This window comes from Populus nigra, chromosome 3, assembly GCF_951802175.1.
Source record: "Populus nigra chromosome 3, ddPopNigr1.1, whole genome shotgun sequence".
Classification (NCBI taxonomy): Eukaryota; Viridiplantae; Streptophyta; class Magnoliopsida; order Malpighiales; family Salicaceae; genus Populus; species Populus nigra.
This window is the reverse complement of record NC_084854.1, coordinates 15,555,339-15,627,427: the sequence shown is the minus strand read 5'-3', so window position 1 is coordinate 15,627,427 and position 72,089 is coordinate 15,555,339. Positions and strand designations below refer to the sequence as shown.

Below are 72,089 nucleotides of genomic sequence, written 5' to 3'. Positions count from 1 at the left end.
TTTTTAATTTGACATTCTTCTTAAATGTTATTATAAATTTTTATTTGATTTTTAATATTTTTTTCAATTATTGTGTATATAATATGAAAATAATTATATTAATAATAAATTATTCATAAAAATTTGATACAAATTGTTTTTTTATTCCTAAAGTTTGAAAATAGATTTTGAAAATAATCTTATTATATTTATGATGTTTTTTAGCTTTAAATCACACAATATAATATTTTGATGTTTTTTTGTTAATTTTTTGTAACAATCATATTTTTTTTAATATATAAAGTAATTCAAGTTAAAAATTAAGATAAATAAGTGATATATTAATAAAAAAAACATTGTTTTAATGTTTTAAAACCACTCTATTTTCAAGTTTAATAATAATATCAAAAAGATTTCTCATACTTGAATTTTTTTATTTATATTTTAAAAAAATTCATCCCTCACATCAACAAACTAGTTAACTCTAATAATCATCCTAGTAATAAACTCAACGACGTAAATCTATTGACATGGATTTAATTATTGATATGCTCCATTAAAAGCAACAAATAAGTAGATTAGAAAGGATAAAAGAAAAGAGAACTTCTCATTCATTTTCTTTCTAAGAACTATGGGATATTTTCTACAAAAATGCTTTATTTATTGAAAAATCATTTTAACTTTTTACAAACATATGTGGCAAGTAACGTATCTTATATAGAACTAGATCAAAACCTATAAAGTCCCAGCATCTTGACAAATTAATGGATTGATAGGCTGGTATGTATGTATGTATGTATGTATGTATGTATGTATGTATGTATGTATGTATGTATGTATGTATGTATTTGAACTTAAAATAAAAAATATCTCTAATATCATATCAATCTATTTTAAGATCTCTTAAATCATTTAAAAATTTGATCTAATATAGAGGTTGAATTATGTTCCAATTGCACTCTTATTATTTTGACAACAAATTTTGAACATTAAGAACATGTGTAGAGTAACTAATACATGAAAGCATTGAAAATCAATAGACTGATTTGCAAAAATTTTCCATATAGCCATAGAATTGGAGCTTTCCTCACATTGTACTCATTATTAATTCTCATACTTATCCATATAAAGTCATGATCTAATGGAAGACCCGATTGATACGATGATTGAGGAGTAGATATTTGGGCCTTTGGGCTTGGAGAAACAATATTTGAGCCTTTGGGCTTACATAATCCATTAATTCTCCATCTCTTTCTTTTATCATATCTGCATTCATATCCAAAACTAAAGTCAATTTTTATATTAAATATTTATAAAATAAAAAATTTAAATATCTATATCCGATTCATTAAATTCTATATATATATATATATATATATATATATATATATAAACTCATTTATTTGGATGAGATCTCATGAATACCTCTCCACAAAATTACCATCCCTAATGCCTTATTTGTTTCCAGAAATTTATTTTTTAAAAAATTATTTTCCTCACTTTTTATATTTGGTAAACATAAAGAAAGTTACTCAAGAAAAATGAATTCCGATCAAAAGAAAAATTAATTCTTTATGGTAGAAAAGTGTTTTCCTTTTCTTATTCTAAGGAAAACACTTTCCTTTGTTTACAAAAAAACATAACATCGTGTGTTCAGAAAACAAATCTCTAACTCTCTCTCTCTCTCTCTCTCTCAAATCTCTTTGTATAACAATTGAAGCATCTCTATCAATTCTTCTTTCAGGTGACTTTTTTTCCTCAAATGTCTATTTATTATTCGTCTTATGTTTTTATCTTTTTGTTTAATCTGTAATTATAATATGGCATAAATCTTGTGATATAATTTGCTGTGTTATTTTCACGGTTTATCTTGTTTAATTTGCTGTAACCTATGCTCTGTATTTTTTCCAGAAACCAAACAAAACATCAAAACCATCCAAACACAGTAAAATCATGCTCTGTTTCTCATTCCAGTTGATCTCCCTACTTGTTTTTTTATAATTTTTTTCAAACCATTTTCAATTTCACAGTTGATCTCCCCATTACCCTTACATGTTGTTCCGATAAACTTCCTCTCTAGCATGTCCCCAATTGCCTTACCCAAAAACAGAGCACTGCCTAAAGAAATCCCCTTCATTGAGGAGTGAACGTGTGACAACAGGAGAGGGATAATTTGTTTAATCGGAAAGATTTGCTTTCAATTCCGGTTCATCTCTTCATCTTCCTCTCATTTTCTTCAATTGATTCTCTTCCAATATAACCCGACCCACCTGATGGAAAAGCACCCTTATTTCTAGAAGATAATCCTAAATCTATCCCCTTCCCAAATCTGCTACATTTGGCTCTCATTCTTCATCTCTTATGCTTTCCTGTAAATTTTAAGATTATATGTAGTGTTGGCAAGAAAATTTGTTGATGAAAAAAGTTTGGGTCTATGTTGATGAGTTGATGATATGCATGATGTGTGTTTTCTGTGCGTTTTCCATTATCAGCAACTGCAATGGTGATGATATGCGTGATGTGCGTTGATGATATGAGTTGATGATACATTGATGTTATGTAATGAAAAACTGAAATGGTTAGGTAGAAAAATCTTAAGACCGTGAAACATGAGTTATATACAAAATTCATTAAATTATATACTTTAAGGCATTGTCTGTTTAGGGAATCAGATATTATTGCTATAACTATTATACATTATCAGCTTCTTTGAACATAATTTATTGTATTGATTATGTAAGTATTTTATATGTTTTTAATGTTTATTTCCCCAATGCTTAGGTTTTGTTATCATAAAACTTCACTTTTTTGTTATGGATAGTAAGATTATTCACGCAGCATGTATGAGAGTAGCTGTAACTGTGATAGCTACAGGGGTAGCTATTATTAAATAAGAAAGAAATAGAAATTATATACCAAGAGAACCACGTATAGAAGCAATTGCTCAATGAAAATTCTATATAGATAGCATTTTGAATCAAGGTGATAGACATTGCGTTGAACAAATTCATATAAAACCAGTTGTCTTATATAATTTATGTGATGTTCTCACAAGTCATGACCTATTACGATCAACTCAAAATGTGTCTATTAGGTAGCAAGTAATTGTGTTCTTACAAATTGTAAGCCAAAACCAAAGATTTCATTTTATTAGTAGTATATATTATAGATTTGTTGAAACTATCCATCGTTACTTTAGAATTGTTTTAAAAACAGTTCTTAAATTATACAAACACCTTATTAAAGACCCAGGGGATACAGTTCCCGCAGAGATAATGGATAATCGAAGATTCTATCCTTATTTTAAGGTATGAGAACAATACCAATATTTTTATAAATTAATTAATTACATTTAGAAGAAAAGGTTATAAATTATTTTTCATGTTTATATAGGGTTGCGTGGGAGCAATTGATGGTACCCATGTTCCTGCAAATGTTCCTGTTGAAATTCAAGGAAAGTTTCGAGGTCGAAAAGAAGGAACAACACAAAATGTTTTAGCAGCTATAACTTTTGATTTGAAGTTTATATATGTTTTAGCTGGCTGGGAAGAAAATGCACATGATTCACGAGTTTTAGGTGATGCATTATCAAGACCTAGTGGTCTAAAAATTCCAGAAGGTATATAGTAAAGTAATTATTATATGCAATAAACATATAAAATGTTTAATTAGATAAAGATAGTAATAGGTTTTTTTTTCTAATTTGTAGGGAAATATTATCTTGGTGATGCTGGTTACGGTATTCGAAAAGGAATAATATTTCTTTTTCGTGGAGTTCGATATCACTTGAATGAGTTTACAGAACATTCACCAGAAAATAAAAAAGGAGCTATTTAATCTTCGACACTCTTCATTGAGAACCGCTATTGAGCAAAGGTTTGGTATTTTGAAGAGTCGTTTTAGATCAATTGATGAAAAATCTTTTTGGTCTTATGAAACACAAGTATATGTTGTGCTTGCATGTTGTATTATTCATAATCACATAATAGGAGTTGATCCTTATGACTTTCTTATAGAAGAACTATGTTCGGAAAGTGAACCAATTAGACGAACAATCAATTTAAGTCAACGAGAGGAGAGAGAAGAGAATAGGGAGTGGATAACAAAAAGAGAAATGATTGTATCAACTATGTGGAATGATTATAACACTCAAAGAAACTAGTAATTGAGTGCTAATTATATGTGTTTGTTTTTATTATGTCTTGTTTGAGTTTGTATTATCTTTGTTATGTATTTGGTTTGTTTGTTGACTTTATTATAATTTCTTATGTATTTTATGTATTCTCTTTTAAATATTAATTGTAGTTTTTATATTAAATTTATTAAATCTAAATATTGTATGATTATATTTTGTGTAAATTTGTAATTTTTTTTGTACAAATGAGTACCACACATAATGAAAAATGCAAAGGCAAGCACTTCATATGGTCTAAGCATATATCTCACATGCTACTTGAGATATTAGCTGAGGAGGCACTTAAAGGAAACAAACTTTCTTCCACCTTTAAAGTAGAATCTTTTGTTAAAGTGGGTACATAAATTAGTGAAAAGTTCAACGTGCAATGCAAGCCTAAGCATGTGGACAATCATCTCAAAACTATGGAAAAAAAAGGGGAATAATAACCAAACTTAAAAATAAAAGAGGCTTTGGTTGGGATGATTGTTTGAAGATGATTACAGTTTTGAAAGATGTATATGATGAAGAAGTGAAGGTATGATAAATATTATACTCTTTGTAATTTTTATATTTACTTTTGTTTCCAAAATGTTATACAAGGAACTAAAAAAAATGCATATTCTAAACTTTATGAATAGACACATCCCAATCATGATAAGTATGTCAACAAAAAACTTGATATGTACGAGGCAATGATAATTGTTGTTGGAAAAGACATGACAACCAGAAATTATGCCAAATCATATGCTGATGTCAACTTGGAAGAGAACATTGAAGAGCAATCAATTTCAATTGAAAATGAAGGGGAATATGAAGAAACTTTAAAAGGAAAAGAGACATCTGCTTCTAGTGCACAAAAGAGGTAACATAAAAAGAGAAATCGCATGTATGAAGATGATGGTATTGAAAAGTTGTCTAAAAAGATTGGAGATGTAGCATTTGCAATTCAAAGCCTAAGCAAAAATCAACTTGATGTTAATGAGCTATATACAGAAGTGATGATAATTGAAGGCTTTGATGAGATCATTCTTAGGGATACATTTTATCACTTGGTCAACATAAAATGTTGGCAAAAATATTTATGGCAAAAAATGCTAATTTGAGAAAAATTTGGGTTTAGAATTTTATGAACCAACATTGCTACAAGCCTGATTGCTAAGATGATTTTACTATGATAAGAAAGTTTATGTTTGTTATTTGACAAGTATGTTTACTTGTTTAATTCGGTCTAGCATGTTTATGTTTGTTAATTTGAACTAATTTGTATGTGTATTACATCAGAACTTAATATTTATGCATGACTATGTTTGATGTAAGATATTTATATTTATTTCTTAATGCTTATTTGATATATATTAAAGGGATATTAAAAGGATAATTGCCCATACCCGTAAAAAAAAACAATCTTTATCCAAAAAACCCATTAAAATATTTTTGTATTTATTTATCTTTTAAAAAAATCTTCATACAACAAAAAAAACCCAAATATCTAACTCTTACTTAATACCATAAACTAATTTGACTTTCTTCATATGAAAAAAACATATTTTAAGCTTTTAAAATTGAAAAAAAAAATAATAAGTTTTATTTATGAAAAATTTCACAAGGTTATATCTCTATAATATTATATAACATATATAGTTATATTTTATAAAATAAGCTATATATGAATATATGATATAATAAAAAAATTCATCATTACACTTTTTAGATTTTATTCTTTTATTGTAAGTGATTAAATATTTATATTAAAAATTGTTCATATATTAGATAAATTTGAAAAAAAAATTAATTCATTAATAAATTATTTTCCATAACATAACTAAACACTGAAAAGTATTTTACAGTTTATTTTTCATAATATTACCAAACATCAAAAAATAATTTATTTTTCAAATAAAACACTTTACAAAATAAATACTTTACGATAAACAAAAGAGTCTAAGTAGCATTCAGCTTGGCACATCGTCTTCATCATTCTTTACAAAAGAAAAGTTCAATGTTCTCATTGGGTGTTTGTAGCCACTTGTTTATGTAACTGCATAATCTTCGCCTGATTCTGTTAATTAATTACTGTGCAAACTCCTGAGGATTCTTAGAGGGTAAAACATCGTGGCATCTCAAGAACATCGAGCGCATAGAACTTGGTGGTGACAAGGGGGGGCAGTTCTTCTCAAGCAGAGATCCTCGTCAACTAAAAGGAGATGATTTCTGGGCATGTGGTGGCCTGCTTGGGTTCTAGTTCTGGGTTGGTAGATCACAGAAACGAATGATTGCTGGGATTCTTGACTTATATTTTGATCACCCATGTCTACGTTTCAGTGAAATAGGCTAGCTGAACAACTGGGCTCATCCTGTGGACTTTAAGCACCAGTGTTGTCCTTGTCACTTAATAGTACAAGTTAAAGGAACACGCATCACCATCCATCAGAGCAGACGTTTGCTCTTTCTTTCTGTGGTTGTGCTGTAGGTTCCACCTAAATGGCCAGATTGCAACTCAAGAAACCATGGCTTTTTACTCTGTACAATTGCCGTGCAAATAGGCAGTACAATCTTAACTAGTCAAGCCTTGTGGCTAAAACCATGTACTGGGCATTCTCTTTCAGTACTTTCCATTGAATTGGAAGGACAGGTTTTTGATTCAGATTTACCTTAATTTGATTATCCACTGTCATTGAAGGATCTATGACTTGTCACTATAAATAACAGTGCCATGCAGCTTGGAGGAGAAGTATTCGGATTAGATAGCGAATTTTCCTTTAAGTTAATCATGTCGTAAAGAAATTGAATCGAGAAGAAAACTCCATGCTTTCTTTATGCAAAAAGTCAAATTGAGTTGGTCGGGTTGCCTCTCAATCAAAATCAAACGACAAGTGTTTGTTATCAGTGGCTTTGATGATGGACACTGAATGTCATGGGGCAGAAGTTGGTGGGTTCAATTACGAATATTTGTGTGAAAAAAATACAATCTCAACTCAATTTCCTGGCTGCTTTCTAACTTCGACCAAGGCATCGAACCATAAAGAGAAAAAAAACAAAAAAAAAAACATTTATGTACGTACCTATGCAAACAATAAATATAATAAATATACGAAAATGGCAGCAACTTGTACTAATTTAAAATCCTGATAACAACGTTGTGCTATAATATACACAATTTTACCATCGGCACTTGTAATAACAAATGGGAATTTTCCAACCTTTATGCATCTCGTTTTAAAACTATTCTAGGCTGCTGATATACAACGTTACCAACCTATCTAATGAAATCCATTCCTATACATGTTCGTTAATTGTAAGATGACCGGTGAAGATTTATATAATTATTAATTTTAGAATTTATAAAATTAGTCGAGATATATATAAACAAGCTCGAATATTTATGTTAATAAAAAAAATCATTTCTATATATTTAGAAGTGTGATGGCAATTATTTTCAAAATGATTTTAGCTAAAAAATACATTAAAATAATATTTTATTTATTTATTTTTTAAAAAATTATTTTTAACATTAAAGTATCAAAATGATTTAATAATATAAAATAATTAATTTTAAACAAAAATAAATAAAGCTTACCTAATCGATCACAGTCCCAAACTCGCAAACAGCTTAGCAGCCATAAGCTTTGACAAAATCAGAAACGGCGGCGTGCAAAGCTGCTGGGAGCCAAAATTGATAAGTTAAAAAAATGAATTATAAAGCATGCCTTTTGTACGTAGTGTATGAACAGATAAAAATAGTATTATCACAAATATATAAAAAATCATGATGAGGGACATTAGACTGGATTCAATGAGCGGTAGATGACCGTGACATATACATCTTAATTGACGCAAATATATAAAACCATTACGAGCACAAAAAAATATTGTTATACATATATACCATGTATATCAAGTTTTAGTTATTTATTTTTGTGTATAAGTTTTCCTGACATGTGCGTTCAAATTCATGTTTAGTAATGTGTAAATATTTTATAAGAATGTGTTTATACTAAAAACAAATATATTAATTTAAAATTTATATGCCTATGGTGGTTAATAATATGGGTTTACAAAAATATCACGGACTAATTTGTATAATAAAGAGAAAAGTTTGAGTTTCTTTTTTATCATTAAACCTTTTTTTTTTAATTGGACTCATTCATATTAACTTTATTCGTTATTTAACTTCATAGCTTGTCTTTTCTTGACTAGATATTGGGTTATAGCAAAGTCTCATGAAAATTTCTATATTTAGTTGTTGTTTGATTTGCCAAAATAAAATAAAATTTCATTAATGAAAAAATAAGTTTTAGGGGATAAAAAATGAAACTTCAAAAAATCTATAGTAGACTAGAGTGGAAATGCAAGTAAAATATGTAGCCACATGGACCACACTCACCAGCATGTGGAGGAGGCCTGTTGCATTCAAGCGGTGCATACGACCTCCTTCCATGTCATCCACACAAAAAATTAACTCGATCCACAGCTTAGCACATGCCACCATTCTAATATATACTACATGTGAGATGTGTCTTCCACAAGTTATACACGAGATGCATGCCTTGTGTATTGCAAACATCATGTTCATTATTTAACCGCCAAGACAACCTATTTCGTGCCTGGATTTACATTGTAAAATATCTCTCTTTTACAATATTATATAAATAAATTCATTTTAAGTATTTAGATATTTTCAGGAGTATTTATTTTGCACTTTAATCATTGAAATTTCTTATTCGATACAAGAGTGCATCTTCTGTTAATTTATATATTGGCTAGCTTATTGAACTTTTAGGTTTATAGGGAAGAAAAAGTATATTTTAGGGTTAAAATTGATTATTGACAAGACTTTTATCTTTATGATTTATTGAGAATGAAAAATGACATATCTTGGAATTTGATTAATTTTGAGAGAATTTTCTATCTTATTTCTAATCATAAATGCCAATAAAAATGCTAAAAATTATTTTCATAAAAAAATATATTGATTTCAAACCAATAATGAGACAAGTAAACAAAGACATATAATCCCAAAATACATGAAAACTAAATCCAAGAAAAGCAAGGTTTCAATGACCTTAGCCACAATGTTCAAAACAAAAAATAAGGTGACAAAATAACATTCATTCTATTTTCACTTCAACTTCCCGTAACAAACATGAGTGGCTTAATAACACCTATCAAGTGCCTCTTTCACCATCTTTGTTGATCATTTGCTATGTTGATGATGGACTGGTGATGATATGATATGTGTCATTATTCTTTGTAAATTCAACATGACCCATCCTTCCTAACTTTTGAACTTGATTTTTGAAATTCTTACAGTTTTTAATTGAATTGTCCAAAAACTTGTTATGATATTTATATTTAGAACTTGGATCATACCATCTTAGAAACGGTGGTTATATAGGGTTCATCAATACTACAACTCATCAAGACTAGGGTAATGTATCATGTGCTCAAAAGATGTTGGTAAATAATGTTGAGTGAAAATTGATAATGATCTTTAAAATGTTAGCAATACTATGAAACTTGATAATATCTAAGATGACAAGACAAGATGTTGAAGGGATAAATCAAAGTGTTTATGGTCAAGATTCCTAATTTAAGAGCCATTTTTAATATGTCATTTGGCATGGTACTCATCTTTACCAATGAACTTTTGATCCTTTCTAATTTTAAGTTTCGCTCAATCATTTCTGCTACAGTCACTACATCTATAAAATATACTGAGAAATTACAAATCAGTTATTGAAAATATGGAGATTTGAAGGTTTTAATGAAAATATAGATAAGGTCCTTCTTTAATAGGAAAGGGTTAATTCATATTGTCATTCCATGCCATGTTAGAACGTGTTCTTTGATTGACTCATTGTTTATTTTCTCTATACTTTAAAGGTCAAATCTAGCTGGAGTCATTTTCATATTAAACTTATATTGTTGTATTAATGCTTCAAACAGATCTCTCCACTTCTTGATTTTTTTTTCCATTAAGGCTTATATATCAGGCCAAGACAACATCACTCAAGCTTTTATGGAAAAAATGAATGAGAAAATTGTCATGCTTGATCACTTTCACCATTTTACTATAGTAAATTCTCAAATAGAACTTAGAGCATTCAACTCATGTAAACTTAACGAACTCAAGCATCTTGAATTTTCATGGTATGACTACTTTTAGTACTAGGTATATTTTAGAAACTTTCATAGAATCATACAAATCCATGCCCTCAATTGCCTTTAAATCATACTATTGGCTCTTTTTTCAATAATTTTTCTATAGTAGCCTCAAGGGTAGGGGTGAGCCTCGTTTGTTGATTAAACAATAATACTAAAAACGGAAAGGGAACTTTTGAGAACTGAATATTAGGTTGAACCCTTAGGAATCTATGTTTAAGTTGTCTAGTATGAACTGCGTCTTCTTATTAAATAAACCTCTATCAAATATGGATAAAAATCAGGTTGTGCATCTAGGGTTCTGAAAATTATAAGGAAATGTTGTGGGGAGCATACTTTTAAATTACTCTCTCTATTATTAAGCCCTTCACTAGATAACCTATTTGATAAGCTTATTTAAGAAAACTAGTAAGTCTAGGTATATCATTTCTCATCAATTCCATCTTCTTCTAGCAATTTTGATTAAAAGGCCTTTTCTTCATCTTTCAAGACTTTAAAAAAATTGAGCTTTCAAAATGTTATTTATGTTTATTCTCCTTTGTTGTCCCTATAAAAACTCAAAAAATAATTTCATAAACATGAATATTCATGGAAATAATATAAAAATGACCAATTAAACATGGAGTGTCCATTTGTGATAATACATGGAAATGCTTAAATGAAGGTTTTAGTCATTACATGTGGGTAGGTTGGCTAACTTATTAGTCTCCAATGATCTTTTATCGCTCGAGTGAACTAACATTAAAAGGTTAACCCAAATCCTGCAAGGCACAAAGAGTATAGACTTGAAAAGTCTCATTGACTACTAATCATGACTTTGTAGACTTTCATCAAGAGTTTAAGGTTTCATGAGCGCTACTCAAGCACGAAGCCTCTTAGGGCACCACTAATTCCTAATGATAAACTAAAAAAAATGCATGTAAAATAAGGTGTTGTGTAATGGGTGCATAGGTATAATCATATCAAATCCCAATACATAAAATATAAAAAGTAATAAAAGAAAAGACGATGCATAAAATACAAGCATACTAAAATAATTGTAAAAATAATGTAAAAACATAGCACATATTGATCAATTTAGGCATTCAAGTAGGATAAGACATTTGAAGCATGCATCCACACATAAAAATACATATTATCATAAAAATCAAGCAAACAAAGCTTAGCCCTAAAAGGGTCATAGTGAAGTCACCATTCTATCGTAGGGGACATCACAATAAGCTGGTTAAAATTGATAGGGGTAAAGTAGGTATAAGGAGTTGCCACCTAGTTTTGTGTTAAATAGAAAATCTAATTGATCTTTAGATATTCTAGGTAAAGAGCTGATTATGTTAAAAGAAATACTAAAATCATCCTAAAACATTTTATCTAGGGCAAGCTGTTTTGCATTTGTTTTCATAATAAAATAAACTATTGTATTTTCATGTTAAAAAATTTTCTAAACTGTTATAAGTGTGTTTGTTATTGAAGATAACAATCTATTAAGACTTAAAACAATGATTCGAGATCTAGACCTTACAATAAAGTCTAATCCTCACTTTTAAAATATAGGTTTTTTAGGGCCATATTGACCCAGCTCAAATCCTCTCACAGTGATAGGAAGAAATATATCACAAGATACAAATATTCATATAATAAGAAAAAAATAATCAAGTGATATTTACAAATAGATTTTAGAAAGAAAATATTTTTTTAATAAAAATTAACAAAGTCTCAAGTAGTAGAGGACAATACATTTTTAAGGATCTTGTCGCTCACTTGTTGGTTCTATGATAAAAAAAAAGTGGGGAAAAACTTTTATACTTTTTTAAAAAATAAAAATCTTAATATTTAGATGACATAATACTTTTAAGGATCTTTTTGCTCATAAGTTGATTCTTAGACAAGAATGAAAAAATAAAAATAATTTTTTATTATTATGAAACAACAAAATCTCAACATTTATATGACAATACCGTTTCAATGATTTTATTATACACATATTGATTGTTTGGTATAGCTAATAATCAATATACAAAAACACAAGGAACATCGAGAACACATACCATGATATAATTTTAATAAAAGGTAAAAATCATATAATTATATAAAGAATAATGAAAAATAAAAAAACACTTCAGATTAAAAAATCACTCAAATAAATATTTAAATACAAAATGGAAGAAGAAATAACATTGTTACCCTTAAAGGAACTAAAAAATATTCAGAAATAGTGGTGTGTGTGGCGTGCACACAGTTGGAGTAAGATAGACACAAGTAATGACAGTGCATGCACTAGTAGGCGAAACAACCTGTGACCGATGCGCTAAATGCTTTGACAACTAGAAGAACACGTGGCATGTTGGATCAGTTGTGTGCCCTTGCTCTGGGTGGCTAGAATAGAGGTGTTAATTAGTGGTTGTGGTTGCTATCTCAGCTACTTTCATCAAATTTCAACAATGAAAATAAGGGTTTGGTTATGCTAATGCTTTCAATAGAATTCTTTTTTTTTCTTTTTTCTCTATGGATTTCCTCTTAGAATTGGGAGGGTTTTTTTATCTTTTCTTTTCTTACAAATGGTTTTCTTGGTCTTTTTTTATATGGGATATATCTATGAGTAGGGTTTTGTTTTTTCAAGCTTTAATTTATAGTGTTAGAGTTCCCTTTAGAATAAGAAAAACCAAAACTATAAAATAATATTGGAAGATTCTTACATTATTTTTTAAAATTTTGGTTGAATCTCTATTTTTTTTTTCATTTGCATGATCTTCCGTTATATTATTTGATCATATATTATCCTAGTATCATTTTTCTTCCTTGCCTATTGTTTCACTCCTAAGTCTTTTTATTTATTTATAAAACTAATTACACAATAATTAAATTGTTGAAAATCATGAAATTACTATAAATTAATTGAATTGCATTAAAAGACATTTTTTATAATTTTTATACATTTGAAAATACATTGAAAAATTAGGTAAAAAATAAGTTATGACACTATGGTTTCTATTTTCGTCATTCACAGTACAAATTCCTCTCTTACACTAGATGGATAAACTATTAATTATAGTTATTTATGTAGTTATTGGCTAGTAGATTAGAGTGTGTGTGTGTGTGGGGTTGGCCAACCGGCTGCTTCAGTTATAATACAAATTAGTTTTGTTTTATGTGGCTGCTAAAACATTAATTTGTTTTTATACATTATTTTAGATAGTATCAATGATTGTTAATGTTCCAATATTTAATATCAACTCGATGGCCTCCAGGCAAACATTTTTTTAAAAATCATATTTTTCAAAAGAAAAAATAAATTTGATTGCCCTAGCGATCTCTACACAGAGCATTTCTGTTTTCATATATTGTGTTTTTGTTTTTATTTTTCATTAATTTTATTTTATGTTTGTGTGATGCTTTTATGATACTAGGATGGTAGGAATAGCATAGAAAAACTTGATATATTTACACAAAACTATATTTTATGCTCATCACTCTAGGACACAAAACTAACACAAAACTAAAAAGACATATAAATAATTCATCATTTTTAAAATACATATTAAATAACCACTTTAAAAATATAAAATTAAGAGATATTAGTTTCACCAATCACAATAAAAAATAAAAAACTGAAAAAAAGTTAAAAACTCAAAGTGTGTGTGTGTGTGTATCATATATGGCTAAATGTTTAATATATACTTGAAATAATCAAAATAATATCATATGTGCCAAAATAAATGACTTTAACTAAAATAAACTCATTAATTATAAACTAAAAGAGGAGGGAGTTTTATTGTAATTCTTCTCACAAAGCGCTATTCATTGGAATATTGCTTTGTTTTTTTTAATTAATATATTTTTTTTAATTTCATTCTTTAATATTAGATTTTTTTTTATTTAGTTATTACCCTCTCATGACATGGATCCAGGTTTGACTCAAATTTTTTTCTTTTTCTTAATTCATTTTTTTTTCAATTTCAACCTTTAATATTGATTTGATTGAGAATTAAATTTCATGATTTATTTTATTTACTTTTAATTAGGTTATCATGATCTCATTACTCGAGAATAGTGCTTAACGAGGTAACCTGAGTTGACTCGGGTTATTTTTTGTATCTTTTATTTAATTGTTTTTTTAAAATTTTATTATTCAACATTGAGAATTGAGTTTCATAATTTGTTTTGATTTGTTTTTATGAGAATATCTTGGTCTCGCAATCAAGGTCACAAGTTTTGGCATTTTAACCATGGTTAAATTATGTCATTTTTTTAGTTTTATTTTTAAGAGGTTATATTGGTTTCATTGCCCGGGTCACAGGTCCTTCAACATTGGACTTACTTTTTATTAGGTTATTCTTATCTCATGATCTGGATCACGAGTTTGATGAATTAACCCAATTAACTCATTCTCTCTCTCTCTCTCTCTCTTTTAATTGACTTGTTTTTTCCAATTTCATCTATTAATATTGTGTTTGATTAAGAATTAGGTTTTGTGATTTGTTTCGGTTTGTTTTCCATTAGATTTTTTTTCTTATTTTATTTTTTTCAATCAATGTTTTTTTTGTTTAATTTTATCTTTTAAAATTAGATTTTTTTATTTAGTTATCACACTCTCATGACACGAATTCCCAGGTTTGGCGGGTTAACCTAGTTGACTTAGATTTTTTTTCTTTTTCTTAATTATTTTTTTCCAACTTCATCCTTTAATATTTATTTGATTGAGAATTAAATTTCATAATTTATTTTATTTACTTTTCATTAGATTATCTTGGTCTAATGACCTGAGAAAAGTGCTTAACGGGTTAATCGTAGTTGACTTGGGTTGTTTTTTGTGTCTTTTATTTAATTGATTTTTTTAATTTTATCATTCAACGTTGTGTTGGTTGAAAATTGAGTTTCATAATCTATTTTGATTTGCTTTTATAAGAATATCTTGGTCTTACGATCAAAGTCATGGGTTTTGACATTTTAACCCTTGTTAAATCAAATTATTTTTTTTGCAAAAGCATTTCTTTCTTGGTTTCTTTCATGGTTTTGGCCTGACTTTGACCACTATTTTCTCTCTCTAACACCAGCAAAAAATACCAAACAACACACCATTATCCTCCCTTGTATCTGTACTTTATATTTAACCAAAAAAATATGTGTCTTAACCCTCTAAAACAACTGTAAAACTGGTGCAAAGAGGACAACTTGTGCATGCTTTGCCAAAGCATACAACCATGGTGGATGGTTGAGATTGACCCAAGGGAATCAATGACCATTATTATTACACCAAGAAAGTTTCCAAAAGCTTCATCTTTGCCTGTAAATAGAGGGGCAAAGCAAGAAACAAGGGGGACCGAGTTAGAGAGAGAAAATAAAAAGGAGGAGAGAGAGAGAGAAGAAATAATAAAGTTTTAGGCTAAAATGGAGAGTATTTTTTTAATTAGAAAGTAGTAGAAAGAAAAAACAAAGGAGAGGAAAGAAAAAAAAAAAAAGAAGGAAAAGACATCCATCGCTAGCTCCACTATCATCTTTAACACCAGTAGCAACCATAACAACTTTTTTTTTTGCCTATAACCAATTGAGGTAAAAAGAAAAGGGTTAAATAGCATATAGAAAAGAAGAAGAAAAAGAAGAAGAAGGAAAGAAAAAAAAAAGAAAAAAGAAATAGAAAAGCAGGAAAACTTGAAGAGAAAAAATGGTAGAAAGGGAGAAAAAACATTTATTACCAGCACCACCATTATCTCTACCATCAATAGAAACAACAACATTCCTCTTCTCGCCTTGAACAACATAAAGTAAGCCTTTTATCCCTTCTTTTTGCATGCAAGTTTACTATTCATGTTAAAAAATAATGAACATGATATTATTCATCCATGAATACTACTTATTCATGTATTTTTATTTTATTTTATTTTATTTTTATTATATAGCCAGTAAAAAATAGTGAACATGATAGTATTCAAGCATGGATAAATAAATTATGTTGTCACCATTTTATGTATGCATATGTGTGAAAAACAATATTTTTTAAAATTAACAACTTTTTACCCATGCATTTTATTATTTTATTTTTAATGTCTTCTCAATAGCTTTATATTCATTTTGTAAAATTATTCTATCACATTTTTATGTATGCAGGTGTGTGAAAAAATTCATTTTTGAAAAGAAAAAAACTTTTCACCCCATACTTATTTTATTTTATTATTGGCTTCATAATAACATCATTATCATTTAGAAAAATTGATGTCATCTTTTTACATATCTATATGTGTGTAAATATTTATTTTCCAAACAAAAATAAAAATTACGTCGATAAGTTTTCATCAACTTTGCATTATGTTTTGATCAAAACTTGATTTTTAAATTGTTAGACCAACATGTATCCTTATTTTTAGGGACCAATACAGGTCTAGCATGATGTTTTAAACTTTGAAATGTGTTCGAAAATATATTGACGAGTTTTCATCAAGTTAACGACCTGCTTTGTTTAAATCTGAATTTTAACAATTAGGTCAACAAGTTTCTTTTTTTTTTTTGGGATGGATGAAGGTCTAGAAATATGTTTTTAATAAAAAATTAAAAAAATAATAATAATAAGTAAGCAAAAAATTCATCGAGTTGCAAGTTCTTGATTGAGGGTCCGAAATTAACTCCAACAAACATCGATCAATAATAAGTAATTTGTGAACAAGCTCAAAAAAATATTTAGACAATTAGTGGTTTGCATGAAAAAAATTTAGTATAAAGCATGTAGATAAGATAACCTTTTTTCGAAAAAAATACGGTAAGGATGATATCTATTTTTCCTTAAGTATAAACAATTCGTTACTCGAATATTTGAAACCAATGTATATTTTAGTATTCTTAATTTACTTAAAAACTACGTGGCAACTCTATTTTTTAAATTTTACCTTTTAGTTATGGAGTTCCTACATTCCATGTCGGCTAGCGAGAAAGTTAATGAAATTTAAATTTTTTACTGCTTGGTCAAAGAGATTCACGTACATATAATATCAAAAAATCATCTCAATATAAAAATTTAAAATATTAAATAAAACTTCAAAATTAGTTTTATATTAATCTGACAAATAATATAAAAATAGGTACACCCTTGAGTTTACTACAAAAGTAGATGGTCAAAAGTATATAATGTCCAAAGTTGGCCGACTAATCAGCAAAGTGATTGTCTTGTTGAAAAATATTTAAGACTTAAACCTTTCATTCCCCAGATATAATCTTCAAATTGTCTGGAAAATTGGATCAATAAAATATTTAAGACTTAAAGTCTTTCATTCCCTAGATATATATATAATCTTTCAAATTGTCTGGAAAGTTGGATCAATAAAAGAGACCTCGATCTTTAATACTATCTTGATAGTTTGTGATTTTAATTTGGAGTATTTTATATATTTATCTTTTAAGTATTCTCTCATATAAATTTTCACTCTCACATGTTTTTATATAATTAGTTTTCTTATTTATGCTATTTTGCTACTCTTTGGATTAAAAAAAAAAGTCCCTTGGACCATCAAGAAATTTAATTTTCAAACACAAGAAGTGATAAATTATTTAGAAAAAACATAATAAAACATGAAAAATATATAGATAATGAAAAAATGAAAAAACAAATAGGTAAAAAATTTGAAATGGGGCCAAGAACTTACATGACCTAATGTTGCTATGGTTTCTGTTATAAAATTACTAATAGTTATGGTCCCGATGGAACCTCAAATTAATAACCCATTGCTTGTTCAAATATTTTTAATATATAGTTTGGAAGGAACGGAGTGGAGGACATGTACACATTTTTTTAATACCAACTAAAATTAATATTAATACTATTTAATGGTTTTATGTTATAATAACAGCTGTGTCGTTTTGACCCGCGAAGCCAAAACCAGGCAGCCACAAAATTTCTGAGGCCTAAACACAGTCGCGTTAGCCTACCAGTTGACCAAAAGCAATAGGCGTATGGTCAGGAGATTTAGCTAGAAGATATTGTCAGGCTGTCTAGAAGCGCTTATAATAAGAAATTATTGAAACGGAAATACAAACAAATTATATTATTAAAATAAACTAATTAATGTGCGAGCTTGCTTGCTAATAATGTCTATGTATCCCAGTTAAGGCAAACCCCGCGGGATATATAATTAGCATGATTTGTTTTATTTTATTTATTAGTATATTTTTTATTGGTTTTTCCGCCCATGCAAGGCTGTGTTTATTTTTCAATCCAACAATATTTTTAAAAATTTTAATTTTTTTATATTGATTTTTTAACAGCACCTAATTTTATTTTTTTAATGGATAACAACTCTTTAAGCACACCAATAACCCATATTAAGGGGAGAAAGGAGATTTGCAGATACGAAAATCAAACATGATCTGATGACTTATCATTGCATTCTAGTTAAATAACGAGAAAAAATCAGGTGAATTCCACACATTAGTTAATTTAATCCTTAAAATGACTTTAACAATAATCATTTAATAAAAATATTAAATTAATTCGGCCTAATTCACTAACTAATTAGAGAGATTCATGTAATTTATCCTTTGAAATGAATTGCACAATAACGAATTAAGTACAATATTAATTAAACTAATTCACTAACCGATTAGATGCCTCCACCCTAGCTAATATAAAATCTTATTTCCTGCATGAACAATCATTAGGGCAACATGCCAACAAAGTGAAACTTTTTTTTCTTTTCTTATCCAGTAAATTTTACATAGCTTGCGTTTAGACCCCCGTCAGCTAGACAAGGTGCGTGTATATAACATTAAAAAAATATTTGTTTTTCTATTTTAAAAGTGATTTTAAGTTTTTTTTTAATTTTTAATTAATTTTTTTAACCTTTACGTAAAGATCATGATATAAGTATTCTCTCATTTTAATTTGTAACGTATAAATTACATAATTTTCGATACAAGACAAAAAAAAAATCAAAACATATGCGAAAAAAAGAAAACTTCTAGACTAGAATGACATGACAATATTTTGAAAGGATTTTAGATTTCACTATACATCTTAGAGGTTGTATGAGCGAAATACATTCAGAGCATGACATCCATGCGTTTCACTCAATGGTCACTTTCCGATACAAATAACTGGGATCGGCATGTTCATGATTTCGTTACCACGTACACTAACGGCTCCGTTCTGTCTGTTTCACATCCGAAGCGGATAATAGAGTTTTTTATTACATCCATTTTTTATTATTAGTTGTTTTTTTATAAATATATTTAACTGACAATTTTTTTTTTACAAGCTACGGTTCTTGAACGCAAGTCAAGCTCATTGAAGCTTTTTGTTGAAACGCATGTGTGGAATGATGACCGTAAAAAAAGGATGCAACAATTCATTGATAGCTGAGTTCAACACTTTGTGATAAGTTGGTTTTCAATCATTTTTTCTTCTTAAGCTATTATTTCTTTGAATTTGATGAATCTATTTTTTCTTTCCAGGATATATATAATAGCTGGTTGAAGGAGAGATACAAAGATGATCTTAAAAAAAAAAAATGACTCAATATTGATTATAAAGAACTTCATCGACTAGTAATAAAGATAAGATCATATATGAGTGGTTCAAGTGCACCCCCTAATTGGCCCTACGGTTCCAGCAACAGCTAACTTCCTCTTCCTCCTCTAACGTCATCTTTGTGTTTAGATTTATTGTAGATGTATAGATGTTTAAATTTGTAATAAATATTTTATTTTTATACTAATTTATTTTAATTATTTTTCTACTTTTGTTCAATATATTTTTTTAAAATATTATCAATGAAACTAGACCATTAGTATATTTCATAGAGTTAGAAAAGAATTATTGAAAATACCACTATTACTAATGGGGTTACCGACGAAACTATTCTGTAGGTATATTCTAAAAAAGTTGAAAAACAATTACTGCAAATGTCACTGCTACTGTTAACATACCAATGGAATTACAAATTATATTATATCAGTGATATATTATATTTACCGATGGAATAAAGCGGATATATTTTTTTTTTGACATACTTTGTCTGTCTGTAAATCCATCTTACAAGAGTTTTTTTTTAATGACTATTTTTGTCCATGATTTTATTGGTAACATACATTCCAACATACTGCTAGTGTAAAAATTGATGTTAATAAAACTGTTAAATTTGATAATGAATTAAATCAAAACTAAGAATTATAAAGAGTTTTTAATTTGTAAATCTAGTATTATAAATTAGATGGTACTTTGGATATTTTCAGTTAGATAAGAGTTATACTTATAACAAGATTTAGATTAAACAATCTTTCATCAACTCAAACAAGGATAGAATCTTATAAAAGGAAATAAGATTGGAATAGAAAAATTAAATTAAATAATAAGGGTGAACAGTATAAAATGAAGCCATGAAAAAATAATTTATATAGCTGATATGGAAAAAAAATAAAAATCGGTACACTGTAGTATTGAAAACACAGTGAATTGTAAGGGTGGGATACAAATTAATTAATGGGAGGTGTCCGAATAGGCTTGTAGACAAGCGTTGAAATCGTGTGTAGAGATCGGTTGAGAAGTGTTTGTCTTGCATGTTTGAGGACGGCCTCGCTACTTGTAAACCATTTATTTATCTTCTCTAGAATTCCAAGCCAAGCGTGTCAATCGAAACTCATCTCCTTCTTCTTCTTCTTCTCTCTCTCTCTCTCTCTCTCTCTCTCTCTCTCTCTCTCTCTCTCTCTGTGCATCCCATTTCTATGCATAACCATCAAGAAAACGAAACAAAAAATATAATAATACAAGTAAAACTAGTCTGACCTAAAAACATAATCATGAAATCAACTTCGTCGTTTGGGAGGACGAGCTCCAGGCTATCCAATTACAGCCGCACGTTTGACTTACCAGACGATGATCTCGACGGTTCAGAAACCGCCAGCGACTGCGAGATTGGCGGTGCAATGTTGCCGATTTTCTTGAACGACCTGAGAAGAAATAACCAAGATGAGTTAGTTGAGGTCACGCTCGAGCTCGAGAAAGACTCCATTGTTGTTTGCAGTGTTAATCCGAACGGTAGAGTTATGTCAACTCCGAGTACGCCTGGCGGTGGTGCTGCGGCGGGGATTTTAGAGAGGAGTTTGTCGGCAACGTCGAAGATTAGGCGGAAGTTCGGGTGGTTAAGATCAAGATCTTCGAGAACGACATGGTCGGAGAATGAAGAGAGAGCAATCTCGGCGAGAGATGCACGGAAATTGAAAGCCAAGCTTGACAGGTCAAAACTGAGCGCTCAAAGAGGACTGAAAGGGTTGAGGTTTATAAATAAGACAACCGGTACGACGTCTGAGTCGAATGAGCTGTGGAAACGAGTCGAGTCCAGGTTCAAGTTGCTTGCTAAAGACGGTTTGCTTGCTAGAGAAGATTTTGGTGAATGTATAGGTAAATAGTTACTAAATAATAATCACTGGTTAAAAATAAATAATTTTATGTTTGTTGTTGGGTTTCTAACATAGTGTGTGAGCGATTGTGTTAGGGATGGTGAATTCGAAGGAGTTTGCGGTGTGTATATTTGATGCACTAGCGAGGAGGAAGAGGCAGAGAATAACGAAAATAAGCAAAGAAGAGCTTCATGATTTCTGGTTACAGATTTCTGACCAGAGTTTTGACGCGCGCCTTCAAATTTTCTTTGACATGTGCGTCTCTCTCTCTCTCTCTCTCATTTTTTTCACCCCCGAATGTTTTGAAAATCATAGTAGCAATTGGGATTTGACGATCTTTAAGTTCTACGTACAAACTCAACGGTGGTGTTTCAGACTGTAGCATAAATCTCAGGTGGTAAGCATGCATGACCACCGTCGTCTCGATCTGCCTATATTTTTCAGGCGTTTGATCAGTGCTTCTCAGACAAGTTCTAGGGCTCTTTAATTAATCTGCTGATAGTCTGGTTATAATTCCAATCGGAAAACGAGAAACATGAAACTTCTGGTGCATTGCAGGGCAGATAGCAATGAAGACGGAAGGATCATAAGAGAAGAAGTGCAGGAGGTAATAATATTTTCAGTAGTATAATATTATTCTCCCAAAAGATTCCTAAATAATATTACACTACTGACTGAGATGCACAATACCAACTATGATAGAGTTGCTATTCGAAGAAATAATTCAATTAGATTTATTATTTTCGGGTGAAAAACATTAATAATTGTTTATTCCTGATGGTGTTGTTTCGCATGCACTCACCGGTTTTAGAAAGTGGTATTATTTCTTAATTCTTTTAGCATTAAAATTTAAAATACATAGGTTTCTCACAAATTAAGCAAATTAATCGGAGACATGTTTTACAACTGTGTTAACTACCACCAATCAAATCAAAGTATTTGTCAAGAAGCATATTTACATGACAACACCCTACATTTGTTTTATTTCTTTTTCTTTTTTAATTTATTATTATAAAGTAGTTAGTTATATGCACATCATGAGCAACCGATGCCAAATAATATTTTAACTCTGACATTATTACTTTCTTTTAATCCCAGCTTATAATGCTCAGTGCTTCTGCAAATAAACTGTCAAAGTTGAAAGAACAAGCAGAAGAATATGCTTCGTTGATAATGGAAGAACTTGATCCTGAAAACCTCGGATACATTGAGGTAAATCACAAATTCAACCTTCAAATGATGAACAAGCTGCTTGTTTAGCTCAGTTCCAGCTTTTTGAATAGGCTAATAGTCGGTTTATTTTTGTGTTTTTGATATTTTCTTTTAAAATTAATTTTTTAATATTTTTGTATTGTTTTGGCGTGTCAATAATAATAATAATTTTTAAAAAATATTATTTTAATATATTTTTAAATAAAAAATAATTTAAAAAATAACTATTAATATAATATCAAATAAAATAAATAAACTATTTTTAATTTAACCCACCTTACATTCAGCCCGAGGACTCCTCGGGCCTCGTCATGAAAACCACAAATCATGTAGTGGATGCCACAAATCACTCAATTTACTATATTTCTTTCTTTTATTGGTTTCATGATTTATTATAAATTTATGATTCATGTACTTGTATTTAATATTCAGTAATAAAGTCACCGGAAGATTCATGACTAAAAAAGTAAGGGGAAGTTTTCTTGACTTTTTCAGTCCTACAACTTACAATTGGGCTTAGTCTTTTCATTTTATTTTTTTTAAAAAAAAGATTTAAGAGAAAAAAGAGTTATTTCCCATTTTCAGTTATGGCAGTTAGAGACACTTCTTCTACAAAGGGACACATACATGAACTACAGCAGACCATTGAGTACAGCAAGTGTAAGCTGGAGTCAGAACATAAGTTCAATCAAACCCCAGAACGTGATGCATAGGCTAAGCTTTAAATTGAGGAATTTAATTCTAGAGAAATGGCAAAGGGCTTGGATTTTATCGCTGTGGGTGATGATAATGGTTGGCCTCTTCGTCTGGAAATTCCTTCAATACAAGAACAAGGCTGCATTTCACGTCATGGGCTATTGCTTGGCGAGTGCCAAAGGTGCTGCAGAGACTCTCAAATTCAACATGGCTCTAATTCTATTACCTGTTTGTCGAAACACACTGACTTGGCTTCGGTCCACTCGAGCAAGGTCATTTGTTCCTTTTGATGAAAATATTAATTTCCACAAGGTAAGAAGGCTTGCTATGCTAATTATATATAATTGACAAAGGATTTGGACAGCTTAGTTAATAGATAAAAAAGAAATCAAATTCATATACGATTTGCCTTTGCTTAAGGTTCTGTTCATAATTAATGATGGAGCAACAATCCGAGATTCTACAAGCCAGCCAAATGAAAGAAGTGAATTTTTAATAGAAACATGCTAAAAACATCGTCAGTCCCTGACCCCCTCTTTTACCTTATTTTCCCAGATGGTTGCAGGCGCTATAGTAATTGGAGTCATCTTGCATGCAGGAAACCATCTATTATGTGACTTTCCCCGTCTGATAAACTCGTCTCCTGAAAATTTTGCCTTGATTGCGTCTGATTTCAATAATAAAAAGCCTACATATAAAGAACTTGTGACTGGTATTGAAGGCGTGACTGGGATTTCTATGGTGGTGTTATTGACCATTGCATTCACTCTGGCAACAGGCCGTTTCCGGAGAAATGGGGTGAGACTACCTGCACCCTTCAACAAATTGACAGGTTTCAATGCGTTCTGGTACTCTCATCATCTTACTGGTGTGGTCTATATTCTGCTGCTCGTTCATGGAACCTTCTTGTTCTTAGCCCACAAGTGGTATCAGAAAACAGTAAGAACTTTCGAAGCTTTTGTGACAAGATAATCAATAATTAGCAAGTAACATCTGTTATTTTTCTGATTTTCCAGACGTGGATGTATATCTCTGCTCCCTTGCTGCTCTACATGGTTGAACGAAATGTTAGAACACGTAGATCAGAACATTATTCTGTAAAATTATTGAAGGTAATTAGTCAAGTTCTTGGAGGCTTTATCGCTGCTTTCTAGATGATCTCTTGTTTTTCTTGGCAAGAAGAGTCTAACATGACCTGATTCGGATAGGTGTCAGTGCTACCGGGAAATGTCCTCAGCTTAATCTTGTCCAAGCCACAGGGATTTAAGTACAAAAGTGGGCAGTACATTTTTCTACAATGCCCAGCAATTTCCTCCTTTGAATGGTAGTGTTTCTGAAAATAACAACTCCTGTTAATTACAACAATTATTATTATTATGAAATATGATCATGTTTCAAAGAAATGAACCAAGTCCCTTTCAGGCACCCATTCTCTATAACCTCAGCACCAGGGGATGACTATCTCAGTGTTCACATCCGGATAGTCGGAGACTGGACGGAGGAATTGAAGCGAGTTTTCACCGAGGAAAATGATTCACCATCTGTTATTGGTCGTGCCAAATTTGGTCAACTTGGGCACATGGATCAAACAAGGTTATTTAAACACTGAGCAACTCCTCTGTATTAGACTTGCATTCAAACAATTTGTGAAATATTGAGGCAAAATGCCTGCATATTGCTGCAGACAACCAAAGCTGTATGTTGATGGTCCATATGGGGCTCCAGCACAAGACTACAGAAATTACGATGTCTTGCTTCTCGTGGGGCTTGGCATAGGAGCTACCCCTTTCATAAGCATCCTTAGAGATCTTTTGAATAATACACGAACAGCAGATAATCAAATGGTAAATGTCATTCCCTGAGATTTCATCTGTGCATATTATACTATTATAAAGTGAAGATTTACATCCAGCAATTGATTTTCTATGTTTTACTAGGATTCAAACACTGAAAACAGTCGGTCAGATGACAGTTCAAATAGTTATGCATCTTCAAGTATGACACCAGTTAGCAAGAAGAGAACACAGAGGACTACCAATGCTCATTTCTACTGGGTTACTAGAGAGCCTGGATCTTTTGAATGGTTTAAAGGAGTCATGGATGAAGTTGCAGAGATGGATCACAAAGTAAGACAAAAACTTCCAACCCATGTTTCATTATCCATGTCTCAAATAAATTGCCACGGCTATCATTACAAAGTGATAGGTATTAACCTTCCCTCTTCTTATAAAACAACAAAATAGGGTCAAATCGAACTGCACAACTACCTTACAAGCGTTTACGAAGAAGGTGATGCAAGGTCAACTTTGATCACCATGGTCCAAGCTCTCAATCATGCGAAACATGGTGTTGACATCGTGTCAGGCACTCGAGTATGTTCCCTGATAAATATAAAGTTTTAGGTTGTCAAAAATAGTGTAGCCAACAAGGTCAACCCGCCAATCAATAACTGGTGGGAGCTGGGAAATAAAATATTCAAAGCACAGCAGTGGGGAGGAAAACTTATTCATCATTTGGCTCTATTTTGTTGCAGGTAAGGACACACTTTGCAAGACCAAATTGGAAAGAAGTGTTTAACAAAATTGCTTCAAAGCATCCGTTTGGCACAGTAGGTAAGGAAAGCATACAAATTAATAAAACACCATTTTCATGTAATGACCAGATTACGGTTGAAAATACAAGGCATCGATCTTCTGCAATCTTTTGGTAATAGACAAGTATTATAATTTTTTTACTAAAAAACAGCTTGCCAAATTACAATGCAGGGGTGTTCTATTGCGGGATGCCAGTGTTGGCAAAGGAGCTGAAGAAGCTATGCCAGGAGCTGAGTCACAAGACAACCACAAGGTTTGAGTTTCACAAGGAGTATTTCTGAAGCAAGAGGAACACCACTTGAAAGTCAAGCTATTATTATTATTATTATTATCTTTTGTAATTACTAAAAAAACCGAGGGAAAATTTATATGTATACATGTCCTATATGTAGCTCAGAAAGATGTAGATGCAGTTATCTACTATATTGATATAGCAATGGTGTCCAAAACAAAAGAGAAGTTCAATAAAAAAGAAAAACAGAGAGAGAAAGAATTTTAAAGGATTTTCGATGCTTCTCCTAATCTGTCTAAGGATTCCAATAGTTGAAAATACTTCCTGAAAACCTTCAGAATGGACAGCTTAGCTGTGTTGACACAAGGAGCAGTTGTAATATTGTGTTCACAGAGATCATTGCAATTATTTTAATATAAACATGCTGTATTTCCGAATCAAAATGGAGAAGGGCCATAAGTTGACTCCACTAACATGCCAGCAAGGCACTGGGGTGGTGAATGGAAATGGAAAGGAAATTAATAAGCTAATCAGACAGCACAAAGTGCAGTGCAGTAAATGGAAAGGAAATTCACATGCCATTGGATTCTAGGGCTGCATACTTGAATATGATTTGATGAATAAAGCCCACAACAATAGAGATTACCGGTGTTATACAGGGGGGAAAATAGCCTGCAAATAACTTATACATGTATCAATGAGCAACTTGCAAAATGTTAGAATGTAATAGGATGTCATTGGCATGAGACACAGACAAGCATATAAGCAGCTCTATCAGTTGTATGACATACAAAAGGGTTTTTACTGCGTCAGTCATCTTTCAACCTCCTAAGAAGCTTAGCAGCCCATCTCCTAACACGTTTCTTCAGCGTGTACCCAACAACAATTCCAGCAACAAAGAAAATTGCACACATCTTTGAGCAAGTCCACAGAGAAACCATTTGCCTGCAATTAGAAGAAGAATCACACGGTCTACAAGGAAAGCCAGAGATGCAGTAATTACAATTCAGCTGGCAATGACAGAACCAGAGCCAAATAATACGATTTTGGCAGCACTGTAAATCAGACCATTTCTTGGAACTTAACTAAAAATTGCGGAGAACTGAGAATTTAAGAGAAATATCTAAAAGTTATTCAGCAAGCATATTTGTCCAAAATCTGGAAACGAAACATTCAAACTGCTCTAACTGAGAACCAAACCAGTTGGGAGATTTTGGTTGCTTCCTCGCTAATTTAATAGAAATTTACACAAGATTGTTTGTGACATGAAAGATCACATATGCAAACATGAGTTACCATCATTGAATAAACTTTTCAAACAAATCAAAGACAGTATTTCCTATGAAGGCTAGGATACACAACTACACATTAACATTCGCAAATGTGAACTTCCGTAACTTTTCCAATTCACAGAGGCATGATGAACCCTTTTTCACAGGAATAAAAAAAGTCCACAGATAATAATTAGCACTACAAATCCCAATTGATCAACAAAAATTAAGTGCAGAACATGGAACTGAATCATAATCCAATGAGCAATAAAAAGATTCTATTACAAAGACAACAATTACTTTATCCCTGAATTATAGATACACAGCCTTACAAGGAAATTGAGGGCTCACTCAATATCACAGTCAGCAAGTAATTGGACGATCAAAAAAAGTAAAAAAAAAAAGTAAAAAAAGAAAGAAAGTAAATAACTGGACAAGAAAAGCACCTGGGAGGCCTAGTGATCAAAACACGAGACTGGTCCGGGGGAGATAAAGCTGCAGTTAATCCAACCTTTTCGCTTAAGTTGTAAGAATTATCAGACAAGGAAGCCCTTGGCTTCGTGTCCTGACGTACAAATTTCAGTAATCCCTCCATTTTGCTATCTTACTTTTAGGTTTCAAACAACTACAAACAAGGAACAGAGATATTTGAAGAAATGAAAACCCAAATAATCAACTATAGCTGTTTTAAGTTCTACCCAGAAAAAATATAATAATAATAATTGGATTGGAAGGCTAGGGTTTAGGGTTTTGTTTTCTTTGCCGGTTAATGCTTTAAAACTTATTTGCTCTTTCGACGATTAGGAGGAAATAAATTGCAGAGAGGTCCCTAAGCTTTGTGATATCCTACATACACTCTAGATCAATTCCAGATACTTTTTTATTATTATTATTATTTCTCATATATTTAGAACGACCAAATTAAATAATATTCTAAATTAGTTATGCAAAAATATAATTAATTTATAATCAATCATTAATGAGTAATTATGGAATAAATTAATGAGTAGGCAATCCGCAATCCAGGAGCAAAAGGCATGAACGCATATCTAGATCGTCCTATATTTGATAGTGTAGTTTTACTTTCATTGACTTAGGTTATCCCATTTGAAATGCTAGTAAATAACATAAAAAAAATTAAATGGAAACACAGATTGACTACATAAAAATCTTATTAGTTCAGCCATGAATTAAAGATGGATTGGAAGGTTAGGGTAGGGTTTAAGGTTTTGCTTTTTTTTTTTTAAAGTTAATTAGGGTTCTAAGTATTTGATTTCATCATAACAAAATACATTTCAGGATTATAAAAAGAGAGTTGTAATTTGATAAATTTGTGAAGAATTATAAATATTACTATATTTTCTTCGTAAATAGATAAATAATGTTATAATTATTCATTAAAAAGCACACAAGTGCATTTTTTTTATGGTTTAAAAGATCAAACATTGTGTAATAATATTATTTGAAGACTTCTTAAAGTTTCAAACAACTATAAACAAAGAACATAGATATTTGGATTGGAAAGTTAGGTTTCTTTCCTTTGACGATTAGAGCTTTTAAGTTATTTGCTCTTTTAAAGATGAGAGGAAATAAATTGCGGAGAGGTCCCTTATAAACAGTGATGGGTTTTTTTTTTTGCACATAACCTTGCTCCTTTCTCTATCTTGAGAATTACCAAATATACTAAAAAAAAAATTACATATGATATTTTTAAGAATTGGTATTGTGCGTCAACCTAGAGAAATAGAATGAATATCATAGAAAGTGTGTGATTGAATAAATTGGTGTTATATCCTTGAATGTGTTTTACTAACTTAAACTTGTTAGGCTTCGAGAACTTTTATATATAATGAAAATGATAATTTAAAAAAAAATAAGAGTCTTAAGGATTTCATTAAACAATCTAAGATCACTTAGAATTCGAGTGAAGATTACTTAAAGATCATGTCTTCTTTTAAGTTTAAGGATCACTTACATAACTTTCATGTAAGTCTTTCCATAAACATATACGCAATATCTCTATTTAAAATTCTCATGCAAGTCGGTTCAATGTACATGTCATCTGACAAACACCTACATATTAATTACATATATCTCTTATACCTCAGCTTATGAGAACAATTACTTCTTTTTATACATAAAAAAAAACATAATTAATATGTATCAGTCTCAATGACTCTAATTAGTGTTTAGTCTTAATAGAGCATCGACCATGAATTTTTAAGAACAATGCTTTAATGCAATAAGAATCTCATAATTATAACAATTTTATAAGTTTCTTTGCAAAATATTTTTATTCCAAGAAATTTATCTTTACTCTAGACTCATTAATCAAATATAAATGAATATTAAAGATAAAGAAAATCTTTATTAATAATAAATATACTTTTACATGAAAAAAGATAGTAAACGTGTAAATAACTTATTGGCTATAAGGTATATACAGTAACATAACTTGTCTAGCTTGGACTTTTTACCTGGTGACCAGAGAGTTTATAAATTTTAGTCTTGTCAGCTTACCTTATAAATCATAGAGAGTGGTGTTGCAAATACCTTGTGATGCTTAAAGTTGCAGGTGCCTCGAGATGAGTGAAGCAATGATGGAGAGTGACATCTTAGTAAGTTGTGAAAAATGAAAATCATTGATGGAGAGGTTGGTTCTCTTCATTGGTTTGTGGTGCTCATTGTACCATTGGTGGAGAGATTGATGTTTGTCATTGGTTTGCGATGCTCGTTGTACCATTGATAAAGAGTTGATGTTTCTACTCTACATAGAGAATATATGTGAACAAAGGCATGCAAGTATGTATTAATTAGTGGTGTGTGGTGACTGCTTTGACTTTTTAAAACTACAAAAAATACATTAAGGTATGTGCCTAGAATAGTGTATTGGAAAACCCATTTGGAGAGTCGATGTGGGTGAAGTCTTGCAGGCCTTTTTTTGTATCATCATATATAATCATTTCAAGAAGTCATATAGAGTTAGTAATGATATTGTTTGTCTTTTTCATGAGGTTATCTTAAAGTGCTTTATAATAATAATAATGTTTTATAGTCAAGAAAGTCTAAATTAACCAATGTTTTCTTTTGTTTTTTTCTTTTTCTTCCAATTTAAAATACTAAGATCATACATCATTTAATGGGTTAATGCTTCTAGTTTTTATATTTATCTAGTATTCTTTACTTTTCTTTGTATTGATTTCATCTTTTTATGTTTATTTTCTTGTCTTAGTTACATCTTAAAGTTAAGGTTTGAGGGTCGCAACTTTAAATCTCATCGTTAAGTGCATAGGATATTGAAACATGTCATCAACAATTTTTTCTAGCCCGTCACTTTTTTTTATTACTTTTTGCAAGATTTTTTTTATAACAAGAGATGCACAAGACACATGTTACTATTCTATATATTTAGTGCTAAGATTTAATGCCATTAATATCAAATCTTAATGAAATAATATAGTAAAAATAAAAATTAAATATAAAATGATGAAATTAATTAAAAAAAATGGATGGACATTATAATAATAGAATCAAAAGTGGAGGAACTCCCACAAACATTAACCCTTCATTTATTTCATCCCAATTTATGATTGAATGACATTACTATTTTGTGATTAAAAAATACTTTATTTTTACACATGTGCATTTAGCTTCCATTTTTATTAGTCTTAATTTATTTTTATACTCGAGCAACCCTATGAATTTCCCATCTTTTTAGAGTTTAACATTATTTATAAAAATCACCATAATAAGTCTCGCCTCGTTTTTTTTATGTGGTGCTTTTATAAGGATTGGAATTAAGTAATTTATCATATTTTTTTGTCTTCTCAATAATTTGTAATTTTGATTTTTGATTTTTTTGTGTTATTTTTATGTTTATACAATGTCTATAATTGACCTTACAATATAACTGGTTTTTTTTTATAGCATTGTATATATATATATATATATATATATATATATATATATATATATATATATATGTCGCATGTGTGCGACGTCACGGCGATCATCAAGCACTCATGAAAATGTAATGGTTTATCTGAAAAAGATGTGAATTGAGGAATAACTAAAAAATGAGTTATGATAATATATGTTAATTTTGACCAATAAAAGTACAATAAATAACTATCTTGTAAGAAAGAAGGGAATTCATAATTGACAAAACTTCAAAATCAAAAAGAAAATAATAAAATATTTTATATGACTGGAAATAGGGTAGACGGTTCATTTCATTCAATGTATCCATCTATCTTTATATATTAATTGTATTATTTTAAATACCTTTTATGAATTTTTCACCTTCATATACCCTTGTATATTGATATTTTTCTCATATATTTGTTTTGCTATTTTTGGAAAAAATTAAAAAAATATTCAAACAAACTAAAAATTTAAAGAGTTCAGACATCTCAAGAAAATTTAAATAAACCATAAATATGCTTTGTTTATAAGGTTAGCTAATGAAATATTTGAAAAATCAATGACTTACAAACTTATTTCATTTATATAGCCATATTTTTATTTATAAAGTTTTATGACAATTATTTCAACCTTTAGATCTTACAAGTTATTATTTTTTAGGTTTTTTAATTTTATCTTTTTTTAATTTTTTTTAATTTTTATTATAAAATATTCTTCCAAATTAAATAATTTTATTTTTCTCAATCCATATAGTTTAGTTGATAAGAATGGGATGAATGCATTTAGGAGATATTAGGTACGTGGATTATTAGATGCCTTTCTAAAATGTGAATTTGGAGTGTAAGAACCATTGAACCCACAAACAAGATAAAACATAACCCAAGAAAGTAAAATCAGATTGATAAAAAATTCGATCCAATGATTACTTGAATTAATGAAACAAAGTTATTGATGAAAGACCCTAACTCTTTGATTATAAAAAACTAAGAACAAAAGGTATAATGATGAATGCTATAAATAGATAATTATTTGATAATTTTTGAATATTTCAATAAAGAACCACGAGTATGAGCAATTTTGTACACATATAATATTATTTCTGAAATAAGTCATGTATATCCTAAAAAAACCTAAATACAAGTTAAATAAATCTATTTATATTAGGTAAAATATCATAAAAGATGCTGAAAAAATAACAAAAGAATTCTAAATAAAAAAGATCATAAATCAACTAGAAAAATAATACAACTCTAACACAATAGCATCTAGACTTTATCATAAGGCCTTTCTAGTATTTGATTGCTATGAAATTTTAAAACTATTGGAAACAAAGCCTTATAATCTTCTAGAAAAACTTCAGTTAGATCAAATGATCAGATAAAATATTATGCTTATTAGCATAAAACTGTACATTAAAAAAAACAAGCTCAAAACCGCTATTATTGTCTTTGAATAATAAGGGTTATTGTTGCATAAGGAATCATTGAAAAATAAAGATTGTTTCTTAATTGATCTTCTTGGAAAGTAAAGAATTCTTGCAAAATAAGGATTCCACGTGTAATTAAATCCTAGTTTTAAACATGACTTCAAACATGTTGTTCTTTCTCATATAGATGAGTTAGTAGACCTACCATATATAGTTGGAAAATCTGAGATGTCTAGTTTTTATCTCAATAAGAATCACAATAAAATTTCACTTATAGCTTCATATATGATCAAAATAATACACAAAGGTATAGTTTGGTATATTTGTAACTTCTTAACCCATACATCTTGAATCAACCCAATAGACTTCTCTTGGATCTTCTTAGTTTTAGACCTTATAATTGGCTCAATTGTAACTTCTAATGGATTATTTAGTGATGCTCATTGATTCTTATCATTCTTTATCTTCTTAAAATGATTCATCCTCGAATCAATAAAAAGAACACTATATATGGGTAATACGTCCTTATAATCTTGCAATAAAGAAAAAGAAACACCATTTTGCATATAATTGTTAGTATAACAAACGTTCTTTTTCGAAAAGAAAGCCATGGTTGAAGCGGTGCGCTCATTCTGCATTTTTTTCGTTCAAGTTCAAAAGGGCACGAGAAAAAAGCAGTTGGATGTAATAAAGGAAAAGGACTTGCTAAGCTTGGATGCAGCAAATGAGATAGATTGAATGAAAGCATTGGATCAGGGCATCCAATCACAGGCGAAAGGTATTCGGAGTTCTTCCCCAGAAAAGCAAAGTCCTTACTTTGACTTAGACTTACCCGAATCAAGTCAAGGCGATGAAACAGGCGAAAGGCCCATCTTATTACTTATTATAAGAGTTCTCCCTCTCCCCGGGCCTAGTCTGACTCATCAAGCTGCAATGCAAAAGTTCTCAACAACACTCTTTCTTGCATAAAAGCTCTCATATTTCTTTGTTTTTCCAACACTTTTTTTTCTTCACAAGTGACCCCTATTTTCTTCCCTCCTCTCGAACAAATCACTATTTTCTCTTATTTTAGCCAACTTAACTTCTTTTTTTCTCATCCCAAGGTTCTCGATCAAAACATCATTTTATCTCATCTCAAAGTTCTCCAATAAAATCTCATATTATTCCATAAGACCAGTTGAAAGATCTATTCTATTGTGGTCATCACTAGTGTAGCTTGTGTGTGCCACGAAACTAATTAACTCTCATTATTATCTTCATCCTATTTACCTTAGCTTTCCAAACTCATATTGCAATGATCTACTTTATATCCATTATTCTTGTTATCTTCTTCAAATTTGTTGATTATTTCACTTTCATTGTCTAGTAAAAGAACTTCAGAATTATCATAAAGCACAGAACTTATCTCCTGTTTTGCATTGCAATCTTTAACTTCATAGACGTCACTGTTACTCTCATCTTGAAGTTCATGCTTAATTTCCATTTTATCCTCTAGAGTGGGATCTAGGTTTTGACATGGAATTGTTACTGTAGCAATAGTTTTTTTTTTCCGAACTCTTTCCCATTCTTTTTTTCCAAATAGTCATAAAAATTCAACAAGTTTTCAGCCTTTATACTCATGGTTTTAAAACTTGATGTTTTTGAATCACCATCTGATCGTTTTATATCCTTTTTAACATTGGTCTGCAACTTCTCATTCATCCAATAGTTTTTTTTATATATATAAGCATTGTAAGTTGTTCATCCTTGCCCGCCTTGATAAATCCCATACAAGTTTTTTTTTAATCATAAGCATTCACGACTTGGAGCCTCAATATCTCTTGCTGCCTTCCATTAGGAACCCTTCTAGGATCATCTCTCTTGCAAATTAGTAAGCATAACTTTATTTCTGTCTAATCAATTCCTTATATTATCCAATACCACATTGATGAGCTTATGTTCCTGTTACATAGCCTGTAATAAAGAGAAAGTGTTCTTCTTTTAATTAGGTGATGACCTGCCATTGAAAGATATTTTTGGTTTAGGGTTAATTTCAAGTTTGTGGATTATGTTTTAGGCCATATATGAGTTTATCAAGGTATCTATAGTATTTTGTAGGTGTTTAGATCAAAAAAAATTGAAAAATAAATTTTTATGTAAAAAACACATTCCCTGGTTTTCCATCCACCATGGTGGCTGAAAATGTAGGGAGGAACCGACGACACTTCATTGTCATAACAAGCGACACTTTGCTTGTTTATTTTTTTTAAAAAATAAAGGCGAACGACAAGTCATTTGCCCTTTAAAAAATTAACTTAGTCTAGACATACGGGTCTGAGCTATAAGACCACGTGCTTGGGCTTTTTAAGCCTAGGCATATTGGCCTCCCAAGCCAGATCCGCGTGTCTGATCCTTTTTTTTTTTCTATTGATTATGTTTTTTATCCTTTAAGTTTTTTTTTAATTTCATCATTAAATTTTAGTTTTTTTAAAATGATCTTTTATATTTGTTTTATAAAATATTATTTAATTTAGTGTATGACCTGTTTGTTGTTTTTTTAATTTCTTAATTTGATTTGTTTTTAATCCCATAACATTAAAAAAAAAATCATTTCATTGTTTTTTTTGGAAGGTCTTTCTTATTTGACTTTGAAAAAAAACCATTTTTTGTTATCAAATTTTAAAAAAACTAGGGTTACTTTTTTTATTTTAGTCACAAGCATTACCCTATATTGTTTTTTTTAAATGGTATTTGATATAAAAAAAAAATCTAATGCACCTAATTGACATATAATTAAATGAAAAATATTTTTAAAAATAAAAAAAATATTAAATTTAATTGGTTTTATGACTTGGTTTGCGAGTTTGACAGGTTAATTACAATTATTCCATATCTTTTTTTCCTTTTAAATTGATTATTTTTAATTTTAATTTCCATATTTCAACATTTGTTTTGCATTTGCTATTAAAAGACTTATAGAATAAATTTATATATTTATTTTTTTTACTAAAAACATTATTCCACCAATGGTTGAATAACCGGTGATGTTTAAAAAATGTTAGATTTTTAGGATCTAAAAACAACAATTTTCTTTCCTTCTAAAATATCTTGGTAGGAGCAAGGTTATCAATTCCATTTCGGTTGATGTTCTGTTTTTTCAATTGGAACAATATATTTTGGTTTTAGAGTGTTTTGGCTTGTTGTTTCGAAGTTATATTGCTCATACACACACACACACACACAACTCAAAATATTGATTCAACAAACATAATTTTAATTCAAACCCAAAGATAAATTAACTTGAAATTGAGTAATTCAAATTTTCAACACAAGTAAAAAAATGAGAATTGAACCGATATGACCTGATTGAGAAGTCCAAAAATAGCATGGATGATTGATATAAATATAGTTTGACTAAATAAATCAAGACGACATCTTTTTTTAATAAACTAACTTGAAAACAAATTATGAAACTCAATTTTTAATAAACTCATTATTAAATAATGAAATTGAAAAAAAATTAATCTAATAAAATAACACAATAAAATGACTTTTCTAAATAAAATTATAAATTGGACAAAATTATGAGAATGTCATCAATAGTCTCACAAGGCCTTCATAATCTCTGATTACTCTAACATTTTTAACCTGAGATACACCAATATGTTAGGAAACTTTTTGTAAAATTTTAGTTCAATATAACAATCGGATTGAGAAATATGATTGGTACCGTAAAACTAGATATTATTTTTTAAAAAAAAAAAGCAAAAAAAATAGTATTTAGTTGGAACGAAACCAAAATGTTCCGACGAGGGGAATTTCTAGAACAAGCTGAATTTTTAGAACAAGCTGGAATTCTGAGCAAGATAAAATTTATTCCAATTAATTTGTGTTTTAAACTAAAATAAGGTATACTGGAATTGAACAAAATTAACAATCTTGAATAAGAGTGATTGGATAATATCCCGCACCAATCATCCCTTAAGATCCTAAGCCGATTTGAAACGAGTTTGAAATTTGAACTCTTAAGAAATTTGCATTTGGAGTGGAGATTTTTGTAGGTGTCCATCATGGCAATAGTGATGATGTCCCAATTTGCACCAAATCAAATAAATGGCAATTATAAGAGCGTGTTTGGCAGTGTGGTTGCGGGTGCTTTTCAAATAACTTTTCGTGCCAAAATGCATGCCAACGATGTTTTTTCATTTTTTAAAAATCATTTTTGACATCAGCACATCAAAACAATCCAAAACGTACAAACCATATTAAATTTTAGCAAAAAAAAAAAACAAAAAATTTTCAAATTTTTTAGGAACGCGGCCGCAGCCGCGTTCCCAAACGGTCCCTCAGAGTAAACACCGATGAACTTTGCAAATCTGTAGCCCCGTAAATTTGTAAGAATACGGAGAATCAGGGGTGGTCAGGGGAGCCCCGTAGCCATTAAAGGTTGGGGCCAGTAATTGTCCACGCCAAGAACCCAATCCATCCCCATCTTCTCTCCACCCCTCCCCCAATCAGCGACCACATCTCCTTATCTTCCTCCACTACCGAGCACAAGTAAGATAACTGAAACCAAAAAACTTTAACACTTTGGTTGCTACTGTTGTTTCCTTATCCTTGTCGAAATGGCTTCCATTTCTCTCCCTAAACACTCTCTGCCCTCTTTGCTTCCCACTCTTAAACCCATAACCTCATCTTCTCAAAACCTCCCAATTCTCTCCAAGTCATCGCAGTCACAGTTCTATGGCCTCAAGTTCTCCCATTCTACTTCTCTTTCAATCCCATCTTCTTCGGTGAAGAATACCATTTTAGCCAAGGTACATTTTGCTCCACAGTGAAAACTGTGTGCTTTATAGCATTCATTTGTTGATTGATTGGTTATTTCCGGTGTCTTTAGGTAAACAAAGGACAGGCGCCACCATCCTTCACTTTGAAAGATCAGGATGGAAAGACTTTGTCCCTCTCCAAATTCAAAGGGAAGCCTGTGGTTGTCTACTTTTACCCTGCTGATGAAACCCCTGGGTGCACCAAACAGGTGACTAAATCCCTGTCACATCTAAAGCTTTCATTTTTTTTTCATGGGGAGACTACCAACTACGAAGCAAAGTTAAGATAATGTAGGCAAGATAAAGGATTATAATTGCATTTTGAGTATCATCACAAGGTATCACTGTGAGCTTGATTAGAATATGCTAATTCCGCAATAAGAAAGTTTGGTTTCTAGGTCTGCCACTTGACCAAGAGAATCTTCAACTTTTTTCCATAACATTTATAAAAATGTTCAGAAGCCACTGCCCAGGAAGTTTGGTGATCCATTTTAATACTTTAGAAGGCACTATCTATTAATAAATTTGCAATTGTGTGTGTGTGAGGCTCCCCAATTACTTCAAAGGTCATCGTTAATGGAGGGTTTTACTTAGGAGTTTTCACCAGGAAAAAAAACTAATTACTTGAAATTGATGAGAAGAGAGCTGCGTTGGAATGTTAATCAATTACAGGCATCTTTAGGTAGTGAATTTATATTAAAAAAATGAAGTATTTTTGCAGGCCTGTGCTTTTAGAGATTCTTATGAGAAGTTCAAGAAAGCAGGCGCTGAGGTTGTTGGAATTAGTGGTGATGATCCATCATCGCACAAGGTAAAACCAAGCTTCCTTTTATCCCAGAGCAGGTTAATGTAAAAGATCTTATTTCTCTTTCCATTTCAACACTCAACAATTTGATTAATCAGTCTTAAATTAGTTATGTGTGTCTTTTACTATCTTCTATGAAATGCTAGATGCATCTGTGAGTTCTGCAATTTCAAATTGCAGAACAAATTTCTTGAATGACATTGTGCTAACAAATAGTGCGATGACTATAGGCATTTGCCAAAAAGTACAGACTTCCATTTACATTGCTGAGCGACGAAGGTAACAAGATAAGGAAAGAGTGGGGAGTGCCAGCAGACCTGTTCGGGACCTTACCTGGGAGACAGACATATGTTCTGGACAAGAAAGGGGTGGTCCAACTCATCTACAACAATCAGTTCCAACCTGAAAAGCATATTGATGAAACTCTTAAACTACTTCAAAGCCTTTGAACCATCCATTCTATGTTGTCTTGCTCTCGTCTCCAACTTTTCCCCCATTAATCTATTTCTTGAAGGTATGAATAATTCTTGCTGTATCCAATCCCTTGTAATTACTAGTTATTATCTGGGTTTGGACCCTTTGTTTCGTGTAACAGAAATACTCTTTTTTTCCTTCTCTTTTTTTATGAATACTTGCTAAAATGTCGGTTGTCGTAGCATAATGAAATTACATATAGATTCAATTGTTTGCAAAACCTTTCAAAGTTTTACAGTGTTTCTGGTGTCAACCAAAAATAGGAAGGAGAACAATGGCTGAGGTCCACGCACATAATGTTCATGAGATGGATTTTTTTTTAACTGAGGGACTAGTTTTTATAAACGCACTTTAAGTTGCTTTTGGTCTTGTAAAACACGTCTTCTGTTGCTGATTTTATGGCATATAACTTATTTTTACTGCATGTTCAGAATGATGTATCTTCCCTTGTCGTTCTCTGAATGGCATGATAGCCATCTGCAAGATGCGTAGTCTTCAATGAAGTTTATAGAGGAAATATGAGAAGATGTATGCCTCTGTAAAATTTCATTACAGTAGAGAGCCAACCGGTGGCACATTAGAACTTCAAACACATTTGAATGGGATACGATATGCGAGTCACTACATAATAACTATCTAACTATCTGATATATTTGCTTTGTTGTGCTTGCTAGTTCGTGTGCTCTCTTGCCGTCAAATTCTTCGCTATCAGCAGCTACTGATAAACTTCAAAATCATATGCAGCAGAAATTTTCAAAATAATTCCTCATTCTTTATTTGAACGGCCCAGAACTTGGATTTCTCTCCTCTTTTGTAAAGTTAAATGGAGGTAATTTGATCGGGCCCAATCCATTAGAAACTAGCCATAAAACAGCCCACTGTGGTTTTTGGAGTGGGTTAGTATTTAAAAATATAGTAATGGTTTTTTTAAAAAATATTTTTTTATTCTAAAACAAATTAAAATAATATTTTTTTAATTTTAAAATAATATTTTTGATATTAGCACATCAAAATAATTTAAAAATATAAAAAATATATTAATTTAAAATAAAAAAATAATTATTTAAAAAGACACTTTCAAACACAATATCAAATACTTTCTGAAAAGGAGGCTGAATAGTTAGTTTACATTCATCACTAGTCATTGATGTTGAAGTAGAGATCTTTTGATTGTGGATACTCGTTAGTGCAATTGATTCTTTGGATCGAATATTTATTTCTTTCAAAATTATATAGTGTGATTCTTTGGATCGAATATTTATTTCTTTCAAAATTATATAGTGTTTAGGAAGTATATAATAACATTCTATTAGTTATTTTATTATCCAATTTAAAAGGAAGATAGACATAAAAAAAAGATGAAACTTATCACTAGCTAAAAATGATAAGAATATCTCCATCTAGCATTTTTTTTCTCATAATTTATCTATTTTCTTCTTTAAAGTGGGCTCATGGAGTGATTAATAGGATATTTCTAGTTAATTAATCTGTAATTAAGTTATATTTTATTAAATAAAAATCAAATAATTTGGGACTTATTTTACTAAAAAATCACTGAACATACCAACCAGATAACGGGATAATAGTGGTTGTGAAGATTTATTTTAGAGTTGTATCATTGAATGGAATTTATTCTTGTGCTGGGATGGAACAAGCTGAGAATTCATAGATTCGGAATTTGAATAAATTCACGCGTGAATCTCCAGCTACACGGTGTCTTACTTTGAGGAATGGAAATATCCAAGAAATTTGGAAGGAAAAAAAAAAAACTCTCGGCTGACGAATTTATTGCATTTTGAACGTAGAATTTGAAAATGAAAGTGCACAAAGTCCAAATTAAAACCACAGTCTAATGCATAAAATGCAGCGACCACATTTTGAACATAGTAAAGAAATGCTGCAATCAAATTCCTGGCAAAGAGTTGGGTTAATCATGTTGATTCAAAGATTCATCAATCACCACGAAGAACTGCTTTTCTTATATTTTAATCTTTCTTGAAGAGAATGTTTCAATACCGACCCAAAGATGGACTGAAGAAACCAAAAGATGCTTGCAAGTTGCTGTACAAAACTGGGAGAATACCCTTTTTCACGATAGCAAAGTTGCGAGTCAGACTACCAAATAATTGTTTTTAATTTTATGAAGACTGGTCAGATTTTGACTTATTTAATTTAATCTCTTTGCAAACCTTTCTTGTACATGAGCATTTGAATTAATATTGTACGTAATAAAACCTCAAATGTCCAATTAGCTACAAATGCAATATACATCAATCAAGTTACACATGAGTTTTTTTTATAGATTTAAATTATTATTTTTTAGTGTTTTTGGATCGTTTTGATATACTGATATTGTTATAAGTAAAATTTTTTAAAAATAAAAAAATATATTATTTTAATGTATTTTGTAAGCGAAAAATACTTTGAGAAACAACATCTACCACACTTCCAAACAAGCACTTAGAACATGAATGTTAGTGCGTTCAACATTTGATGTAACTATCATCGAATGTGATAACGTGCAAGTATTAGCAAGTTATATGCTGATATATAATTCAATCTCTTAAACTTTGAAGCACATGTTGATTGAGGTTTATTATGAATGGAGAAAGCTCTGTTGTCTCATAGTGTTGAGCAATCAACCATTAGAGAGTGCATAAGGTTAGGCTAACCTTTGCATTTAACCTAAATTTAATATTAAGAAATTGATGAGAAGTACTTAATTATTTCAAGGACTACTATTTGATATGTTTTATTAGAATAAGCCTCTTAATATTAGAGTTGTTATTCCTTAGTTCTCAATTTCTTTGTTTCATGAACCACGTAGCAATAGTTGATTTATAGTGTGTTGTTTTTACTCATTTAGTTAGGATTTTGTAAGGCTATAAAATGCTATACACATTTGCTTTCATAAAATAAGTCATTTATTCAATTTGTCTTGAGTTCTTCATCATTTGCAATTATCTCGATCATATGTTCATAACAAATTGGTATCAGATCCACCACTCGACTTGAGAAAAAGAAGAGTCGTAGTCTTTCGAGTGACTTGCAAACATCGGAGAGTAAGATAAAGAGATGGTGAACGAAGGCAATGGAAATTTCATCCAACTATCCATACCACACTTTGATGGTCACTTTGACCATTGATAGAGAATTTCATGAGATCCAAGGAATTTTGGAGCTTAGTTGAGACAAGTTATGTGGAGCTAGAGGCAGGAGCAACTGTGACTGAAGCACAACAAAAAAGACTCGAGGAATTAAAGCTTAAGAATCTAGAAGTGAAGAATTACCTATTTCAAACAATTGATGTAACAATTATGGAGAAGATTCTTAGATCTTTGACTAATAAATTCAATTACATAGTCTATTCAATCAAAGAATCCAAGGATATTGATGTGCTCTCAATCAATGAGTTGTAAAGCTCATTGATTGTACATAAACAAAAGTTTCAAAAAAGTAGTAGAGAAGAACAAGTCCTAAAAGTGAAACTTGAAGATAGGTTAGGAGGTAAAGGCCAAGGCAAAAGAGGTTTTAGAGGAGGGGAAAGAGGTAGAGGGTATTAAGCTTTCAACAAAACCACTATGGAGTGTTATAGGTGTTATAAGCTTAGCCACTTCCATTATGAATGTCCTACTGTGAACAAAGAGGCAAATTATGTTGAATTGGATGAGGAAGAAGAGATATTGTTAATGTCCCATATGGAATTGCATGAAGCTAGGCATGAGGATGCATGGCTTTTGGATTTTAGGTGCTCAAATCATATGTGTAAAGACAAAGCTATGTTCTGTGAGTTGAATGGAGGGTTTAGACAGCTCGTAAAACTTGAAAACAATACAAGAATGACAGTGCTCGAGAAAGGAAAAGTCAAGCAATATTTGGATGGCTTTCATCGTATTGTCACATATGTGTTTTATGTACTTAAATTAAAGAAGAATCTTCTAAGCGTAGGACAATTACAGGAAAAAAATCTATCTATTCTTATCAAAACATGAATAAGCAAGATCTACCATCATGTGAGAGGTATGATTATTCAAACTAGGATGACAACTAATAAAATATTTGTATTGTTAGCAAGGGCTCAAGTCAAAGAAGCTTCCTGTTTCCATACACCTACACAAGACCTTTAACATCTATAGCATTTCAGGTATGGCCATCTTAGTTATAAAGGACTAGGAACCTTGCAATACAAGAAAATGGTTCAAATATTACCACAACTTCTTACACCATCTACAATGTGCACTACTTATGTAGTTAGTAAGCAACACAAAGATCTCATCCCAAATAAGAGCTAATGGAGAACATCTCATAAGCTATATCTCATTCATGCTAGCATCTATGGCCCAATCACACCAATCTCAAACTGCAAGAAATGGTATTCCTTATGCTTTATTGATGACTATAACAGAAAAGTATGAGTTTATTTTTTGGTAGAAAAATCAGAAGTTTTCCAGTCTTTCAAGTATTTTAAAAGTTTGTTGAAAATGAAATTGGCCAGTTTATTAAGTGTTTAAGAATTGATAGAGGTGGTGAATTCAACTATATAGAATTCATTGAGATTTGTAAGCAGAAGGGAATCAAAATGCAGCTCACCACAACCTACAGTTCTTAGTAAAATAGAGTGGCTAAAAGGAAGAATAGGACAATAATGAACTTTGTAAGGTCCATGCTTTCAGATAAGAAGATTCTCAAAACCTTATGGCCTAAGGTAGTGAACTGGACTATGTATGTGTTGAATTGGTGTTGCATTTTTGCAATTAAAGACATGACTCTAGAAGAAGCATGAAGTGGAGTGAAGCCCGTAGTTAAACACTTTAGAGTGTTTGAATGTGTGGCACATGTCCATATGCTTGATGCAAGATGAACCAAACTTGAAAACAAGAGCTTTTTTTGTGTACTGCTAGGTGTGAGTGAAGAATCCAAAGGTTACAGGTTGTATGATCCTATTGAAAAGAGAGTTATGATTAGCACAGATGTAGTTTTTGAAGAAGAAAAATAATGGGACTGAGATATGAGTTACATGGAGCAATTATTAATGGATTTAGAATGGGGAGAAAAGGAGAATGACACTAATAAAAATGAAACAAATGGCAGTAAAGATAATGAGACAAGTGAAAATGATACCAAAGACATAGAAAATGCTTCTTTAAATACAACAAATGAAGAGGATGTTAGACTGAATGAGAGAAGAGAGATAAATGCTCCTGTTTGGATGAGAGATTGTCTCTGAAGAAGGATTATCAGAGGAAAAAAATGAGTTAAATATAAAACTTGTAACTCTTGATGATCCACTAAGCTATGGAGAGGTAGTGAAGAGTTCTAAGTAGAGGCAAGCTATAGATGCTAAATAAGGTCAATTCAGAAAAATAAGACATGAAGTTTGACCGAATTACTAGTTGGAGCTAAGAAGATTGGAGTGAAATGGATATATAAGATCAAGCTTAATGAGTTTGGTAAGGTGGATAAATTCAAAACCTGGTTAGTTGTAAAGGGTTATGCTCAACAACATGGTATGAACTACATAAAGGTATTTGCCCTAGTTGTAAAGATGGACATTGTACACATAATCATTGCTCTAGCTGCTCAGAGAAGTTGGCCTATCTATCAACTCGATGTTAAATCCACTTTTCTCCATGGAGAATTAAGTGAGGATGTGTTTATGAAGCAACCAAGAGGCTATGAGCAAAATGGAGGTGAGCACAAGGTTTACAAACTACATAAGGCCTTGTATGGATTAAAACAAGCTCCTCGAGTTTAGTTTAGTCGCATTGAGGCTCACTTTACTCATGAAGGGTTCTAGAGGTGCATTAGTAAGCAAATCTCATTTGTCAAGCAAAACAGTAGAGGTAAAAATTTAATTGTTAATGTTTATGTCGATGACTTGATTTTTACTGGTGATGATGAGCAAATGATGTTAGAGTTTAAGAAGTCAATGACTTAGGTATAGAAGTGTTACAGAAGGATAATGGGATTTATGTCTATCAAAGAAAATACACACTAGAGGTTCTAAGACATTTTGGAACGGAACAAAGTAATGCAGTGATGAATCCTATTGTTCCTAGTTTTAAAATTAGGAAAAATAAAGGTGGTGACAGAGTTGATGAGACCTATTATAAAAAAAAAAAATATTAGACAGTCTTATGTATATCATTGCTACAAGGTCAAATATGATGTTTGTTGTGAGTTTTATAAGCAGGTTTATGACCAAATCAACAAAACTTTATTTGCAGGTTGCAAAAAAACACTACGATACTTGAAGGACATTGTTGATTATGAAATATTTTACAAGAAAGGTGGGAAGAAGGAGTTGGTTGCATTCACTTATAGTGATTATGCATGAGACTTAGAAGATAAAAAGAGCACATCAGGCTATGTTTTTATGCTAAATGGAGAAGTAGTTTCTTGGTCTTTAAAGAAATAATCTATAGTCACTCTTTCAACAACTGAAGCCAAGTTTGTGGAAGCTACAACCTATGTTTGCCAAACATATGGATGAGAAGGATTCTAGAGAAGTTGAGTCATGCACAAGATGGTTACACTACTATGGTGTGTGATAACAACTCAACCATCGAGTTCTCAAAAAACCATATTATGCATGGATGCAGTAAGCATATTGATGTGCAATTTCATTTTCTATGTGATTTTACTCGAGATGGAGTTGTTGAGCTTGTGCATTGTGGTTTTCAAGATTAAGTGACAGATTTATTGACTAAACCACTTAAGTTAAGGTATTTTTAAAGCTTCGAGATCAATTAGAAGTGTGTATGATGCTTGGAGTAAACTAATTACTTATACAATAATTAGTTTAAGGGAGGGAATGATAAGAAATACCTTATTTCAAGGATTACTATTTCGTATGTTTTATTAGAATAAGTCTCTTAATATTAGAGTTGTTATTGTTTAGCTGTCAATTTCTTTTTTTCATGTTCCATATAGTATTAGTTGAGTTATAGTGTGTTGTTTTTACTCATTCAATTGCTTTCATAAAATAAGTTATTCATTTAATTTGTCTTGACTTCTTGATCACTTACAATTATTTTGATCATCTGTTCACTACAGAAATAAGAGAAAATAAATATTTAAAGAAAGAAACATATAATTAATAATTGATTTTTTTTAACACGTTTGACATTAAGTTGTCGGAACTCATGTTGTTTTACGCGAAAATAAAAACTTTATTCGAGTGATTATAGGTTGCTTGGTTATATCTATGTTAAATAAATAAATTATTAATTAATTCTAACATAAACGAGCCAACAAATAATTATATATATATATATATATATATATATATAAATCAGCATGAGTAATATTTCTCCAAACATGTATACTTTGAATTTAGTTGTCTTTTACATAAGATATTTATAAGAAATAACTTGCGAAATAAAAGTCTACATCCATGCAAAGCAAGAAGAATAAAAGGAAAATAAATAATCATTCAGGTCACGAATTTGTATTTCACAACAATGTAAGGGTAACTATTCTAGCTAGCTAGTTTATTTAACATGTAAATATGAGAACCCGCAACAAAATAACATAACATAACGAATGTTTTCCGTAATTGTTCTTGCGATAGACTCTTATTTCAGTTCATAGTCCCTACTACCGTAAGGGCTGAATGCTTCTGATAACATGTTATTCTTCCTCCAGGAGCTCCATCCCATTTCTTCACAGATCTCATCACTGTGGTTGATACTGAAAGTTGAGATGCAATGCCTCTTATAAAACCTGGTAGTCCTCTTTGCAATTTCAATCTCTTTAGAAACCTGTTCAAGCATCTTGTCAATAGTCGGGAGCTTAAATTTGTTGTCAATAAGTCGTGCCAGCCAAATGCTGCGCAGCTCTGATGTGTGAAGGTTCGCAACACTCTCTATGAATCCCAAAAAAGCCATGTTTGGTATCAATGGATGAACAGTTCCCCTGCAACGAAAATCAAGAAGATATTATTTGGACCACCTGTTCTGATAAACAAGTTGAAGCTATTGCCACGGATTTAGGTTTTAAAAAGCTTACCTGTACAGAGGCATAACACCAGAACGGGCATCCTCTAACAAACTGCAAAAAGGATCCGGTAAGATGTCTTTGAGCTTTCTCTTCCCATCAAAACCAGTTGCAAATATGACAACATCAGCCTCCACTTTAGTGTTGTCCTCAAATTCAAGTCCTTCCTTATTGAACCACCATTTTGATGCCTTTTTGAACACAATCTTCCCCTTGTCTGCCTCAGAAAAGAAATTTTCTGGCATGATAGCCATCTGACAAGATGCATAGTCTTCAATGAAAGGGTGATCTGGTTTTAATCCATATTTCTGCAGAGGAAGTTTGTGGAGGAGATAGGACTGTATAAACTTGGAAACTACATGCCTCTGTGAAATTCCATTACAGTATTAGAACCAGTCACACCATTAGCATTTTAGGACTTCAAAATGAATCGAATATGTCAAGATGTGCTCACCATGGGAGATAGCAGCAAGCAAAGCATAGTCCTGAGGAGACTTTGGTTTGGCCTTTCGTGTATGAACTGAGAAGATCTTGTGGAAAAGAACAAGAAAAATGGCAAACCCCATACCCAGTAATGGGGCACAGTCCAATGTAATGTCCTAACAACCATGGTGCATGGTTGCCCTTCAGGACCTACAACACATTCAAACACGACATCTTGATTTAATTAGTAAAACGGAGAAGAATAGTTTCTGAAATTTCTGTTTTTGGAAATAAAGAAAAGAACTTGATCATCCATTTCTTTTCAGCGAAGAATACAATTCCATATATTTTTGCTCCACCATCGCCAAAAATCATGTGTGCAAATTAAGTATGTGAAGAATCAAGATTATTATCCAGATATGGGGCAGGTGGTTTTCTTTTTTCTTCGTGAAAAACTGTCCCTTGTGCTTTGATCATCAAACATGCAAGAGTCAAAGCTGGAACGTTAAATGGCTGAGAACATGTGCAGTCAATAAGTCCACACATGATCTATACTTTCATCGTAGATTCTGAGAATTGACCACGAGGTGGCTTTTTTTCTTTCCTTTAGTATGACTTGTGTTACCATGCACGCTACATCAATTTAACGTGGAGCATCATTAATTCTAACCATTCAAAGATTTATTGCTGTCTCTGCTACTTTTTTCTGGGACCAAATTATATGACGCTATCAACACGTAAGATCACACAACAACAGCAGCAGCAAAATTGTCCAGAGGTGTCTTTATATATATTATATTATATCTTAGACTCGAAATATGGCCCAATAATTAAACAATAAGTGGAGAAACTGGTGAGGCCATCACTTGTACCAGAAAGAGAGGAAATTGAAAGCAATTGCTGTGGGACTTACAAGAGAGAACAAATATTTAAAAACTACTTGCTAAAAGTTCGTGATTTATGTGTATGGATCATATAGCATATAATTAAACCAGATTTTAATCTTTTTTTAATAAAAAAAGAGAAAAAAAAGAGAAAGAGATGTGAAAATTAATAAAATTTAAAATTGATCAAACAAAATCTATTTAAGATTAATACTTGTGTTTGTGTGGGTGTATAAGAAAAAAGAAATGAAAATTCTATTTAAGATCCTGTGAAACTTATATATTAACATGAGAAAGAAACAAGTTGGCCGTTGACATGCAGATAAGTTAGTTCGTATAATATTATGAATATGCAATTCATCAAAAGCATGAATGAAGCATATTAATTAATTAAGCCGAGCTTGTACCTTGGTTCGCCTCAGCGCACTCAAGAGCTAAATCAATAGCTGATTTTTTGAAGCCAACGACTGCCACCTTCTTTCCCTTATGCAGTTGAGTAGCCGCTTCCTTGTCAAGCTTGCAGTAATCTAGGGAATGCATCACCTTGCCCTTGAATACTTCGGGGCCTTTCTTGAGTGGGAACTCAGGAATCTTAGGTATATCTCCATACTTTCCAGTGCAAACGACAAGAAATTCGAACGCGTACCACTGAAAGGAAGCAAAATACGAATAATCAGCAAACAATATTGACAGTATATATGTACAATAGCCAAGACAGTTTTGAAGTACATCTGTATATTAATTAACTAGCAATCGAGTTTTGAGCTATGTTGATGGGATAAAAGAAAATAGCAGTATTAGTTTTGAAGCTACTGTAGGAATAAAAAAAAAAACGTTATTAAGGACCTGAATGGTATCAGATTGTTTGCTTTGCACAGCAACCTCCCATACCGGCAGTCCGGGCAAAAGGCTGCCATACTCCCCGGGTTCGCCGCTATCAGCTGGTTCGCGGCCACCAACAAACCGGACCTCCACCACCTTTGAGTTGAACATCACGTACTTCATCACATCAAAATGCTCAGCATAGGATTTCAAGTAATCCAATATCTCAATATAAGAAGGAAAACTTGGGTCATCTCTGTTAGGCCAGGGAAAATCAGTGAATTCATAATCACCGCGAGGGGATTGAAGTTTTGTAGAGCTGTAAGAGCAACTTTTCCACACCCCTCCAATGGAGTCACTCGCTTCAAAAACCACTGGATTGTAGTTAGATAGCTGCTTAGCAACAGCTATACCACTTACACCTGCTCCAATGATGCCTACTTTTGAGACCATCAGATTGCTTTGCCTAGCCATGAAAGTAATAATTTTGATAAAAATTATAATTGAACTTAGGTAAGCTGCAATGTGATGCTTGAGGTTTAATTCCTATTTATAGAATTATATAGAAGCACGTGAATTGACTTCAAGGAAGTGAAATAGAGGATATACGACCATTTCTAATCCTAATATTAAAGTAGTTGTGAGAAATTGGTTGGAGATCGAGACGAAATTTCGCCAACACATGGTTTCCTTTGCCCCTTTTGATTAAGATGGACGCAATTTTTTGATCAATTTCCTTGCACCTTCAAACCCTAATTAATAGAAGACTGCTCGCATGCATTTTATATACATGAATGTATATATACACACAGTAAATACGTGTTGTGCGTAGGGCTAATAATACTCACAAGAATAATAATAATAATAATAATAACAATAATAATAATAATGAAGTGAGAAATATCAAGACGACATGAAAAGCAAAAAATTCCGTCATATGCAAGATTTTAATGCACGGTAACGTAGAATCTAAACGTAATTAGAGCAAACCTTGAGTATTTTGAGTTATTGCTTGAATTTAAGTGGAGGTGGCGAGTATCTATGCAGCTCTACTTTTAAGGGTCAGAAATTTGAATCTAATTGCTTAGTAATTAATTGCGATTTTAAGAAATTAACTTGGTGATTAAGAAAAAAAATTGTTCATTATTTCAATTAAGAGATTAAATCTATAGGTCACCACTCAAGGAAAAAATAATAATTAAGTGCACTCTAGCTGTCAAAATTGCTGGGACTTCTGGGCATTCAATCAGCTATAGCTAATAATCTTTAAACTCACGTGCTGGAGAAATTTCAACTCAATTTGGAAGAAATTAAAAGAATCCATGCACGAGTTAGGTTTCTCTATCTTTTCTGTATTTGTCTGGTACTAGCAGCACGTTTGCGATCATAGCTGGAACCAATACTCTTGCTTGTCTTGTAACCTAATATACTGCTCGGTTACAAGGGTTTCCTCCATCAAGCCATCAATTAAGACTTATTTTAAGTGAAAATCTTATGAAAATTTTAACATGATATTTCTCGGCTTGTTAAAAAAAATGATGGCTTAATCAGCACGCTTTGAATGTTCCTTGTTTTTAATTGTGCTCATGTTTTGATTTTCTTGCTAGTTTGTTTACCAGTAGTTGAGTGTCTTGATTTTCTTGCTTGTTAGTTTTCTAATAAAGTGGCTCTTTTATGTAATGGATCTCAATATATAACATCAAGAGTAATGCTAATTTTAGAAAATATTTAACCTCCAATCACCATATACAATAATGGAATTGATTGAGGTCATTGTTGATGCACCTTTAAGAGAGAAAAACCCACACAAACTCACCCTAAAATCAATGAAAGCTACAACTTTACAATTTTCTTTTTCTAGCTCTCTTTGATTCTCTTATCATTCCACACATTAATAATTTATTAATGTATATTACAAACCTATTTAGAGAAAATTAAAATGCTCCAAAAGTCATTGATCATGTCACTTATTCTATTGTGCCTCGAAATATCTTCTTCATTCTTTCAACAATGGTTACACCTGCCATTGAAAAACACTCTCCTTTTTTAGAATGCAAATCTATCGCAGATTGGTAGGTGGTCAAGTTTAGTCATCAACATCCCCGTTTAAATTTGACTTTCTAAACTTCTTCATTACAAGTATCTTTTTTCATTCTTGTAAATACATCATACTTGAGTGGCTTTATAAATATATCAGAAAATTGATCATAAGTTCTGCAAGACATCAGCTCTACTTCTTTGTTTTTTCCATGTTCCCTAATGAAATGATATTGAGTATCAAAATGCTTACTTCTTTCATGATACATTGGGTTCTTTGCTAAAGCAATAGTGAAACATGTAAAGTTCTATAAGATTATCTTGCAAGAAATTTAAAACTTTAATATGCTCCTCAACCAAATACCATAACTTACAACTACTCTAAAAATAGCATACTCGCCTTTATATGATGATAGTGTCACGATAGCTAGTTTATTAGACGTCTAAGTAAATGTTGTATCTCCTATGAAAAATATGATACAAGTTTTGCTTTTTCTTTCATTCAAGTCACATCCCTAATCACAATCAAAGTAACCAATAAGTTTGAAATATTCAAAATATATGTAGAACATTCCATCATTAAAAGAACCTTTTTTGTACCAAATAATTATTTCAGTGGTACTTAGATGAGACTAATCAAGATTCCATGTACTTACTCTTTAGTTTGATTCCATAGAGTGTATCTAGTCTAATGCATGTTAGGTATCTTAAACTTCCAACTAGATTCTTAAAGCAGGTTGGATTAAAATCACCTTGATTATTCTTTCTTAATTCTAATCCTGCTTCAACTAGAGTAAAGACTAGATTGCATTTCTCCATGTTAAACTTCTTTCTCTTGCATAGTTTTCTTATGAAATGAAATTCCTTTTTCACTTTATACAACTTCAATTCCTAAAACAGTTATGCCATTAAGCCCATTCCTACATCTCGAACTCTTTAACCATGCTTCTCTTAAATGATTCAAGCATAACTAAATGATTATTGGTAAATATTAAATCATCACTATATATACAAGCATATAACACACTTCCACCAACTTCCTTTTTCAAGTATAATACATGTTTATAGGGATATTTTTTACACTCATTTTTCATGAAATAGTCATCAATCCTAGTATCTCATAGATATAGAGCTTGTTTCAATCCATATAAAGCTTTTTTTTAGTATATATAGGTAGTTAGTTAATAAAGATTTTTTCTTTATAGACTCCATTTAAAAATTATCTTTCTTTACATATCCAGGTAGTTGATAAATCTTTCATCTCTCTTATCCTATTATCAAAAGTAACAGCTTGATGATTTCAACTCTAACAATAAGAGTAAAAACTTCTTTATATTTTTTTTCTTGTTTGTACCTTTTTGTGGTAAACTTGGGCTTCCATCTCTAAACTCCTCATTAAGCATTCATTTTTTTCTTGTAAACCCATTTGACTTTAATGGTCTTGTGTTATTTCAAGAGTGCAGTCAACTCTCAAAGTCTTGGTTTTTTAATAGATCTAATTTTTCATCCATTGTACTCCTTCATTTGTCTTTTTTGTTAACTTATTCAAAACTAATTGGATCACAACTCAACTATAAATGTAATAAAATAAACTCATTATCATATATAAATCTTATGTCCTAGTACAAATCTTCCAAGTTTTGAACCCCTTTGGGCCTTATGTTAGATAATTTTCATGCTATTGAATCTAGAGTTTCATTGATCTATGGTGAAGGATGAATACTTTATAAAGTCCATGTCTCTACTTCTATTAAATGAGCATGTTGCTCTTTTTCAACAGTTAACTTTACATTTCAAAAAGACTCAGCTTGGTCTCATCTCTAAGATTCATTTTCTTCAAAAATGATATTTTTATTAAAGAACATTTTTTTGGTGATGGGATTGTAAAGTTTATATCATATGGTTTTATCACCATATCTGATAAAGATAAACTTTTCTTGTTTATTTTCAAGTTTTTATATTCTAGCCTCTGAAATCTTGGAATACATGATGAATCCAAAAACTTGAAAATGACTCACATTTAGTTTATGAGTGCTCAATGCTTCATGTGGTGTCTTATTCTTTAAAATTTCCATAACACACAAGTTTAGTAGATAAATTGCATATGAAGCTTTTTCATCCGAAAAGCTTTTGAGCAAGGACTTTTCCTTTAACCTTCTTCTAACCATGTTAAAGATAGTACAATTCTTTCTCTTAACTACACCATTTATATATGGAGTGTAGGCTAGAGTGTATAGATGTTTAATTCCTTTTTTTCTTTGGGAATTCTTTAAATGTACTTAATGTATATTCACCACTTTGATCTAATCAAAGCATTTTAATTCGGTAGCCACTCTATCTTTTTTATAAAAGCTTTGAACTCTTTGAAGCTATTAAACACCTCTGATTTTCTCTTTCAAAAATACACCAAAATTCTTTTATTATAGTTGTTAATAAATGTGAGAAAATATCACTTCCCACCAATTGATTTTAGATTTAACAAACCATAAACATTAAGGTATATGGATATCAGAGTATAGTCATCTTTAAAACAAACTTAAATAGCTTGGTTACTTTCTGATATACTTATTTTTTAAAGTTGTTTCTATATTGCATAATGAGAACATAACTTTCACAAATCTCATTAGGATATTGAATGTTAGACGACTTTGCACCATCTTCTTGCTTCTCAACTTCCTTAGACTCTTAAAATTAAGATCTCAGTCTTTATCATTAACAACACTTTTTAGACACTCTGATATGTTATAATGAATAATAAGTGAAAGGTCATGTTCTTCGTCATTTTAACTCTAGTCAACTTTCCTAAGTATTTGCAAAGTGTCAAATACAAATCCTTTAAGCTTGTTTGATAACTTATCTCTAGAAATTGTCTAAAGATTAATATATTTATCTTCATTTATAACAAATAGTAGACATTGAAGATAAATGCATGATTACAGTTGTTATTCATTTTTGGATCCCCGCACAAAAAAGAAAAAATACCAAAAAATAAAAAAATACATTCGAAAGAAACAAAAAATATGTAGTAGTGAGAAGAGGATGTCGGAGCGCCTAGAAAATGGTCAAAAAATTGGTTGAGGAGGTTATAAAATACAAAGTTTGAAATTTAACAATATATTTTTTACTTATGAGAGCTCTATTAACAAAGAAAATTCAATTTAAGAAAGAAAAGTCCAAAATCAAATGTTTATGCACTCAATTAAATTTTATTGAAGGTTTAATTGAATTTATGGAAGGTTTGATTACAAGAAAATTGATTTTTAAGTTAATTTGGTTAATTTTGGCTTTAATTGGAAGAAATTAAAGTTCAGGGGTCAAATTATAATTTTTAAGAGTTGATTTGATCAAATTAGGGGCTTAATTGCATAAATATTGAAGTTTGATAGTCAATTAGGGACTTTAATTAAAAAATCTAAAATAAAAAACCAAACTAGAAAAGGCACGTAAATAGAGGGGCTGAAATTGAATGAATCAGGGGCTAAATTGAAGAATTTGAAAGTTTACTGATTAATTGATGGTCAAAATGCACAAATTTAAAACCAAGGACTAAAGTGAAAAAGGCAGCCAACATTAAGGCTTACGTTGGAATTTGGCATGGATACAATTGAATTGATTCTTAAAATCAAAATTGTAATTGAGAACTTGATTGAACACATAAAAAATAGAGGACTGATTTGGAATTTAACACATTTTGGTGCCATTTTCTTTTAAATGAAACAACGCGTTTTGTATAAAACAGCGTCGTTCCAATGCATTGTTCATGAAAAAAAATCACAGCACGGTGTCATTGTAAACGGCACTGTACTTCTTCTTCTTTCCTTGGACGTACGAGGCAGAGGAAAAAGAAGTCTTTTTTTTCTTGCTCTCTCTTTCTCTCTCCCACTTGTCCAAACCCTAACACAACCCACACCCCTCACCAGCCACCATGATGAAGATTAGACAGGGGAGTCATGCCCTCTAAACGACTGGGGCGACTGCACAGAGGCCGTCCTAACCACCCTGCCCTGTCTCCATAATTGGACAGAGGTAGGGTAACTCCCACTCCCCCTGTCTTATAAATACCTCACTCAATAAACAGTAAAAGGAAGAGAGAAAGGGAAAAAAAATAGGGGTGAGATTATAAAGAAGAGAATGAAGAAAACCAAAAAGAAAGAGAAAAATAGGGGGGAAAGGAGTAAAGAAGGAAACAGTGGAAGATTGTTTTGAAAAAAGGATGAGGGAACTACAAAAAAAAAAAGATTACAGAGGGGGGATGAACTGAGGTTTTAGGAAGAAAAAACAGAGGGAGATTGACATAGTAGAAAACAGAGGAGTTTTTCTAGAGAGAGAAAAAAAAGGGCAGAAAAGGGGAAAAACATAACGCAAAGAAACAGAGGATGAGATGACATTTTGACAGAGAATGGGAAACACGACTGAAAAGAATAGAGAAACATAAGCAAAAAAAGAAGGAGAAAGAAATAACAAGGGAAAATAGAGAGGAGGTAAAGAGGAAACAGAAGAGAAAGGAGAAAGAACCATCACGAACCACTGCCTGCTTTCCACCTTCCCACCACCAGAACCTTCGTGAGCCATCGTCAGGTTAGCCTTTCCCCTCCCTTTTTCTTCTTCTTCTTCTTCTTTTTCTTCTTCGTGATCTCCACTATTCTGCAACATGAGCAGTGAAGAGCTGTTCCACAATTCATTGGGTCGGATAATGCCGACCTAGACCAAAAATGGCTGGGCCGAGTTCGGCTCAGTCCAAAAAATATTTTTGGGCCGTTGCAAATCTGGTATTAAAATACCTAGTTTTCTCTGAAATGTTGCAAAATTTTCAAAACAATAAAAAGGCTTGTTTTCATGCATATGACCAAGTCTCTTAAAAGATTAAAAATAAAATCATATCATATCATATTTTCATACAAAAAACAAAAAAAATGAAAATATATATTCGATGCATTTTAGTTTTAATAACTAGTTTATTAAAGTCGTGAGAACTACACCAATATTTTAAAAAATACCAAAAAAATATTTTGTTTGCTTTCAATAGCCGGGATTATGAACGTATATGTAAGACATATTCCTAAATTCTATTGACATTAAAATGGTTAGGTTTTTACCCGATAAGATAAGGACCTCCTTACCGAGGAGGACTTTTCTTAAACCATAGACGAACCAACAATTAGAAATACAATAACACCTTAGCTTTTTATTAGACAATCAAATAATGCAGCTTACCTTAGGTAGGACGTATTTGAGGTGCTAATACTTTTTTTACACAACCAGCCCCATACCCGATCTCTGAGCAGAACTTTCAAAATATCGTTAAATGTGATTTATCCATAAACCTTCTCATTAATTTTAGTGAAAAAAATATTTCTACTAGTCATATGATTACTAGCACCAAAATTAAAATACCAAATACCTTGGTCCTATTTAGTTGAGTTGTGTGCCATCAAACTCATCGAATCTCCAGTAACTTATTCCTTTTCAATAAAGTTGGCTTTGTTGCTAGCTTTATTTGAGGGTGAGGATCGACATTCATTGCTATATTGTCCATATTTATGATATTTATAGCATTAAATGTTTTTGTTTTATCAATATTTTGATGATTGTTGTAACCACTTCTCCTTCATCTTCATTTTTTCACGAAATATTATTTTGTTGTCCTTTATAATTAAATCATCCTCTTTCTCCTTCAAATAATCCTTTGCCACCTTTTACTTTAGATTTTGAGTTAAGACCTCTTCCTTTTTGTGATGTTCCCCCATGCTTACCTCTCTGTATTGATGTGTAGTTTTGAGTGTAGTGCTTGCTCTAACATCCTTTCTTCTAAATATTTTTTGATATCTTTGTAGAAGCTACGATCTCAAATATTGCTTCATCAAGAACATAGTATAGGATTGGTTTGACTTTACAATCCTTTCTTTTATCATCTTTGAGAGCCTTTTTTTCTATGGTTTAATACCACTTGTTGGTGGAGTGTGTGATTGAGGTCGCTACTGGTGTACCTCTAAAAAAAGAAATTCACACAACAAACACTAAAATCAATAAAACCATAAGCTTATGAATCTCTCTTTTTAACTCTGTGATTCTCTTGATCATTCCACACACTGAACAATACATATTACAAACTTATTTATAAAAATGAAATACTAAAAAAAATCCATTGATTATATCACCTATTTTAATGTAGGTCTCCAACTATCTTCTTCGTCCTTCTATAATGGTTGCGCCTATACCATTATAAAACTTTCTTCTTTTCTAGAATATATGGGTATTGCATATGAGTTGCTCGTGAGTCAAGTTTACTCGTCAAAAGTGAGCACCTTTGCTCCAAACATTCATAACTGTGATTTGGATGTTTATTTGGGTTGTAAGATTAACATAAAGCTAATTTGATATTAATGAAATATTATTTTTTGTTCTTAAGAGAAAAAAAAATCAAATGAGTAAAACAACAAAAATGGAGAGGTTTACATTGTGTTGTCTTGAATTGTTTTTCTTCGAGAAGGGGTTTTGTCAGATCCTTGGGTGAGAAAGGACCAATCAAGCCAAAAAAAAAACTAAGTCATGTCATTTAGGTTTAAATGGGTTAATGTCTTGTCTGGTTATTTAAATAAGTATAGGGTCATTGGTTTTTCAATCAACCCAATGGACTGAACCAATTTTGATTATCATCCCTAATTTTCTCTAATTAAAAATATTAATACATGAAATAAATAAATAAATAAAATCTATATCATAAATCTTAGCTAAACCTTTATATTAGATACTAGACTAGTTCCACTATAGATGAGCACCGGGATACCAACCACCAGGCACTCCACCTTTGGTGGTCCAAAGATGCCAAAACTCTTCTTGGCTGCAGCAGTACTGAGGTCATGATGGCTCTTGTAACTTTGAAATTGACTTAGCTTTTAGAAATTAGAAACAAGTCAAAAGTTATACTCGTTTCTTTTTCCTCAGCTAGGCTGATATATCCCACGCATAAACCGGCCGGCTCTCGATTTGTTTTGACAATCTAGTAAGATTATCACAAAAGCCTTATACTATTTTCAACATAGGTTTTAGGTATAGTTATTTATGTGATGAAAAAAAGTAAGCATAAACCTAGATTTGAACGAGTAACATGCATGAATCCATGTTACTAGCTACCCAAAGAAAAAAATAAAATGAATATCTCCTGATACAAGTGTAGTCTTACTTTGAGGAAGGGACACATGCAGGAAATTTGGAAGAAGGTTGCGGGAAAGAAAGCTTATGGCATTTTTAACATAGACATAGACTCTTAAAACCAAAGTGTGCACGTCTCCTAATTAGTCCTAATTAAAATCAAAGTCCACACCGAATTAAGATGCAGTGACCATATTGTTTGGTGATGCTCATGGTTTTCAAGTTCCTGGTAAAGATCAGTCTGCTGGCTGGTATTGATCGTTCAAAAAAAAAAGTTGGTTGCAATTTAAAAAAACAAAGTTTGTGTTGATTCAAAGATTCAACTTCAATTTTATTTTATTTTTATTCTATTATATATGGAAATCTCCACGAACAACTACTTGTTTATATTTTAACGAAGAGATGTCTCAATTACAACCCAAACTTTGACTGGGGAAACCCGAATGATTTTTCTTAAAAAACAAAAGTGAAACAAAAAGGAGAACTTTAGTCTATAGTCTTCCCATTTGGATTTTGCTGCATAAACGTATTAGAAAATAATATAAATTATATTTTGAAATTTGACTTAATAACTTAAATTTTTGGATTGAATTGGTTCTTTGACATAGTATTATAATCTTGATAACTAAGCAGTCACGAATTCAAATCTCACCATCTCCATTTATTTTATAAAAATTAAATATAAAGTAATGTAGGTCTTTACAAGTTTCAAGTTCAAATGGCTTTCACTTGAGGAAATGTGTTAGAAAATAATATAAATTATATATTAAAACATCATCTAACAGCTTAAGGTTTTTTTGTTGGTTTTTTGACAAAAATTATTGGCATAATACGTATAACCTCTTTCACCACAGCAAAAAACATGTCTATGAAATTTTGATTTGTTAATTGTAATGTTAGGGGTATAACAAATAGGTTTTGAGATGTGAAAAATCAGTATCTTTAAGGTATTACTTGTCTTTATTATATTTGTTACAAGGTTAAAGTGATATACCTTCAGGATATATAGAAAAAACTTAAACTTATAGACATAAACTTCTATAAGTTTATTAAGAAGTTTTATTTTATTTCTAATAAATATAAATAAAGAGTTTATAGAGCAAAATTAGGGAGGAAAAAAGATTGTTTTTAATTTATTTCTGTCAATATCAAACTGATATTTATAAATAAAATAACACCCTTTCAGACCAATTTGTTTATAAAGTTTAGAGACACACCTCTTCAGACCAATGTGTTTATAGAATTCATACAAATTATTTGAACAATTTGGTAAGAGATGTCATGTATAATTATTAGATTAATTAGTTCTGAAAATTTAATTAATTAGCTTAAATTAATTAATTCCAAAAATAATAATAATAAATTATTTATATTAAATAATATCAAGTGTCAAGTTTCTTTAACTACCTAATATATAAGCTATATTTTAAAAACCACTAAGACAACTTGTTGAATTTAAACTGTTCTCATGTTTTCTTTCACACGAGTCAGAACATCACGTAAAGTATGAGTTAAAGTTGTCCTGGTCGAAGAATGCCTGAAACTGCCATGGAAATTTCACATGAAGCTGGATTCATGAGCTCTGTGCAATTTTGACTCTATAATTAAAAATAATAATAAAACTTGAGAGTAAGAATTTTGATTGCATGATGTTTCAAAAAATATTTTTTTTATTATAACAAAATGTATTAAAATGCATATTGCAAATTAATGGTAGCTTTCGACGAAAATGTGTTCGATTTATGAAAAGTTAAGTTAGCCTCTGTATTCCAACCACTACCAATAAATAATTAAAGTATTGTAATAACGTGCTAACATGTATAAAATCATCATGTCATATATAGTTCAATAATTAAAGGGATCCGTTCTAAAAATAATAATAATTAAAGAGATTCATTTTAAACTAACCCTGCATGATACTGTGTGTTTTAAATGGGTTTGGGTAAATTTTGAATCTTTTAAAATAATTTTAAAAAATAAAAAAATATTATTTTGATATATTTCTAAATAAAAAATATTTTAAAAATTATTATTATTATTATTATGATTTCAAACGTTTTTGAAGGAGGTGGGGGGAGCAATTCTAGAATAATTATATATATCCACCATGTACGGTCAAATACACTTTTGGGAGAAGAAGAAAAAAAAGCAACGATTTGTATCAATTTGAAGAAGAAAATAAATAATTGCATAATAATCCAGCTATTTTGTTCGCTGCAAGTCCAGATTCTTTGAACAGAATGTGGTGGAGATGCATTTATCTAAAATACATTTCAAATATTTCCAAGTCATACTGACTTTTCCAAAAAAAAAAAAAAAAAGAAGTTCTTGTTGCTTTCTCACCCGATTCATGTTCTTCGATGGCTTTCAAGTTTCTAGATTGGAATTGCTTTTAGATCATATCTCAACCTAGACCATTAATTAATTTCAAGCAAAAAAGTTATGATAATGACCTTTGGAATTTAAGCAAATGGTCGAGAATTATATGAAAAAGGAAATTTAAAATCAAAATTCCTTCTAATTAAATGATATATTATTGGGTGTGAACTATGAAAGGTTGAAAATTGAATAACAAGTTTGAACAAGCTATCCAGAGTTCGTATAAGTGTGTATAACTTCAACCCCAGCTGGCCCATTAAACCACCATCAACGGTGCTTGCCGCCAGAGGGCGACCTTTCTCAGTGCCCAATCTCAGCGCTGGCATCTAAGTATTCAAAATCACACCCATGGAAATATGCTTAGAGACGCATGCACACATGGAAGATTGAATAATAACTTTTGTATATCTTGATCAAATATATATATATATATATATATATATATATATATATATAAGAAATCAGTTAAAAATAAACCTAAATTAATTTTATAAAAACTTTAAAGAAAGGGTTTTTTGGAATCCTAAATTATCTCCATCTTTAATTTAGACCGAAATTGAACTAATCTATTTCTTAACTTGTTTTGGACAGTTTTATTTTTTATTTTTTTTAATGATCAATTTAATTTTATAATTTTTTCCTTACATGATCTTAATTTTAATAGTGAAAAAAACAACACATTAAGAGAGTAGACATATTTAGATCGACAACCTAAATATTATGTGTACGTAATAAAGTTTACGTGTAAGTTAATATATAGTTTTTCTAAATAGTTATTCTGTGAACCCCTGGGTTCTCATTTAATTAGAAATGAAAATGAAGGATTTAAATTGATATTTCATGAATTAGAAAAAAGACATTTTAATTATTGATTTTGGAGACTAAGTAAAGAACCAGTCGACTGGTTCATTTAATAACTCAAACAATTGATTGGTTCATCCAAAATAAATAAAGGGTAATATTATAAATAACCAAATATTGACAAAAACAATGCCTCACTGGGCAAGGAAGAAACAAAAAAAGGGGAAATGGGATTAGGTTTCTTTCTATTTTCTTGGAAAAGGTTAGCAAATAGTGATTAAAAGAGTTGTTGTGTGATAAAAAAAAATTGAGGGATTTTTAAAGAGTTATAAAAGTTAGGGTGAGGGAGATTAGGAGAAAACAAAGAGAAAGGAAAAGAACAAGTGTTTTCTCATTTGGATTAGCATTCAATTAAGGTGAGAAACTCATTTAAAATATTTGGTTTGAATGATTATATAATATATGAATGGATGAATGTGTTTGTGTTGTGTAGATGTTGAATTTCAAAAATTTGTTAGTTAAAATGTTAAATTATGATGGAATAATGTTTAATTATATGAAAAATGGTTAGGTGTCTATTCAATTAAAAGAATTAAAAAGAGAAAAAAAAAAGGTATCCTTTATATAGAGTCAATTTTGGCCTAGGAGAGGAAAAAGAGAGAAGTATAGAAAAAATTCAACTGGTTAGGATTTGAAGATCATTTTATTATTAGGTTAGAGGCACTAGACTTAAATATGCAAGCCTAAAAGAATTTGATTAGGAACTTATGCTTAATTTGTAAGTCTTAAGTTAGGGTTAATAATGAAATGAGGAGGAAATGAGAAATTTATTTTTGTTTGATGTAATTTGGATAGAAATGAATGAAAATAACTCAGAATATACACAAATAAAGTGAAAAATCCTAGTGTTATCGAAAGGGGTTAGTTCTGGCCATAAAGGAAAAGAGTTGAGGAAACTAAATCAATGCATAAATGTTCTTTTTTATATATACTTGATATAACATGTATTGTGATGTGGAGAATGAATTGAAAAAAATGGAAATCTTGTTTTCAAATGGTAATGAAAATGTTGTTTATACCTTAAATTATAATCATTGAAACTTTGCAAGAATTATAAGATTTTGGGGTTATGTTGTATAATGGTTTAACGAAGAAATGTTAAAGAAAATGAATGAGTCTTCTTTTAGAGAGTTTTAATTCTTTATAGTAGGATGTGAAATGGATAAATTGATTTATTAGGTTTTTGTATTTAATGATGTTATAGGAAGTGAAAGATGAAGGTATTGAGAATGGAATTTTTATTATGAGCTAAATATTATTGAAGATTAAGTTACAAGGTGAATTTACATTGAATTACTAAATGGAGAGGGATGCATATACCTGTTTATACATGAGAAGTTGCTGGAGTAGGATCCCAGGTCGAACAGATAAGTCCTTCATGAGTAGCAAGTAAAAGATTAACTCCTCTATTATAAACATGTTAGAACTATTAATGATCATTCATTTTAGTTTTTGTAAAATTAAATGTATTTGGTTTTATAAGAGATGAGATGAATATGAAAAAGAATATGAACTGACTAGTACTTGGTGAAGTACTAGAGGCATCAATTTGATTGATGATCGGGAATATGAAATTAACTAGTACTCGGTATAGTACTAAAGGAATCAATTAGATTGATGACTAGGATTGTGAAATTGACTAGTACTTTGTGTGGTATTGAAGGCATCAATTTGATAAATGACCAGGAATATAGAAATTGACTAGTACTTAGTGTAGTACTAGAGGCATTGGTTTAATTGATGATAGAAATATAAAATTGACTAGTATTTAGGGTAGTACTAGAAGCATCAATGTGATTGATGATTAGGAATATTAAATTGATTGGTGCTCGACGTAATACCACGTCAATTTAGTTGATGATCGGGATATGAATTGACTCTGGAAACAAAGAAAAGAGATTGGTCTAATAATCGATTGTCTATGTATAAGTTAAGTAATAGACTTTCTTGCCATGCTATATCATATTGTAATTAATGTTAATTGTTATAAACTAAATTGTTTACAGGATCTTCAGAAGCTCATGATGTGCAGTAGATAACTTTTGTAATTTTGTTAATAGATATTAAAGTTGTAATTAAAGAAAATATAAATTCATTTTGTAAATTCAAGTTCTTTTGGAATGTAAGTAAATTTTAATCATAGATGCATGTATCAACTAAATTTATTAAATTATAACTTTAAAGATTTTTAAATTAGTCCTTCATTTACGGTTAGAAATGCATGAGATTTAAATTATGATTCTAAAACCTAAAAATTATTGTTGAATTATTGTGATGAATATGTTGTAATTATTGATAGAAGTATAAAACAATGGGTCAAAAGAATAAATGAGGTCTATTCTTGAAAGTGTTGAATTGTAAAATTAGATCTGGGATAATTGGATTAAGTACTGGAAGATTAAATTTAAATATGGAGTTAGCATGAATAACCTGGTATAATTCAAGAATAAAAAAAGAATTTTACCAAATTTGTCAAGTGAAGAAATTAAGTGTTACACAATAAGTGAGTAAATGAATAAAAGATAAATAATAACAGTGTCATTTTTTGTTCAAAATTAATTAACCGATTAGATTTACCAACTAATTCAATTGATCATTTGATTAAATTGAATAATAAACAATTCACCATTATTATCTCAATTGATTAATAGAACTAGTCGATTGTTTGATCTACTAATAAAAGAAATTATAGAAATATAAAAGAAATCGATCGACTGAATTATCGAGTTAAATTAATATAGTTGCCATTATCATATATATATATATATATATATATATATATATTGAGAGAGAGAGAGAGAGATTTTGTGTTTATCTATTTTTATTTAGAGTAAATTGTTACATTGTGTTGCTGAAAGTTGGGTTCGCTATATATTGAACTCAACCTAGTATTAATTTGACTTAAAATATAAATAGCAGTCAATCAAGTTAACTTAAACTAACTAAAATTTTAAATAATATTGTTTTGATGTAATTTTAGTATAAATAAAAAAATAATTTAAAATGAAATTCAATTCAAGTTAAGTTAAGTTATCGACTAGATTATTTTGTTGGATTAAACCGGGTTTACTAACTATTTATATGAGTAAACACCCTTCAAGGGAGGTCGAAACAATTGAGTCATTAGTTCAATTCCTAAGGCTAGCTTAATTCAAGCATGCATCTTCAAAGGAATCTTTTGAATATTCAAAGATCATCAAACATTCTAAATGATGGGCACCTTAAATCCAGTGGCAAATGGGCCTAATGAAACAGTGGCAAATGGGCTTAAGGAAACAAATTGGGGCTTTGAAGGCCCAAATCATCATCTTTTTCAAGCTCAGACAATTTTTTTCGATCAATCTAATCCTTTTTATAAACTGAAATGCATGGGGCAATGGCCTTTTGTATTCTTCAAACCCCAAACTGAAATCAAATCCAATCTATTTTCCAATTCAAATACGATGGGTTATCTGGACAATTGGGCTTACTATAATAAGTCTTTGGACTTCAGTCTCGTTAGTAAATCCATGCATTAATTTGGATCATAGATAAGCATTCTTCTCTAATCTCTTTAGTATGCCCAACTAATATTAATCCACCAATATTAATTATAAGCCCAAATATAATCCTTACGAGAAATTCATGTAATGATCCACTTTTTATATATAATCTTATTAACAAGGATCCTACTCTCATTTAGTAAGATAATAGCAGTTAGAATTATGTAATTTATTAATAGTTTTATTTTAATGATATATGATGTAAACAGAAATTAATAATACATTCATAAATAAATTATTATGAGATATATATATATATATATATAACACTAAGGATTTTAGATTTTAGTATTATTGGTTTTAATTGACTCGTATTCATTCATTTTTATTATATTTGTGAGTGTCAACGATTATCAAATATATGATGTTCGACAGAATAGTGTGCGTTTTTTTTTTTTTTGTTCAATTGTAATGCATTCAATAGTATTTCAATGGAAACTAAATTTTCCTTGGACGATATTAAAAACGCATCCTTCATGTCTACATGTTGCATTTAAAAAATTTCAATAATTTTTCCAGAATGTTGAGCTCTAAATAATTAAGAAAAATAACAATATTTTTTAACCATCACTCCAACTCCTTAGAATTTGCTACTAAATTGGACATCACGAGCAAGCCAATTATTTTTTTCAAAACAAAAACAAAAATAACTAAATTACGGCTAATATGTTTTATAAAAAGTTAAAAAAAAAAATCATAAGCTGCATCATAGAACCACCTAGATTCAACAAACATGTTTTATTTAAGTCTTCTAAGAACCAAAAAAGAAGAAAATGTCAATATTTATTGAATTATAGGAATTTAAAAATAGTTTTTTAAAAATAAAAAAAAATCAAATTAACATGTTAAACTAGTCATATGGATCATAAGAATGGAATAATCTTATAGAAAACAAATGGAAAAAATTATGAATCACAGTTTTGAGCCTAACCAACGTTAGAGGACAAAATTGAAAATACAAACTACTCTTTTTTTTAAGATAAAAAAGAATGGAAACATAACCTGAGTCAACCCGAGATAACTTGCCAAATATGTGTCCTAGCTCGTGATGCCGAGAAAACCCCATAAAAAACATATAAAAATAATAAAAATTAGGCAACCCAATTCACAACTAACCTTAATGGGCAAGGATGATATCGATGGTAAAAAATAATAAAAAAATGATAAAAAAAATAAAAATAACCATAGTGAACTCAGGCAAGTCAACTAAACCCCTATGACTCAATTCATAAAAACATGATAATCCAATAGAAGGTAAAAGAAAAATACGAAGCTAATTTCTCAAACCAATCAAATGTTGAAGGACAAAACTGAAAAAAAATCAATAAGAAAAAAAGACTCAAGATAATTCAAGTTAGTTGCCCAAATTCACAACTCAAAACATGTGAAAATGATAATCTTATGAAAAGAAAATAAAAAAAAATTATGAAATCTAATTCTCAATCAACTTAATGATAATGGTTGAAAAAAGACTTATCTGAAAAAATAAAAAAAAATTAAGTCAATTTTTCAAACTCGTGATCCATATAATAAAACCAGTATTACATCATAGAAGATAAGTCAAAAAAAATTATAAAGCTAAATTTTCAATCAAAAAATATTAAAAAATGAAAATGAAAAAAGACCACAAATAAAATAAATAAAAATAAAAATAATAAAAATTAAATTTAATATATATATATATATATATATAGACACCTTGCTAGTTTGGATGAGCCACCATGGAAATCCAGGAAAAAAGAGAGAATGGAGGGAGGAGAGGGAAAAAAAAAAAAGAGCTGACCCATCAATGATCAATCAGTCATCACCACATGTCATCCCATAAGAAAGACCTCACGAAATGCTTCAAACTCCACCGCGAATGGCTATATTTAGTTATTGTAGGAATCTGCACGCACTGCAAGAGCACGACGACTCCCCATGCACGTTGACACATGCCAGCCAAGTTGTCCTACCCTTCTTTTTTAGTCCCTAGAAATGTTTTTATTTCAAATATAAGATCAATAAATTAAATTTTCTTTTAGAGCACCACCGCGCATCAACCACGCCCTGGAATTTGTCCTCAACATTAAGGGATGCCTATATAAAAAAAATGTTAAATACAATCTTAAATAAAATTAATATAATAGGATGAAATTATAAATAAAAAATAATCAACTGACTAGAAAATGGAGGGCTGAATTTTTTCCCGACAGTGCAATTCAATCCAATGTTTTGCAAGAAACAGAGCTAAATATTTTACGTTAGCTATCTTATGGGTCATTTGTCCATTTGCATGCAAGCACGAACATTGCAAGTGTTGTTGATGGTACAGTAGTTTTTTTTTTTTATTGATAAATTGTGTTTTCTCTCCATAATTGTATAAAAACATTACATTGTAGCTTATTTTAAAATGGAGAAAACACAGATTTAGGGTTAGCATCATTAGCTATTTTTTAAACCAAACAGTTCTAAAAACTGTGACCGAAAAAATGAAGACATAATATCACAATATCAATCCCCCACCCAGTTTAAGAAACAAGAGCATTTAATTGGCTGGGAAAAAAAGACTACTAATAATAGTCGTATAGTTATGGTTACTAGATTGTTGGACAGATCAAATTCTATTTTAACATACAAAATAAATATGCAGGTATTGGTAATATTTTTTTAATAAAAGAAATTAAATCACGTGGATGTTAAACTGATATGACCTGAACGACTTGATAAATCCAAAGATAATCCGGATGATCGGTAAAAATATAGTTTGATTCACAAGAATTCAAAAGATCATCTTTCTTACTAAGTTTTTTTTTATTTAACTTTTGTCTTTTTTTCTTGGTGCTTCTTTTGGAAGTGTAATTCTTTTTCTTGATTTTTTATGAATTTTGTTTATTTTCAATTTTATCATTTTGCATAAAATAATTTGCCCTTAAGCTTTGTTATTTTTTTTTCATTTTTCTTTCTGTTTGATTATTCTGATAGCGGGTTGGTAAAGTTAATCCAAGTTAGCTCGAGTTTTTTTTTGCTTTTTTGTTTTTTGTTGAACTTTTTTTTTTGCTAGTTCCATCTTTTGAAATTCTTTTTTATCTCGATCTCATATTGCCGGTTGTGGATTCGTCAAATTAACCCGAGTTGATTCAGGTTTTCTTATTCGACATTATAATTTTTGAACTTTTTTTTGTTTTTATCTTGGACATTAGGTTATTTGGTTTTGAACTTTACATCTTTTCGTTTTTTTTTTGGATTGTTTCAGTCTCATATCACGAGTCGTATTTTAGTAAATTTGATCCGATTTGTCTTGGATTATTATTGTCTAAATATTTTTTTTTCATTGAAAAATTTTAAAACAACTGGCGACGTAATGTGAGTCACCTATCGAGTAATTACCATGATGATCAATATAATATGATGTTGGCTATAGTGAATTGTGATGATGGTATACGTATTATAATTACAATTATTATGGTTATAATATTGATAATTGTGGTGGTTGAGTTGATTTAATAATAATAATAATAATTAACAACAGAAATTGTGACAGATTTATTCTCAATTTAATAGAAATATTTTCTCCACTCAATGTTTTACTTGGATGTCTATAGGGTGTCTAACTTGGTTTTGGAGTTTGCATCCACTTATCATTCGAAAGTTTTAAGAACCTTCCAGTGAAGATTTTAAAAACCTTCTAGTGAATAAAAATGAATTAAAGATTAAAAGTTACACAACAAATTAATCACTTAGGTGCATGTCACGGTTATTGACTAGTTTTTTTTAATTACCTGTACTATGCTGTGTATTAGATTATTTTTTATAACTTTATAAAAAAATATATAAAAATACTAGGAAGTTAAAAGTTCAATGTACAACAAATAAAGAATTTTTAAAATATTGAGATTGTGATATATTAGATGATAAATTATTTTAAAAAAAAATATTGAGACGCTAACATATTGGATCGATTAGAGTCAACCATGTTTAACCTGTGAAACTCTTGGTTCAGGACATGAGTCTGTGATAACACCATGAAATCCAAATCAAAATAGATCAAGAACTCCAATTTAAATTAACCATATATTGAAGGCCTGGAATGAAGAAAACATTCACTAAAAAAAACATAAAAAAATAACTCAAGCGAACCTAGAACAATGTCTCATTTTATGACATCTAGACCAGTTTTTTTAAAGAAGAAAGAAAAATTCAAGACTCGAGTAATTTATTTTACTGGATCCATTAAGTCAAGTTAATTTAATAGTATAGTTAAAAAATAACAATGAACAATAAATAAAAAGACCCGAGACAACCCATGTTTATTGGATTTTTTATGTTCTTCAGTTGAGATGGTTTGATGATTTGTGTGGGATTGTTGATTTATTTTTTTGGGTTGTGTTGCTTTGTGGACATTAAATGTTGGTGTATAAGTTATTTTGAGGTTGGTGTTAATTTATTTAAATTAGCATGAAATTTAAATGAAGTCGTGAACTAACAAGATTAATGTGAATTTTTTGTTTTACTTGGTATTAAATTGATGCACAATAATTTATCTTGAGATAATATCTCGATTAAAATAGTTTGATTAAAGATGGCCTTAGTCTAAGTTAGATAAATTTTCAATGATTTTTGGAAGATTATCTTGCCATTAATTTCAAGTTCCCCACATTTTTTACCCTTTTGTATTTAATATTTGGAATTGTGGCCTACACGTTAGACGCTTTTTTAGTATTAAGTAAATCAGTTTCCTTAAAAAAAAACAACAAAAAATCTTTCTTTCAAAAATAAAATTTTATTTTAAATTGCATATGATCAAATCTCTCATAAATAAAATCATATTTAAAATACATGGCATGATTTAACATTTTTAAATACCAAAAAGCTAAAAAGAATAGTTTTGTTTTTATCTTTACATGCACTTCTTAATTTAATAATCAGTTTATGAAATCTATAAGAACTTCACCTATATTTCAAAAATACCAACAAAATATTTTGTTTCTTTCAATATCAAGGATTATGAACCTATACGAGACGTATTTCTAATATCAAAGATGTAAAAAATATGTTTTGAATTTAGAATGACCAGTTTTGGTCTATAAAGTTAGATCTACTTTACTAGGGTAGATCAACTTTAACCACTAGACAAACTAACAATTAGAAAACACAACAATATTTTAATTTATATTAAACAAACAAATAATTCAGCTTAACTTAGGTACGGTGTACTATGAGTGATACATCTTTTCTATACATAACTAGTCTTTTTATCTAGATTCTAAGATCAGTTATGGTTTTTAAAGATCAATGTACTAAATAACAACTAAATAAGAAATTTTTATTTTTTCCATCTATTACTACAATAATCCTAATTAAAAAAAAAATCATTGCAACACCGCATGAGAGCCACAATGATTATTTAACTTATTTGAAAATGTCTGTGTGAGACAATAGATGTCGGAGTAAAATATTACTGAAAATAGAGGACCCAAAATGCACTTTGCCCATTTTATTTATCTCCTTTAAATCAAAAGGAGGATACGGGACGAGCAAGAGGCCCAGTCTTGACCGTACACGTGTCATATAATATTCAATAAAAAATTAAAAAATCCAAGTGTCGAATTTGGTATATATTGTGGATCTACCACAGTAAGATTAGCATCTTTGCTCTCGATTCTCGGCATCTATTGTCAGATTCGACTCTCTAGTCTTGATTATAAATCCAACGGTCCACATTAACTCACACCTTGACATAAATAATCATTCACCCTCCTCGTGTCATTCAACACCCTCACAACCTCAAAAACCACAGAGGAAAAGGGAAAACATATTTTCGTTTTCTTTTTAGCTTCTGAGTTTTCATTTTCTTCAATCATGGATGTTTTAGATTCTCCAATTGATGCTTTGGTTTTTGATTATGTGAATCTTGGGATTCTTACTATCATTAACAATTTATGGACGTGGCTTGCCGTTATAACAGCTGCCGTTAGCTTTTGGAGGATCAGAGCCGCCGGAGCCGTCAAAACGCTGGCGGAACCATCACCTTCACCGGATTACATTGAACGCAAAATCACTGAGTCATCTCATCCCGAAACAAGAACAACAACAACGCCTAAGTCAGTTACAGAACCAGCAGCTCCCGGTTCAGTGAGTTCGAGTCCATCAGTGTTTGAAGACAATGGAGCGAAAAAAGGGAAGTTTGTGGTGTATTATTATCAAGATGATGACAGGCAAAATGAAGGTAACATTGACAACGGCGACGACGACGGCGAGGAGGAGTTAACGGTTCTTGGAGAGTGGGGTAGGTGCGGGGGAGAGATAACATTGTGGGAGAGAATGTTGAGGGTGAGAATGGGGGAATATGGATGGTACAGATGTCAGGATTTGACGGTCATTAACGGCAACGTTGTTAGGTTATGGGATGGTGTTAGAAGGGAAAAGAACAGCTCGGGCAGTAGTGTTGCTTGGTAGGTGGTCAGAGAATATTTAGATGTTTGATTAAGTTGTTTTAATAAATGTAAATACATCAATTGGTGGTTGGAACAACCATTGAATCCTGGTAGCTTTTGGTTTCCATTATTAATTAGTAGTCCTCTTCTTTTTTATAGATAATTATGAATTATCCTTAATCATTAATTGATAAGGAGACGCAAGTGTTAAAAAAAAAAAAAACCAAAAACAATCTGAGCTTGATATGTTCCATTAATTTGAGTAATACAAATAAAATAATACATCTATAATAAATAAAAAAATTTTAAAAAATTAACAATGTAAGAAAAAGTACAAAAAAAAATTAAGATTAAGAATTATGATACAGGGGTTATTCTGAATAAAGCTCAATTTGTGATATAGAGTTGCTCTGAACAAAGCTCAATTATAAAATAATGTTAA

At 30.5% G+C, this 72,089-nt stretch overlaps 5 protein-coding genes across 5 annotated transcripts; 3 read left to right on the top strand and 2 right to left on the bottom strand.

Annotated features, from left to right (window-relative positions):
- Nucleotides 1-20,898: 20,898 nt before the first annotated feature.
- Nucleotides 20,899-26,699, top strand: LOC133689812 (respiratory burst oxidase homolog protein E). Its single transcript, XM_062109869.1, has 14 exons — nt 20,899-21,695; nt 21,790-21,949; nt 22,253-22,301; nt 22,793-22,906; nt 23,492-23,914; nt 24,158-24,541; nt 24,619-24,714; nt 24,811-24,926; nt 25,025-25,195; nt 25,287-25,446; nt 25,540-25,728; nt 25,846-25,974; nt 26,136-26,214; nt 26,368-26,699. Exons 1-14 carry the CDS (start codon nt 21,095-21,097, stop codon nt 26,475-26,477), a joined length of 2,781 nt encoding a protein of 926 aa, XP_061965853.1. The 5' UTR covers nt 20,899-21,094; the 3' UTR covers nt 26,478-26,699.
- Nucleotides 26,700-27,014: 315 nt separating this feature from the next.
- LOC133689813 (uncharacterized) lies at nt 27,015-28,504 on the bottom strand. Its single transcript, XM_062109870.1, has 2 exons — nt 28,146-28,504; nt 27,015-27,400 (listed from the first exon to the last, which is right to left on the bottom strand). The coding sequence occupies exons 1-2, from the start codon at nt 28,292-28,294 to the stop codon at nt 27,238-27,240; spliced, it is 312 nt and encodes a 103-aa protein (XP_061965854.1). The 5' UTR covers nt 28,295-28,504; the 3' UTR covers nt 27,015-27,237.
- Nucleotides 28,505-37,429: 8,925 nt separating this feature from the next.
- Nucleotides 37,430-39,300, top strand: LOC133688138 (peroxiredoxin Q, chloroplastic). Its single transcript, XM_062107530.1, has 4 exons — nt 37,430-37,845; nt 37,926-38,063; nt 38,576-38,665; nt 38,890-39,300. The coding sequence occupies exons 1-4, from the start codon at nt 37,654-37,656 to the stop codon at nt 39,106-39,108; spliced, it is 639 nt and encodes a 212-aa protein (XP_061963514.1). The 5' UTR covers nt 37,430-37,653; the 3' UTR covers nt 39,109-39,300.
- Nucleotides 39,301-46,542: 7,242 nt separating this feature from the next.
- Nucleotides 46,543-49,768, bottom strand: LOC133687807 (probable flavin-containing monooxygenase 1). Its single transcript, XM_062107134.1, has 5 exons — nt 49,285-49,768; nt 48,846-49,086; nt 47,586-47,764; nt 47,144-47,496; nt 46,543-47,050 (listed from the first exon to the last, which is right to left on the bottom strand). Exons 1-5 carry the CDS (start codon nt 49,732-49,734, stop codon nt 46,711-46,713), a joined length of 1,563 nt encoding a protein of 520 aa, XP_061963118.1. The 5' UTR covers nt 49,735-49,768; the 3' UTR covers nt 46,543-46,710.
- Nucleotides 49,769-70,873: 21,105 nt separating this feature from the next.
- On the top strand, nt 70,874-71,760 carry LOC133689074 (uncharacterized). The gene has a single exon (XM_062108794.1). It carries the CDS (start codon nt 71,073-71,075, stop codon nt 71,667-71,669), a length of 597 nt encoding a protein of 198 aa, XP_061964778.1. The 5' UTR covers nt 70,874-71,072; the 3' UTR covers nt 71,670-71,760.
- Nucleotides 71,761-72,089: the final 329 nt, after the last annotated feature.

Excerpts from the sequence above, each read along its gene's own strand:
- LOC133689812 (XM_062109869.1), top strand. The coding sequence starts at position 21,095 with ATGAAATCAACTTCGTCGTTTGGGAGGACGAGCTCCAGGCTATCCAAT. Across the intron at positions 22,302-22,792 it reads TAAGAGAAGAAGTGCAGGAG|CTTATAATGCTCAGTGCTTC; the intron begins GTAATAATATTT and ends TTTTAATCCCAG. Across the intron at positions 26,215-26,367 it reads GCATCCGTTTGGCACAGTAG|GGGTGTTCTATTGCGGGATG; the intron begins GTAAGGAAAGCA and ends ATTACAATGCAG.
- LOC133689813 (XM_062109870.1), bottom strand. The coding sequence starts at position 28,294 with ATGGAGGGATTACTGAAATTTGTACGTCAGGACACGAAGCCAAGGGCT. Across the intron at positions 27,401-28,145 it reads TTGATCACTAGGCCTCCCAG|ACCGTGTGATTCTTCTTCTA; the intron begins GTGCTTTTCTTG and ends CTTTCCTTGTAG.
- LOC133688138 (XM_062107530.1), top strand. The coding sequence starts at position 37,654 with ATGGCTTCCATTTCTCTCCCTAAACACTCTCTGCCCTCTTTGCTTCCC. Across the intron at positions 37,846-37,925 it reads AGAATACCATTTTAGCCAAG|GTAAACAAAGGACAGGCGCC; the intron begins GTACATTTTGCT and ends CGGTGTCTTTAG. Across the intron at positions 38,064-38,575 it reads CCCCTGGGTGCACCAAACAG|GCCTGTGCTTTTAGAGATTC; the intron begins GTGACTAAATCC and ends GTATTTTTGCAG.
- LOC133687807 (XM_062107134.1), bottom strand. The coding sequence starts at position 49,734 with ATGGCTAGGCAAAGCAATCTGATGGTCTCAAAAGTAGGCATCATTGGA. Across the intron at positions 47,765-48,845 it reads GTGCGCTGAGGCGAACCAAG|GTCCTGAAGGGCAACCATGC; the intron begins GTACAAGCTCGG and ends AATGTGTTGTAG. Across the intron at positions 47,497-47,585 it reads GCTTGCTGCTATCTCCCATG|AGGCATGTAGTTTCCAAGTT; the intron begins GTGAGCACATCT and ends GGAATTTCACAG.
- LOC133689074 (XM_062108794.1), top strand. The coding sequence starts at position 71,073 with ATGGATGTTTTAGATTCTCCAATTGATGCTTTGGTTTTTGATTATGTG.